Source organism: Nycticebus coucang, chromosome Y (genome assembly GCF_027406575.1).
Source record: "Nycticebus coucang isolate mNycCou1 chromosome Y, mNycCou1.pri, whole genome shotgun sequence".
NCBI classification, from domain to species: Eukaryota; Metazoa; Chordata; class Mammalia; order Primates; family Lorisidae; genus Nycticebus; species Nycticebus coucang.
Window position 1 is genome coordinate 10979445 of NC_069805.1, and position 72089 is coordinate 11051533.

The window sequence follows — 72089 nt, forward strand, 5'->3', positions numbered from 1 at the left end:
AGTAGATAATACTTTGCAAGCATAAAATTCTATGTTTCATAGTATAGACACAGAGTAGTACAGCTATCATCACAATTGAATTATAAAGCATTATCTTCTCCCCCCACACAAATGTCAATACCTGCCAGCAGGCACTTTAATCTCCTCCACCCTCCACACTCCTCCACCTGCCACCTCCTGGTAGCAGACAATTGGCCTTGTCTACAAGTTTTTCTTTTATTTTAATTGATTTTTTTTTATTAAATCATACCTGTGTACAATTAATACAATTAGGAGGTAATGTGCTGGTTTTATAAACCCTTTGAAATATATATCATCTTCTTAGTTATTCTGTTAAGAAATTTATACTATACACTTAGTAGTGGGAAAGGTTGCATCAAACTTCCTGGACTACTTCATGTCTTGATATTTTCTTCTGAGTTTAGTAATACTCTGAATACTCTTTGTTCTTTTATAACTGTTCTTTTTCCCTTATCATAATGATTTTAAGATTCATTTCTATTGGAACATTAATATGCACTTCATTACTTTTGATTGTTGAAAAATATTCCATCATGTAAATTTAAATATATATATATATATATATATATATCATGTTGGATATACATGTATATCCGTTATTTGTAAATTCCTTTAGTACTCCTGAAGATGTTACCTTTCATCTAAGATTTTTTAAATTTTGTATCCCAAAGTTATATTTTCTTTGTCACAATCCTATTATGTGTCTGTAGAAGTGACAGTGTCAATTTTCTTATTAATTCTATTAAAATAGTGTATTCTACTAGTTGATTTTCCCATATTTAGGTAGACTGGCAATCCTGCTAATAAATTCCATTTGAGATACATGAATCAAATATATTGAATGCAACTGGTCTTTTCCTGCACCTATACAGTATATCTCTTATAATTTTCATAGTGTAAGAAAAGAGTGTGTGTTTTTTGCCTTTACACAATATTCCTGCTTCCTACGGTTTGTTTTACCTGTGGCCTAGGAAGTACAACTACCCTTACTTTTCTTTTAAAATCATGGATTTTTAAGCAAATGGAAGTCTGTGTTTTATACATAATGCTGCCCAGAAATATTTTTGACCAATAACCCATGTACAAAGATTTGACAGTGATTTCACAGATCTGACAGGTATGTCACACAATTCTCACTTGAACTTTTCATGAACTTTATTTCTTTCTCTAGAATAGGCATGTGTGAAGTGGTAGGGGTCTCACTGAAGGTCCTCTTTCCTACATTACTTAGGTAATGTGTCCAGCAGTGTATTCCATATCTGCAGTTATTTATTAGGATCATGGGAAATATCACCCTATCTGGAAAGTTCCAACATTCTTGATATCCGTGCCAAGTGTGTCCAAACTTTTGGCTTCTTTAACACATAGGAATTAGAAGAGTTATTTTGGCCAAACATTGAATACACAATCACTAATGAAACATGATTAGCAAAAAGAAGATCAACTGATAATTATGGTGATATCTGCAACCACTGATATACAAAACAGTCCTGAAATAATCCCTATTTGTCACTGGGACCTGAAAATTGGACACTCCTCAAAGACTCTGACAAGGTCATTTCTTAATTGGATTTCAATGACTTTTGCTATGCATGACTACAACATTTGGATGCTCTGGTTGGCCAAGGTGTGCTGACCTCTTGTCTCACATATTGGAGAACAGGCTTAGCAACAGCAATAAATCTTTTGCCCCTATCTCCCACCCTGTTTCTACTGAAATAGAAAATGTAGCCAAGCTTTGTGGCCTTTGTATTTAGTACCCACTACTCCAGAGGATCAGTCAGTAGGATCCCTTCAACACAAAGATTGGATTTTCCTCTGTCCTAGGCTGATTCCATTACACTCTATCCCAGGCAACAGACTTAGGGTCTATCTCGTGAAAAATAATAAAAGATGGAAGTAAAGAAAGAAAATATGCTACGTATTCCTTCCTAGAACAAAGTACGAGGAGAGGTTTCTAGGCAGATGGAATAGTGTACTACACATAAGAGGAGATTTATTGTGGCCCCCTTGGGGGAGAAAAATGAGGCAGAAAAAGTGGGTTTGTGATATTGGCAGTTAATCTCATGTACAGGGGTTGTCCAAAAATGTCTTTTCTCTGGCCTATGACTGATTGGGGCAAGGGAATATTGGCCCAGATTGATGGATCTCAAGAGAAGGGGTGGAGTGTGTACCCTGGATATTTTAGAGTGATAGAAAAGCCTTATTGGAGTCAAGAATTTACTATGCGGGCAGTTTAGAATGACTACAAGAATCTAGGATATCGAGGGACTAAAGCTACATAAAATCCAAAGACTTGACTCCTATGGGCTTCAGGAACACAATTTCCTATGAGAGACTAACTTCCCTAGTTGACACCTAATCTAGGGGTAAAATTTTAAACTCTACATCTGTGGTTAAAAATAAAAATAAGGTGTAAGTTGCCTACCAATGGTTTTCTCCATTTATGTATCAGAACAGAATGTTATTTTGTTGCCCTGGTTAGAGAGCCCTGGGATCACAGTTCACAGCAATCATCAAGTGTTGTCATCAAACGAAATATTCCCTCAGCTTGGAATATATTGACCTGCATAACATGCAGCCATTTTTTATTCTTCAGAAATTGGAAACTCAATAGTTCTCAGGCTGATCTATAAATCAATAATTCACACAATTCAACTTACCGTGGCTTCCAAAATGCCAAGACAACAGGCATGAAGCCCCGCCCCTGACTACAGAATGTAGTTTGAAAAATATCCCAACTTAAAGGTCTGCAGTGGTGACTCACACATGTAATCCTAATGGTCTGGGAGGCCGAAGCAATTGATCCAAAACAAGTGGGAACTGTAGTGGTCTCCTGGACACCTAGATGCTCAGGAGGTTGAGGCAATAACATATGTTGAGCCCACATGTCTGTTGTGTTTAGTTCTGATGGTGTCACACACTCTACCCAGGGGAAAAGAGTTAGACGTTGTCTCAACGAAAAAGAAAATGATATCTTGTGTTGAATGGGTCAAAGTACCTCAATTCATGATAACCTGTGTGTGAGCGTGGAAATAGGTTTGACATACTCTCACTATCTCTCACATACTCTCACTATCTGGGTATAACTTATAATCTGAGCATTTTGAGCACTTGAAATTTTGAAAAACATTCTCAAATAGATACTTTGAAATATGTAGTTCACTCTTTGAAAGTATACAAATCTGTGTTCTTAGTATAGTCACAGATTTGTATAGCTAACATCACAATACAGTTGTAGTACTTTGTGATCTCCCCCACTCAAAGAACAAGAATACTTACTAGCAGTCACTTTCAACTTCCCAACCACCATCCAATACTGGCATCCTACTCCTAGCAGACAATTGGCTTTGTCATGACGTTTTCTTCTGAGATCAATCTTCCTCTATGTGGTCTTTTGTAAGTGACCTTATTCTCATATCGTAATGATTTTAAGGTTCAATCTTATTGCCACATAAATGTACATTTCATTCCTTTTGACACATGAAAAATAGTTCATTGTGTGAATATAGCCCTTTATATGTATCCAATATGTAAATGCTCTCAGTAGTTCTGAAGATGTTCCTTTCTTATGTAAAATTTTTTTATATTTTTTATCAACAAGATATGTTGCCTCTGTCAAAAGCCTCTTGTCTTTCTATTGAAATGACAGTATGTTTTTTTCTTATTGATTCTATTGAGGTAGTTTGTTCTTTTAGTTTATTTTTTTTTCATATTGATCTAAACTAGTAATCCTGGTAATAAATCCCTTTTAGAATACATAAATAAAATACTTTGTATGCTTCATATTTAAAATTTTTCATACTTATGGCCTGCCTTTAACAACTCTTCTGGCTAGAGCAGTAACTCTTTATTGGCTAGTCTACCTTCAGGTAACCATTCTAAGACTTCCCCTAACCAAACTTATATATAGAAGCATGCTCTCTCTCTTTCTCTCTCTCTCAGTCTCTCAGTCTCTCCTCTCTCTCTCCCCCTCTCCCTCTTCTCTTATTTCTCTCTTTTCTCCCCTCCTCTTTCTCTCTCTTCTTTCCTCTACTTCTTAGTGCTGCTCTGCTGCATCCCTCCCTCACCAATAAAAACTTTCTGTACAAGCCTTGGTGGTCTGTGAGATCTTTGCCCGTGGATTGCTACCCTTTCATCTGGTGTCAGATGTGAGATGTAATTAGGGAATGCTTCCACATATTCCATTAGGTTTTATCTTTTGTGGACTCCCTATCCTTTTCTCGCAAACCTGGTACTCAATACCTTATCAGCTTGTGTTCATCTGCCACGGTGCTTCAGCCAGCATTCAACACCAGCCTCATCCAAACTTGGTGAGTATCCCAATGGGAGTGAGTTTTCCCTAATCATCATCTGGATTGCTTACATTCCTGGTGATTTGCCCATTTATCCAGGCTTTAGTAAGTTCCCTATTTCCAATGACCTTGTGTAGTTTAGCCCAGAGCTTCCATGCCTCTCATAAATATTCCTTAAGACAGATCTCAAGCTCTCCTCGGACTCAAGTGTCTGACACTGATCTGAGTATAGTGACAGCTGTCCCATACTGTGTTCTCAACTTCATGGCCAGTAACAAAGCAGCAGAGATGTCTGCCCTTTGTCCTGGTCCTCACGTGATTCTGCTCACGCCTTATTCTGGTGACTAATTGCCATGGGTTCAAGCCATTCTACCCACTTAAGTCCCCCTTTGGGTGCTTATTGCACCACCTGGTAGAATTAGGAAACTCTCTACCCAGGTTTAGCCACTTTATTTAATTTTTCATCAATTTGAGACTTATATAACTATTGTGAACTCCTTGGGAAATGGAGCAAGGTCCACTATGTTCAGAGATTCTCAGATCTTAGAACCAAACCTAATTTATGTTGAAGCAATTCCACAATTCTTGTAGCAAAAGGCTTTTCTACTGTCTTATATCCCCAAACCAAACCTATTTTACCCAGCAGATGAACCTCCGCGGCAAAGACAAGTGGCCACCAGTTCCAAAAACAGAGTAAATCTTGTTCCAGCCCACCATACTCGGCTTCTTTCTTAAGCACACAGTTGCTTTCACCCTCTATCTCTCTTACTTCCATGTCAACTAATCAAAGCTCGTCTCCTAACTCCCTCTCCAACAAGCCCTCAGAGTTCTTCCATGTTGTCTCTCTGTCCACCACTGGATGGTCCAAGAAACACTTCTGGACCTCTATGTCCTATCAGCTAATCTCACATGATTTTTTTAAATATTTTTTTTCCAATACTCTAACCGCTAATAAGTGCAAATGAGTTTGGGAGAGGGTAAAAGAGGCAGGAAATTAATTCCATATGTTAAACAATGAGTATCCTACAGGTGACACATTGACCCCTAACTCCCAGCCAAATTAGAATTATAATAATAATGCTGGAACATAAAGTAGAGACATTTTTATTACCTGAACTGTTTCTGAACTTAGAACTTCTGCCAAAAAAGTCATCAATTATGATAAATTATGAGATGTCATGCAAGATAAGTGTAAAATCCTTCAGCTTTCCTCAAATGCCTTACTGAGGCTTTTGTTAAATATATTAACTTAGATTTTAAAATGATAAATAGAAAAAAGTTATCATAATTTATTTACTTAAATAAAGTTACACCGACATCAATCTTAAGTTAAAGCACTTGGAGCACTGACCCTTAACAAACCCAGCTGTGATCTTACACATACCCTTTAAGATTTACATGGAGAGAGAATATTTTCCAAAGGGAAAATAAAAAATCTCAAACCCAAGATTATCAAATCCTAGCTCACATTATAAACAGTATCACTAAGGCCAAATTCCTAACCTGACTATGTCATTAGGGGCCAAAGGCTGCTTCATGACTCAATCACGTGAACCATGCTACAAATGCAGTGGAGAAAACCAATGGGTTCGATGTTGTCCCAATCTTAACTCCCACCAGGGATGTGCCTTCTCTCTAAAAAGAAAGGATCATTGGAAGGATAACTTTCCCTTGCCCCGGAGAGGATATGGGGCTAGCCAAACTCAGGCACCTACATCAGACTTGTTAGGGCTTTCCTCTTCTGAAGACTGACGGGACCTTGGCTTCTTTCACCCGATGAAATCACCTCCACAGCACCAAGGTGTTGATGTTGGTAGGTAGGACGATCGCCTTTTTCCTACACACAGGAGCAAGCTTCTCAGTTCTTAAAAATTTCATCAGTCCTACCTCCCTGTCGCCCACCTCTATTGTCAGGGTAGAGGGTTTTTCCCATCTTCCACATCAAAGTTCTTTTTACACTGCATGATTGGCAATTTCTCGTTTAAAATTCCTTTTTGGTGTGGACTTCCTGTTCAGCTTCCCTTCTGGGACATAGCACACTTTGCAATTTAGATGTCACCCTCTCTCACCAATAAAATCTTTTTGTACAAGCTTTGGTTGTCTGTGACATCTCTGCCGGTTGAGTGCCACCCTTTCAAAACCTCTGTCGGAGACAAAAATTCCAAATATCTTCTCCCATTCTGAGGGCTGTCTGCTTGCTGTCCTCACTGTGCTTTTTTACTGTGAAGACATTTTTTACATTGATAAGATCCCTGTAATGTATTTGTGGTGTTGCTAGAGGTCCTTCTTAAAAAATATTCGCCCAGACCGATATCTTCAAGATTTTTGTCTGCAATTTCTTCTAGCATTTTTAGACTTTTATGTCTTAAGTTATAGGCTTTAATCCAGGGAGCATTTATCTTATTTAATAATGAAAGTGTGGGTCCATTTTCAGTCTTCTACAGGTACCCAGCAAGTTCACACTGCCCCGTTTTTTAAATAAGTAGTCTTTTTCCCAGTGATTGTTTTTATTTGGCTTATGGAAGATCGAATGATACTAAGTAGCTGGGTTAATCTCTTGGTTTTCTATTCTGTTCCACACATCTATCTCCCTGTTTTTGTGCCAGTACGATGTTGTTTTGATCACTATCATCACTATCAATTTATAGTATGGTGTGTGGTCTAGTAGCATGGTTCCTCCTGATTTGTCTTTTTTTCATAGTTATGTCTTGGCTTTTCTTTTCTTTTCTTTTTTTTTTTTTGTGATTCCATACAAAAACACTTTTTATATTTTGAGGTCTTTAACATATGACTGTGGTGCTATCATAAGGACTGCATTAAAATTGTATATTAATTTAGGTAGTATGAACATTTTTTTTTTATTGTTGGGGATTCATTGAGGGTACAATAAGCCAGTTACACTGATTGCAATTGTTAGGCAAAGTCCCTCCTGCAATTATGTCTTGCCACCATAAAGTGTGACACACATCAAGGCCCCACCCCCCTCCCTCCATCCCTCTTTCTGCTTCCCCCCATAACCTTAATTGTCATGAATTGTCCTCATATCAAAATTGAGTACATAGGATTCATGCTTTTCCATTCTTGTGACACTTTGCTAAGAATAATGTTTTCCACTTCCATCCAGGTTAATACAAAGGATGTAAAGTCTCCATTTTTTTTAATGGCTTGAATAGTATTCCATGGTATACATATACCACAGCTGTAGTATGAACATTTTAAAAATGTTGATTCTTCCCAGGCATGAGCCTAGTATGTTTTTACAATTGTTAACATCTTTAGCTATTTATTCTGTTAGAAAAAAAATTTTGAGTTTCTTTTTTAAAAAGTTTAGAAACTTCTAGAGTTTCATAGTTTTTTTATAGAGATTTTTCACAACCTTTGTTAGGAAAACTCCCAAATATTTCATCTTCTTGGCTCTATTGTAAAAGAAATAGAGACATTGACTGTTTTTTTTTTTTTTTTTAGTTTGACTATTATTGATATATATACATGCTACAGATTTGTGATTATTGATTTTGTAATCTGAGATGCTGCTGTATTTTTTGATTACTTCTAACAGTTTTGTAGTAGAATTCCTGGGGTTTTCCAGAAATACAATCATATCATCTGCAAAGACTGCAAGTTTGGGCTCCTCTGACTCTCTATGGATACCCTTGATCGCCTTTTCTTGCCAGATTGTGAGGGCTAAGACATCCATTACAATGTTAAAAAGCACTGGAGACAATGGGATCCTTGCCTTGTTCATGAACTGAGTGGAAATGATTTCAATTCAACCCCACTAAACACGATATTGACAGTGGTTTTAGTGTAGATGATCTGTATCAGTCTAAGAAATGCTCTTTGTGTAACAATTTTATTTTTATTTTGTTTTTTGTTTTTTGAAGTTTTTTGCCAGAACCAACGTTTGAACCCGCCAACCCTGGTATACATGGCCAGTGCCCCATGCCTTCGAGTCACATGTGCCACCCTGTACATATTATCTTTAGTGTTCTGATCATGAAAGGATGCTGGATATGATTAGAAGATTTTTTTTTTGCATTAATTTATAAAATCACATGGTCTTTGTTTCTTTTTTATTTTTTGTATGTGATTAATTCTATTTGTAGATTTATGTATATTGAAGAAGGCTTGAGAGCTTAGGATATAACCTACTTGATCGTGGTTTATAATTTTTTGATGTGTTGTTGCTTTCTGTTTTCTGGGATCTTCTTGAATATTTTTGTATCAATCTTCATTAGAGATATTGATGTATAATTTTCTTTTCTTATTAGGACTTTTCCTGATTTGGAGATAAAGGTGATGTTTTTTTCTTAGAATGTTTTGGGTACTATTCATTGTTGCTCTATATTTTGGAAAATGTTAAGTAATATAGGTTCTAATTCCTTTTTAAAGATTTGGTAGAATTCTGATGTGAAGCCAACTGCTGCCAGACTTTTTTATTTTTGGGAGACTATCTATAGTACTAGAAAGGTGCTGTGCTTCCGAGTATTGGGTTATTTCCTTCAGAATTCCATATTTGAAAGAATAGAGTTTATTGTAATATTTGTTAAATTTTTTTGAGTTTATGAGGAGTTGTTATTTTGTCTTCATCTTTTCTGATTGATGAAATTAGAGATTTTCATCTTTTTATCCTTGTTATGTTTGGAAAAGTTTTTTTCTCTTTTATTGACCTTTTCTAGAAAGCAACTTTTTAATTTATTAATCTGTTATATAATGCTTTTGTTTTTAATTTCATTTAATTCTGCTCTAATTTTTGTTATTTCTTTTCTTCTGCTGGGTTTGGGATTGGAAGGTTCTTCCTTTTCAAGTTGTTCAAGATGTCCTATCAAGTGTTTAACTTCCACATTTTCTGTTTCCTTTAGGAAGGCTTTCAATGCTATAAATTTCCCTCTTAGAACTGCCTTTGTGCTATCATAGAGGTTCTGGTAATTCATATCTTCATTATTGCTTTGTTGCAAAAATGGGGAAAGATTGTTTGTAGTTGTACCAATTTGGCTGGTCCATATTTTTTTTTTTATTACATGGGTCCATTTTTGAACCCATCATCCTTGTTATATGTGGCTGGCACCTTACTGACTGAATGGTAGGCAACAACCCTTATCTAACTTTGTTTCTGCAGTTTGGACCGGGCTGGTTTTGATCCTGCATCCTCCAGCGCATGGGGCCAGTGCCTCACTCCATTGAGCCACACATGCTCCCCCTCATCTAATATTTTTATAAAATTTAAAGAACAAGATATGCTGCCTCTGTCAAAAACTTTTCTTTGTTTCTTGAGGTGACTGTGTGGTTTTCCTTATTGATGAATTAATGTAATGTGTTCTATTGGTTGATTTTCTTATATTTAACTGGACCAGAATTCCTGGTAATAAATCACACGTGGGATACACGTATGAAATATTTTGTATGCTATCGTATTTTTTTCTGCACCTGTACAGTATCTCTCTTATACATTGGATAATATGTTTCGCTCTTTGCCTCAGAAAAAAACATTGATACCATCATTGCTCGAGGAAATGCAAGTTACTAAGGTCAAGTGAACCTCCTGAGTTTATGCATTTCAGTATCTGAGAGTACAGATCCATGGCACCACTGCTGGGGAAGTTTTGCACTTACTTCACGGACAAGTGGGGTCTTACTATCTTGCACAGTCTTGTCTGAAACCCCTTACCCTCGAGTAATCTTTCTGAGGCAGCCTCTGAATTTCCTGGGATTATAGATGTGAACTGTGGTGATCAGCAATGCTTATGTTTTGGTGAAGAGTTGTCTCTATAATCCTCAAAAATAACAGGCCACAAATAGAAAAATAAAATCTCTATTTCAATATAATTAACAAACTCCAAAATTCACCAAATTCAGGGATACGGTTCAAGACTACAGAATCAGGGATCACTTGTACAGTGTGTTTCTTTTTTACTAGAGAAATTTCCCTTAAGTTGTAGAGGAGAGGGACTGCGAAAAGAAACCAATGAAGGAAAGAAAGGAATGGAGAAAGTAAGAGAATGAGAGAGAGAATATTGGATGAAGAAAAGATAAAGTGAGGGAAGGGCAAATGGAGGGAGGCATGGAGAGAAACAAAGAGAGAAAATTACCAAACTTGGTGGTTTATAATCCCAATTTATAATCCCAACTCTCTGGCAGGCTCAGATGAGTGGAGTTGGTTAATGTGTGGTTTCTGAGAATGGACTGAGCAAGTGTCCAATGATATCTCTTCTAAAAAGTGGAAAATCATCTAGGCTTTGAAAATGGCACTTGTAGTCCTAGCCACATGGGAGTCTCAGCCATGAGGATTGCCTGAATTGTGTAATTTGAGGTTGCTGTGATCTAGGCTGAGGCCACGAAAACTAGCCTGGGTCAAATATTGAAAGCATATCTCACAAATACCTATACACACACTCACAGACAAATCGACAAACAAACAAAAAGGGATTTTCATCATGTAAAAAGACCAGAATTACCTTGATGGTTCAAAAAATGTAAACATGATTAAGACTTGTGAAACTATGCCCAAATTGAGGCTGCAGTCAGGCATAGGCATAGTAAAATTGTAAGTTTCTCTCAAATGGATATTTGTAGGTGGTAGGTGTCAAAAATGTTCTTAAAATATTATACCAGGGGAATTGCCTGAGGTAAAGTAGGTAGGGCGCTGGCCCCATGTGATTTTATTTTCTTCTCTAGAATAGGCTTGTTTTGGACATTAGATTTCCTACACAATGTCCTCTCTTGAAATCAGGTTGGGCAATGTGTTCATTAGTGGTACTCAGTACCTGCACTTATTAATTCTGATACTGGTAAATATCAGCCCCTCTGGAAAGTTCCAATATTCCAGACTTCCAGGCCAGGTATGCCCAAAAATTTGATTCTTGGGCACATAGGAAGTAGAAGGGTTTATTTGGGTCCCAAGTTCAATATAGAATCACTAATAAAACATAAGCAAAAAAGAGATGTGGGCATAACTGTGTTGATACCCGTCACCAAGGAAATGCAAAACAGTCCTGATGTAATCTCTACTTGTCACCAGGGCTTGAGGATTGAACACTCCTCATAGCATCTAAAAGCCCCTTAATTAGAACTCCATGAATTGTGACACACATGACTATAATATTTGCTTACTATGGAAAGCCAAGGTGGGCTGATCTCCTGAAATCAAGGGTTGCACAGAAGGCTGAGCAGAAGCAAGATACCTTCTGCCTGGTTGCACAATGGGTTTGTACTTAAATAGTTTAGGTTGTCACAGGTTGTGGCCCTTGCTTTTACTTCTGGCTACTCCAGACTGTGAGGCAGGATGATTCCTTCATCCCAAGAATTAGTTGTTGCTTTGTGCTAGGCTGATAAAGTGCCAATCTTGCAGGGGAAACATGGTGAGAGGCTGTCTCATGATAAATAATGAAAAAGAGAAAGAAAGAAAGAAAGAAAGAAAGAAAGAAAGAAAGAAAGAAAGAAAGAAAGAAAGAAAGAAAGAAAGAAAGAAAGAAAGAAAGAAAGAGGAGGGGAGGGGAGGGGAGGGGAGGGGAGGGGAGGGGAGGGAAGGGAAGGGAAGGAAAGGAAAGGAAAGGAAAGGAAAGGAAAGGAAAGGAAAGGAAAGGAAAGGAAAGGAAAGGAAAGGAAAGGAAAGGAAAGGAAAGGAAAGGAAAAAAAATAATTTGCTGAACACAGTTTCCAAGAGCCGAGCTTCCAGGCGATGTCAGTATGAAGATGGAATATGAGACAACGTAAAGAAGGAGATTTATTGTGGCCCCTAGTAGGGGTAAAAATAAGTCAGGATAAGCGGGATTTGGATTGGTTCATTAGGGTATTCATAGTTATCTTCTGGGTAGCTGTTCTCCCAAGATATCTGCTCCCGGGCTTCAAACTGATGGGGGATAGGGAATATTTTTTCCATATTGAAGGAGTTTAAGAGAAGAGTGGAAGGTACCTACGGATCTTTTAGTGTGCATAGTAGAAGCCTGATTTCAGTCAAGAATTCATTGTGTGTGCAGTTTCCAGTGATTACAAGAATCTAGAATATGAAAGAGTAAGATTAATGGAGATTGTAAGAAAACAATTTCCCAATAAGAGAATAATTTTTCTAGTTGTCATCTAATCTGCGGAAAATTTTTCAACTCTAGATCCGAGATCAAAATATACAAATCAGAAATAAGTTCACTATGAGTGTTTTCCTCCATTTTTGTACAGAGATACAGTTTCATTTTGTTGCAACTGATAGAGTGCCCTGATATCATATCTCATTAAATTTAATCTATTGTCATCAACCTAATCTTTTCCCATAGCTGGAAACCTCAGCCCCTGCATAATATCTGGCCATTTTTTATTGGTCAGAGATGGGGCTTTCACTAGTGCTTGGGTGGTCTCCAATTCACAAACTCAGACAATTCAACTGACAGGGTCTCTTAAAGTGCCAAGAGGACAGGCATGAAGCAACACCACTGGCCACCAACCTTAGTTTGAAAAATATTACAATATTATTGTGTGTCTGGAATGGTGGCTCACACCTGTAATCTTAACACTCTGGGAGGCAGAAACAGGTGGTCTAAAGTTAATGAGCAATGAGAAGGAGCACCTGGACTCTCAGATGCTCAGGAGGCTGAGTCTATAGGATATGTGGATCCAGAAGTTTGAGATTATAGTTATATATGATGATGTCAAGGGACTCTTTCCAGGAGGAAGTTGTCAGACTCTGTCTCAAGAAAAAATAAAATGACAACTTTGGTAGAATGGAACAATGTGCCTTCTATGTCAATTCATGGTATTCTGTGTGTGAGTTGGGAGATTATGTTGACTGTCTCTCAAGTACTCTCATGACCTGGGTAATTCTTATGCTTTATTTGAGCACCTCAACTTTTGGAAAAGTATTTTCAAGTAGATTTATTGAAATAAGTAGTTCACCCTTTGAAAGTATACAGTTCTGTGTAGTTCTTTGTACTCACACAATTGTACAGCTATCCTAACAATCTAATTTTAGAGCTTTGGCTTCTTCCCACACACAAAAAATGTCAATACCTACTAGCAGTCACTTTCCCATCATCCTCCCCTCCCTGCCCCCTCCACCTAGAGGACAATTGGCCTTGTCTTGATGTTTTCTACTGAGTTCAGTCATGATCTGTGTGGTACTTTGTACCTGGCCTTTTTCCCTCATCATAATGGTTTTAAAGTTCATTCATATTGTAACATATATTTGCACTTAATTTCTTTAGATTTTGTGAATATAGCACGTTATATGTGTCCACCCATCTGTAAATCCAATTTGTAGTCCTAAAAATGTGTCCTTCTCAATTAAGACTTTTTGTTGTTGTTATCTTTCAGTTTGTCTGAGGCCTGGTTTAAACTCACCATTCTCAGGACATGGAGCCATAGGCCTATTCACTGAGAAACAGGCAGCTCCCCTCATCTAATATTTTTAAAATATTTTATCAACAAGATATGGTACCTCTTTCAAACGCCTTTTCTGTGTCAAAAAATTATCCCAAATTCAAAATCTGGATTGATCGATCACACCTCTAATGCTAACTCTCTGGGAGGCAGAAGTAGGTGGTCCAAAGTAACTGTACACAGTGAGGGATCACCTGTAGTGCCAGCTACTTGGGAAGCTGAGGGAAATGAATTGCCAAAACTCAGGAGTAGAAGCTTGCTGTGATCTCTGATGTCACAACACTCTACTGAGGGTGAAAAACTGAAATTTTATCTTTAAAAAAGAAAAAAAAAGAAGAAAATGAATAGCATCCTACTTAAGTGCCTCCATGAATTTATGTCAGCTGTGATGCAGCCTGAATCACAGTATTGTACAAAATCTCACCTGTTGTGTCAACTAGAGCTGAAATCACAACCATTAATAGAAGCAATAAGGCACAAATGGGAGATCACTTCTATGTCTGTGGATAAAGGGCAAACAAGTGTCCTGGTTCAAATCTTTGAGGGTTACCAGGTGAAGTGGCCAGAAAGGGCCACTAAATATCTTTGACCAGAAGACTGTATCCCAGGACATTACATGATGAAGTCACTACATGATCACCTTGGATGACATCAAATGGGTATTGCCTTGGGTTATCATGTTTATCCTTAACCTTATTCCTACTAAGCATGTGGTATCGGTATGTGGGTTTGTCATTGGGTTCAAACTGTTAAAAATGACTGGAGTTCTATTCTCCACACTCAATTTCTGCTTTCAAAACATTGCCTGTATGTCTGGCCAACAGATTCAACAACCCTTTTTGTTTCACGTCATGGATTTGTAAGCAAGTAGAAGAGTGTTGTTTATACCTAATACTTCCATGGGATGTTAGAGAAAAAAGAATCTGAGCCCAATGATCAGACAGTGATTTCAAAGATCTGACAAGTATGTCACACAATTCTCAGTTCTAGAATTCCTGAGATTGTATTTCCTTCTCTAGAATAGTCTTGATTCAGACTATAGGTGTCCTACTGAAGGATCTCTCTTGAAATATAGTTAGGCAATGTGTCCAGAAGTGCACTCCACACCTGAAGTTATTTTTTCTGATCATGGAAAATATTGCTTATCTGGAAATTTTCAATATTCTTGACCTCCCTGCCAGGTGTGTACAAACTTTTTTGGCTTCTTGGCCACATACAATGTAGAAGAGTTTTAGGGGGCCACATGTACAATACACAATCACTAATGAAACCTGATAAGAAAGAGATGTGGTGAAAACAATGGTGATGCCTGCCACCATGGATATGCAAAACAGTCCTGACATAGTCCCCATGTGTCACCTGGGTGTGGTAAGAGTTATGTAAAATGAAAAGGGTTCATTAATAGAGGTTGTAAGAAAACAATTTCCCTATGAGTAAATAATTTCTCTAGTTGACAACTAATCTAAGGGAAAAGTTCAACCCTAGTTCTGATGTCAAAAGGAAAATTGAGCCATAAATTCCCTACCAATGGTTCTCTCCATTTACATATTAAGAAAGTCTCTTTTTTTTGCCATCGGTAGAGTGCCTGGGTATCATATGTCACATTAAACTTCAAGTGTTGTCATGAAGCAAACCTATTCCCTCAGTGGGCTTATCCACCTGCAAAACATCTGGCTGTTTTTTATTATTCAGATATGGAGATCTCACTAGTGCTCAGGCTGGTGTTCAATTCAGAAACTCAGACAATCAAAATATTGGGGCCTCCCAAACTATCAAGGTGATGGTGAAGAAGGAACACCAGTGTCCACTGGCCATGGTTTTTAAAGTGTTCCCACTTCAAGATCTGGAAAGGTGACTCACATTTTATTGTTAATATTCTGGGAGGCAAAAGCACGTGGTCCATAGAAACTGGCCACTGTCGGGGAGCATCTGGACTCCAAGAAGCTCAGTAGGCTGATGCAATAGGATCTGTGGACCAAGGAGATTGAGACTGCAGGTAACTATGATGACTTCAGGACACCTTACCCAGGAAGAAGTTGTTAGAATGTGTCTCAAGAAAAAAGAAAAAGACAACTTGATAGAATGTAACAATGTGCCTTCCATGTAAATTTATGGTAACCTGTGTTTGATCAGAGAGATTGAGAGGGACTGTCTCTAAGTACTCTCTTGGCCTGGGTACTTCTTCTGCTGGAGCCTTTTGAGCACCTCAAGTTTTAGAAAACATCGTCAACTCGCTTTGTTGAAGTAAGTCATGGAAAGTATACAATTCTGTATTTCTTATTTTAGTCACACAATGGTAAAGCTATCATCACAATTTAATTTTAGAAATTTGTCTTCTCCCCCCACACAAAGAATGTCAATACATACTAGCAGTCACTTTCACTTCCCCACCATTCTCCCTGGCCTGCCCCCTACTCCTAGCTGACAATTGGCCTTCTCCTCATGATTTTTTTTTTTTTCTGAGTTCAGTAATCCTAAGTGTGGTCTTTTGTAAGTGGCCTTGTTCCCTCACCATAACAATTTTAAGGTTCATTCCTACTGTAACATAAATGTGCACTTCCTTTCTTCAGATGGTTGAAAAATATTCCATTGTGGGAATATAGAATGTTATATGTTTTCACTCATCTGTAAATTTTATTGAGTCCTGAAGACCTTCCCTGCTAATGTAACATGTTTTATCATTGTTCTCATACTTTGGCAGGGGCAGAATTTGAACCGAGCACCCTAGGTATATAGGGGCATTGCCCTACTCACCCTTATCTAATATTTTTTAATGATTTTCTCTACAAGGTATGTTGCCTCTGTCAAAAGAATTTTCTGTGTCTCTTGAGGCAACCACGTGGTTTTTCTTATTGATTCTATTAATTTAGTGTGTTTCATTAGTTGATTTTCCCATATTGAGCAGGAATGGCAATTCTAGTAATAAATCCAACTTGTGATATGTGTTTTAATTATTTTTTATATTACTGGATGTTTACTCCACCTACAGTACCCCTCATACATTGGATGCTGTGTTTCCCCCTTTATTTCAGAAAACACATTGGTACCATCATAGCTCAAGGAAATGCAAGCTGATTAGCTCAAGACATCCTTGTTACTTTATGCTTCATAGCAGCTGAGAGTACAGGACCATGCCACCACTGCTGGGAAAAGTGTCCACTTATTTCTTGGACAAGTGGGGTCTTACTATGTTGCTCAGTCTGGTTTCAAACCCCATAGCTTACAGTGATCTTTCTGCCTCGGCCTTTGAATTGCTTGGATTATAGGTGTGCGCTATTGTGCTCATTCATGCTTATGTTTTGGTGAAGGTTTTCCTCAATTATGCTCATAGATAACAGCTAACACAAATGGAAGATCACTTCTCTGTGGATGGATGGCGAAGAAGTGTCTTGGTTCAAAACCTTGAGAATTACCAGCTGAAGTGAGCAGAAAAAGCCACTTAGTATCTTTGACAAGAAGCCTGGATCCCAGGAGATTACAGGATGAAGTCACTACATGGTTACTGTGGATTACATCACAACACATGTTGCCCTGGGTTACCATGTTTATCCTTAACCTTATTCTTGCTAAGGATGTATAGTGGCTATCCCAGTTTGTTGTTGGGTACAAACTGTTACAAGAGATTGGGGTTCTGTTCTCCATGTTCAATTTTTGCTTCCAAATGCTTGTTTGTGTACCTAGCCAAAAGATTCAACAAACTTTCCGTTTCTTTTCACATTAATGCTGGTTTCTTTCATTAAAGGTTCTGTTATCCACACAATTACTGCTTGCAACAGTTTGTAAATTTAACAACCTTTCTTTTCCTTTTCATGTCATGGATTTGTAAGTATGTGGAAAGTATGTTTTATACCTAGGGGCACCACACATTCAATGCACAATCACTAATGGAACCTGATAAGCTAAAAAAGAGATGTGGGCATAATTCTGTTTATATCTGCCAGCAGAATATTCAAAACAGTACTGATATAATCCCTGTGTTTCACCTGGGACCTGAGAATTGCACACTCATCAAAGCCCCTCACATCCACTACAGTAGACCTCAATGTCTTTTGACACAAATGACTATAATATTTGGCTTCTCTGGAAGGCCAAATTTGGCTGATCCCCTTGAGTTCATGGGTTGGAAACAAGGCTGAGCAATAGTAATACACCCATGGCCTCATTCATACACCAGTTTATACAAAAATAGAAAATGTGTCAAGGGTTCTGTCCCTTGTCTGTACTTCCAGCTACTCTAGAGGCTGAGGTCTGAGGATCAATTCATCTCAAGTGTTGGTTGGCCACATATGTAACTAGGCCTGAGGATTGGACACTCCTCAAATGCCCTGCAAATTTCATAAATTAAGCACAGATAAATGACTTAGGCCATGGAAGACTGCAATTTGTGGTTTCTCTGGGGGGCCACCAAGGGCTAAACCACTTTGTTCAGGGTTTGGAAACAAAGTTGTGCAACAGCATGATACCCAAACACACCGAATGTGTACTATTACAAAAGAGATTGTCAAGTGTGTTGGGCCTAGACTTTAGTTGCAATTACTCTAGAGGCTGAGGCAAGTAGGATTCCTTCAACCCAAGGATTGGATGTTGCTGTGTGCCGGGCTAATGCCATTACATTCCAGCCTGAGAAATATAGGGAGAGTCTATCTCATTTAAAATAATTAAAGAAAAAAGAAAGGAAATTTGCTTGGCTCTTTTCCAAGATCTGAAGTAGGAGGAGACGTCACTAGGCAGATGAAACCTAAAAGCAGATGTGGAGAGTGTACTCTAGATCTATTAGTATGCATATGAAAAGCCTTATTTGAGTCAAGAATTCACTGCGTGATGTGGCAACCTCTGTGACTCATTTGGTAGGGCACTGTTCCAATATACCAAGGGTAGCAACTTCAAACCTAGCCACAGACAATCCACAGCCTAAGAATTGCCAGGTGATGTGGTTGATGCCTTTAATTTCAGCTCCTTGAGAGGCTGAGGGAAAAGAATCGCCTAAGCCCAGAAGTTGGAGGTTGCTCTCAGTAGTGTGATGCCATTATACTCTACCGAGAACAATAAAGTGATAAAGTGAGAATCTATCTCTACAACAACAACAACAACAAAAAAAAATGAATTCACTGTCTGGGAATTTTCCAATGACTACAGTAATCAAGGATGTCAAAGCATCAAAGTTACACAAAACCCAAATGACTGACTAATAGGAGGTTGTAGGGAAACCATTTCCAAATGTGAGAATAATTTCTCTAGTTGATGTCTAATCTAGAAAAAAAAATCAACACTACATCTGGGGTCAAAAGTTAAAATTAGGGTAAGTTCCAAACCAATGATTATTTCCTTTTATGTATTGCAACAAAGTGTCATTTTCTTGCCCTCACTACAGTACTCTAATATCACAGTTCACAACAAGCTTCAAGTGTTGTCATCATTAAAATGTATTTCCTCACCTGGGACTCTATGCATCTGCATATCACTTGGTAGTTTTTTTATTATTATTCAGAGACAGAGATCTCACTACTTCTCAGGCTGTTATCCAATTCATGAACTCAGACAATCCAACTGACTGGACCTCCCAAAGTTCCAAAATGAAACACAATTGCTGGCCACCAAGTATAGTTTGAAAAATATCCCCAAATTTAAATTTCTGAGTGGTTGCTCACATCTGTAATCCTAACAATGTTGGAGGCAGGCAAAACAAGGTGGTCCAAATAACTGGGAAATATGGTGGAGTCCCTTAACTCCAAGATAGTGAGGAGGCAGAGGCAATAGGAACGGTTGAGCCCAGGAGTTTGAGATTGTGGTTAGGTAGTATGATGTCAAGCCACTCTACTCAGGATGGAACAATGTGCTTTCCATGTCAATTCATGTAGTCTGTGAGTGAGCAGGGATATAGGCTGGACTGTCACTCAAGACTCTCACCTCCTGGGTATTTCTTATTCTATGTGGCTTTTGAGCACCTTAAGTTTTGGAGAACATTGTCAAGTAGTTTCATTGCAATAAGCAGTTCACCCTTTCACAGAGTACACAATTCTGTTTTTGTTGTTGTTGTTTTTGTTTGTTTTTAGTATAGATACACAATTCTACAGCTATCATTACAATTTAAATTTAGAACTTTATTTTCTCCCCCCACACAAAGAACTTCAATACCTACTAGCAGTCAATTTCATTTCTCCAGCACCCTCTTTCACCTGCTCCCTATTCCTAGCAGACAATTGGCCTTCTCTTGATGTTTTCTTCTGAGTTCAGACATACTCTGTGTGGTCTTTTAATTGGCCTTGTTCCTTATCAATATCATTGTAGGGTTTATTTCTATTGTGACATAAATGTGGACATCATTTCTTTTGATGGTTGAAAAGAAAGTGAGGGAAAGAAACAAAGAAAGATACAATGACTAAACTTCATAGCTCACACCTATAATTCTACCCTTTTAGCAGGCTGGGATGAGTGGAATTATTGAATGAGGGGGTGCTGAGAAAAAAAAAGAATAATTTTCAGACCTGACTCTACTAAAAAGTGAAGAATTTCCTTGGCATTGCAATATGTGTCTGCATTCCTAACCACACTGGAATTTCAGGCAGGAGGATTGCAACAATCCTTGAGGTTGATGTTACTATGATCTAGGCTGAGGCCATGAAAGACTATCCTGGGCCACATACGAAAATCATATTTCAAAATACTCATATGCACAGACAAACCAACAAACCAACCAACAAATATTTTCATCATCCATAATGTCAGAATTACCTTGATAGTTCAAACAAAGTAGACATGCTTAAAACCTATGAAGCTATAACCCAGTTATAGCCTAAGAATAGGGGAAGGGGTAAAGGGAGGGGAGGGAGGACAGAGGTGGGCAGAAGGAGGGTGATTGGTGGGATTACACCTGAGGTGCATCTTACAAGGGTATATGTGAAACTTAGAAAATGTACAATTTAAATGTCTTAACACAATAACTAAGAAAATGTCAGGAAGGCTATGTTAACCAGTGTGAAGAAAATGTGTCAAATGGTGTATAAAGCCAGTGTATGGTGCCCCATGATCACATTAATGTACACAATTATGATTTAATAATAAAATAAATTAAAAAAAAACCTGTGAAGCTATGACCAATTGAAGGCTGTAGCCAGGTATATAAATCTGTACAATTCTCTCAAATGAATGTTTTGGGGTAGGTGTTAATGGGTTCTTGAAATAGCATCCATGGTCTTTCCCCATGGGATGGGTAGGAGACTGGCCCCATATTACGAGGCTTTTGAGTTTGAACACAGACCCAGCCAAACTACAAGAATAAATATCTGGTTGTTGTAGAGGACTCCTGTAGTAATAGCTACTTGAGAGCCTTAGGGAAAAGAATTGCCTTAGCTCAGGAGTAGGAGCTTGCAGTGAACTGTAATGTAACAGAACTATAGTAAATTGGACAAAGTGAAACTGTGTATATTTTTTGACATCCATAAAGTATGACATTAATGCTATAATAGGGATTATATTATAATTTTATGGTGCTTTGGGTAGTATGGACATGTTAACAATGTTGATTCTTCCCAGACATGAGCATGGTATGCTTTTCTATTTCTTAATGTCTTCAGCTATTTCTTTTCTTAGAGTTTCATAGTTCTCTGTATAGAGATCTTTCAAGTCCTTTGTTAGCTAAAATCAAAAACATTTCATCTTCTTTGGCACTACTCTGAGAAGAAGAGTCCTTGACTTTTCTTCAGCTTGACTATTGTTCTTGTTCTTAAAGGCTACAGATTTGTAAGCATTGATTTTATAACCTGAGAACCTGCTGTATTCCTTGATCCCTTCTAAGAGATTTGAAGTTGAATCTCTGGGTTGTTCCGGATATAAATCAAATCATCTGTGAAGAGTGCAAGTTTGATCTCCTCTGACCCTACATGTGTACATTTGATCACTTTTTCTTACCTGATTGCGATGCCTAAGACTTCAATGACAATGTTAAAAAGCAGTGGAGACAATCGGCAACCTTGCCTTCTTCATTATATGAGTGGAACTGATTTCAATTTAACTCCATTCTTTTTGATATTTGCAGTGGGTATGCTGTAGTTGGCCTCAGTGAGAAAGTCTCATTTTCTGACCCTTTGTAGGATGCCATGGCATCACACAGTCTGTAACAACTTCCAACATCCAAGCATATGTAATTATTTTGCCTCAGACTCCCAAGTATCTGGGACTACAAATGCTTGTCACAATGCCTGGCTATTTTTGTTGTTGTTACAATCTGGCCGGGGACATGCCTGAGAAAGCCTTTCTTGGTATATGAGACCAGCACCACAACCACTGAGCAACAGGATCCACCATTTGATAACTTTCTTATTTGGAGGATCTATACAACATTACCAAAGGGGTGTTAAAAGCTCCAACTATTATGGTGCTTGAGGAAATCAAGTGGTTCATGTCTGGTAGTGTTTCTCTTGTAAATTGAGATGCATTCTGGTTGATAGAATAAATGTTAATAATTTAAGTCTCACCATGATGAGTGTTACTCATTACAAATGTGAAGTGTCCTTATATTTTTTATTTTGTTGGCTTAAAGTCTATTTTATCTGCAAATAAAATTGCAATACCTGCTCTTTGTCCTGATTGCCATTTGCCTGAATTATAGATTACCATCTATGACAACACTGCTTTGGAAATTTTTCACTGATTTGGGGGAGAAGTTGGGTCTCACAATGTTAGTTAGTCTAGTCTGAAATCCCTTTGTTTCCAGTGATCTTTCTACCTTGGGTTCTGAAATTTCTGGGATTGTAGGTGTAAACTATGGAGCTCATTAATACTTATTTTCAGGTGAATTTTTTTTCTTTATTTTCCTCATAGATAATAGCCCATAGTTTAAAAAATAACCATTCTATTCATATATAATTCACAGTGCACATTCACTCATTTCAAATATAGAGTTCAAGACTACATATTCAGGAATCACTTGTATGTTTCTTTGTTTATTAATACCAAAGTTTACCTTAAGTTGTAGAATAAAATGATAGAGGAAAGAAAGTGATAAAGAAAGGAAAAGAATAGAGAGAGCAAGCAAATGAAAGGGAGAAAATTGGAAGAAGGAAAAATAAGGTGAGGGAGGAGTGAAGGCTGGGAATTTGGTAAAGAAAGGAAGAGAAAATGACCAAACTTAGCGGTTCACACCTATAATCCTAGCCCTCTGAAGGTTGGGATGTGTGGAGTTCTTGAATGTAGGGGTCCTTAAAATGAACTAATCAAGGCTCAGAATCTCTGTCTAATACAAAGTGAAAAATTATCTAGACATTGTGACAGGCATCTATATTCTTGCATCCTGTGAGTCTCAGATAGGAGAATTGCCTAAATTCTGGAGTTTGAGATTCTTATGATCTAGGCTGAAGCCACAATAGAGTAGCCTGAGCCACATACAGAAATAGTATCTCAAAAGTATCTATACACACACCCATGAACAACTAAACAACAAACCAACAAAAAAATATTTTATCTAAAAATACCAGAATTTACTTGATGATTCAAGCAAATTAGATATGTTTAAGACCTGTGAAACTAGGAACAAATTGAAGATGTAGCCAGACTTAAGAAATTTGCAAGATTCTCTCAAATGGATGTTATGTGGCAGGTGTGAATGCAGGTCTTTGAAATAGCAGCGCAGGGGAGGTGACTGTGGTTCCATGGATAGGTCATGGGCCCCATAGAATGAGGTGTTTGGTTCAAACAAAGACCAGGCAAAACTTCAAAAAAAAAAAAAGGGGGGGTATTCTTTGGGATACCAATAGTCTCAGCTACTTGTGAGATGGATGGAGGAAAATCGCTTAAGACCAGGATTTGAATGTTGCTGTGAGCTGTTATGTCATGGCATTCTACACAGGTCACAGGTAACAGCTTGACACTGTGCCTCAAAACAAAATAAAAATAAATATGGTCCTACTGAAGTGGCTTCTTGCAGTTTTTTTTTTTAGCCGTGATACAGCTTGTCTCCCTATGCTGTCCAAGTTCTCAAATGTAACATGTTGTCTAAGCCTAGTCAGTGCTGGGAAAATCAATTTTCAATAGATTCACTAAAGCACAAATGTGAGATCACTTTTATGTCTGTGCATGGAGGACTAAGAAGTTTCATAGTTCAAACACTTGAGGAACACCAGCAGAAGTGAACGGAAAAGGCCACTTTTTATGTTTGACCATTAGCCTGGATCCCTGCACTTTAAAAAGTGAAGTCACTTCATGGTACCCATGGATGACATCATAATGGGTATTGCCATGGGTCACCATTTTCAAACTTAACCTTACTCCTACTAAGTATGTATGGTGGCTCTCTGGGTATGTTGTTGGTTCCAAACCTTCATAAGTTTTGGTGTTCTTATCTCTGCACTCAATTCCTGCTTTCTAAATTTTCTTTGTGTCTGTATCCAAGACATTCAAAAACTCATTCTTTCCATTTTAATTCGTGTATTTTTCAGCAAAGGAAAGTGTGTGGTTTATAACTAGTGCAGCCCTAGGATGACATAGAGCATCAAGTTAAGCCCAAAGGTCAGAGAGTGATTTCCCAGGCATGATAGGTATGTCACACATTTCTCTGTTTTTATTTTCATGAGATTTTAATTCTTTCTCTAGAATAGGCTTGTTTCAGACTGCAGGTGTTACAGTCAGCCTCCTGTATCAAAATCTAATTATACAATGTGACCAGCAGTATACTCCATAGTTGTAGTCATTTATGATGATCCAGGTAGATACCAACCTGTATGGAAAGTTCCAACATTCCTGACCTCTGTGCCAGATGTGTCCAAACTTTTGGTTTCTTGGTCACATAGGAAGTAGAAGAGTTATATTAAGATACACTTTCAATATAAAAATCACTAATGCAAACTGTTAAGCAAAAAAGAGATGTGTGCATAATTGTCATGATATCAGCCACCACAGATAGGCAAAACATTGCTGACATATTCCTCATGTGTCTTTGGGGACTGAGGATTGGACACTCCTCAACTGCCCTGTTAAGGTCATATCTTAAGCACAGCTAAATGAATTTAGTGATGCAAAAGTAGAATATTGGGTTGTTCTGGGAGGCAAAGGTGTGCTTATATTTTGTGCTCAGGGTTTGGAGACAAAGCTGAGAATCAGCAAGGTAACCTCAGCCCTGATCCCACCTGGTTTGTACTAAAATATAAAAGGTTGTGAAGGGTTGTTGACATTAACATTAGGTCCAGCTAATCCAGAGGCAAGGCAGGAGGATTCTTTTATCCCAAGGGTTGGATGTTGTTGTGTGCTAGGCTGATACCTTGACAATCTACCCTGGGCTACATAGTGAGAGTGTGTGTCAAGAACAATAATGAAAGAAAGAAAGAAAGAAAGAAAGAAAGAAAGAAAGAAAGAAAGAAAGAAAGAAAGAAAGAAAGAAAGAAAGAAAGAAAGAAAGAAAGAAAGAAAGAAAGAAAGAAAGAAAGAAAGAAAGAAAGAAAGAAAGAAAGAAAGAAAGAAAGAAAGAAAGAAAGAAAGAAAGAAAGAAAGAAAGAAAGAAAGAAAGAAAGAAAGAAAGAAAGAAAGAAAGAAAGAAAGAAAGAAAGAAAGAAAGAAGGAAAGGAAGGAAGGAAGGTGGGAGGGGAAGGAGAGAGAAGGAAAGGGAAAGGGAAAAAGTGAGGAGAAGGGAGAGGAGAGGAGAGGAGAGGAGAGAAGAGGAGAGGAGAGGAGAGGAGAGAAGAGGAGATGAAGAGGAGAGGAGAGAAGAGGAGAGGAGAGGAGAGGAGAACAGAGGAGAGGAGATAAGAGAAGAGAAAAAAAAAGAAAAGAAAAGAAAATTTGCTAGGCACAGTTTTGAAGAGCTAAAGTCGAAGGATATGTCAGTATACAGATGAAATAATGGACTACCTAAAGGAGGACATTTATTGTGGTCTGGGGGTCGGGGTGGAATAGTTAGGACAAGCAGGTTTAGAATAGGTTCATTAGGATATTTTCAGTTGATCTGATGGGTAGGTGTTCTCCAGAGATATCTGGTCCCGTGGCCCAGAATGATTGAGGGTAGAGAATTTTGGCTCCAGTTGAAGGAGCCCTACAGAAGAGGTGGAAGATATACTCTACATTTTATAGTGTGCATATAAAAAGTCTTATTTGAGTCAATAATTCACTGTGATGTAACAACACTGTGGCTTAGTAGTAGGGAAAGTGCCCCATATACCAAGGATAGTACAATAATCTAGGATATCAAAGGGTCAGAGTTATGTAAAATCCAAATGTTTGATTAATAGAGGTTGTAGGATAACCATTTCCCAATGGGAGAATCATTTATCTAGTTGACATCTAATCTAGAAGAAAAATTTCAACTCTATATTCGGCTCAGAAGTAAAAATGAGGGGTAACTTCCCTACCAATGCTTTCCTACATTTACATATTATAACAGAGTCTTATGTTTTTGCCCTTGCTAGATTTCCCTGGTATCATAACTCAGAGCAAACTTCAAGTGTTGTCATGAAGTGAATCCATTCCCTCATCTAGTACTCCAGGCATCTGTATAACATCCACCCTTTTTTAGTCTTATGAGATGTGGATCTCACTAGTGTTCAGGCTGGTCTCCAATTCAGAAATTCAGACAATCCAATTGATGGGTCCTTCTAATGCCAAGATGACAGGAATTAAACACCAAAGCTGACCAAAAAATATAGTTTGAAAAATATTTCACCTTCAACGTTTGAGTTCTTGCTCACATCAGCAATCCTAACACTCCGGGTGTCAGAGGTGGTATTCAAAATAACTGGGCACTGTGGGGGAATCCCTGGACACCCAGATTCTGAAGAGTTATATCAGAACTTTGGAGGCCAGAAGTATAAAATTGTAGTTAGCAAGGAGGACATCGAGGCACTCTACTCAGGGGAAAGGAATCAGACTCTGTCTCAAGGAAAAAGAAAATGTCAACTTGAGTAGGATGAAATAGTGTGCTTTCCATGTCAATTCATGGTAATCTGTGTATGACCAGGGAGATAGTACTTCTTATGCTTTGCACCTTTTGAGCATCTCAAGTTTTGGGGAATGTCATAAAGTAATTTCATTGAAATAAGGAAGTCAACCTTTCATAGAGAACAATTCTGTTTTTGTTAGTATAGACACTCAATTGTACAGCTATCATCACAATCTAATTTTAGAACTTTGTCTTCTCACACACAATAACATCTGTACATTTTTGCAGTCACTTTCATCTTCCACATCAACCTTCTCCACTTGCCCCCTACTCCTAAGAGACAATTAGTTTTCACTTTATGTTTTCTTCTGAGTTCAATATTACTCTATGTGGTCTTTTGTAAGTGGGCCGAATATGATATTATTTATCATAATAATTTTAAGGCTCATTTTTATTGTAACATAAATGTGCACTTTATTCCTTTTGATTGTTGAAAAATAATGCCTCATGTGAATATATCGCGTTACATGTATCCACTCATCTGTAAATCACATTAGTTGTCCAGAAGGTGTTCCCTTTGAATCTGTGATAATTTTTGATGTTGCAGTTTGTCTGTGGTTGGGTTTGAACCCACAAATCTTGGTATATTTGGCAGGTGCCTTACTCAGTGAGAAACATGCGCCTCCCCTCATCTAATATTTTTAAAAGGATTTATTAATAATATATGTTACCTCTTTCAAAAGCCTTTTCTGTGTCTTTTGAGGAGACTGAGTAGTTTCTCCTATTGGTTCTATGAATGTAATTAGTTCTATAGCTTGATTATCCAACATATAGCTATACTGGCAATCCTGGTAGTAAATCCCATTTGGGATACCTGTATAAAATATTTTGCACTGAAATTTTACTTCACCTATACAGTATGTATCAATTAGATTGGATACTTTGTTGCTACCTTTGCCCCAGAAAAATACATTGGTAAAATCATAGCTCAAAGAAATGCAGGTGTTTGAGAATGCAGTAGGCTATGATGACTTCAGGACACTTTACCCAGGTGGAAGTTATCAGACTCTCTCTCAAGAAAAAGAAAATGGTAACTTGCAGGAAGGTTCAATGTGACTTCCATGTAAATTCATGATAAACCGAGGATGACATCACAATGGGTGTTGCCTTTGGTTAGTATAGTTAACCTTAATTCTGCTAAGCATGTGTAGTAGATCTCTGCATTTGTCGTTCAGTTCAAAGTGTTACAAAAGAGTGGGGTTCTGTTCTCTACGCTCAATTCCTGCTTCCAAAACATTGTTTGTATATATGGCCAAGGGATTCAACAACCCTTTCTTTTCTTTTCAAGTGGCGGATTTTTAAGCAATTGGAAGAATATGGTTTATACTTAGTGCTTCTCTGGGCTGTTACAAACCAATAACCCAAGCCCAAAGATCATACAGTGATTTCATAGACCTGACAAATATGTAACATAATTCTCAGTTTTACTTTTCCAGAGTTTATATTTCTTTCGCTAGAAGAGGCTGTTTTCAGATGGTAGATGTTTTAATGATGGTACTCTCTCAAAATCTGTTTAGGCAATGTGTACATGTACTGTGTACCTGCAGTTGCTTCTTTTAACCCTATGAAATATGGGCCCATCTGGTAAGTTGCAACATTTCTGAGCACTGGTCCAGGTGTTTCCAAACATTTGGCTTCTTGAAAGTAGAAGACATTTTGGGACACATGTTCAAAACACAATAACTAATGAACCCTTAAAAGCAAAAATAAATGTAGGCATAATTGTGGTGATATCTTCCACCATGAATCTGCAAAACATTCCTATGTGTCCTAATTTCTATGTGTCACCTGGGCCTGAAGATTGATCAATACTCAAAGCCCCTGATAAAGTGGGGTTTCTTTTTTATTTTTTTCAAAGAAAAAATGAAAGAAAAAAATTGCTAGGCAGAGTCTCCAAGATCTGAGGTATGAGGAGAAGTTAGTAGGTAGAAGGAATATAGAACTACATAAAGGAGTTTTTTTGTGGTCCCCAGGTGGGGACATTGATTCTTGAAAAAATGGTTTTTAATTGGCTCTTGAAGATATTGGTGGTAAATATGGTGGGTTGGTGTTCTCCAGAGATGTCTTGTTCCTGAGCCTGGAATGATTGGTGCAAGGGCGTGTTGGCCCAGATTGAAGAAGTTCAACAGAAGCGACAGAGGGTGTCCTCTGGATCTTCAAGCGCATTAATGCCCTTCTCCTTGTATGTAATGGTTTTCTTACTTCTTACAGCTTTCAGAATTTTCTTCTTTATATTAACGTCAGTGAAATTAATTATAATATATCTATGAAAAATTGTCTTCGGGTTTAGTCATGGTAGTATTCTGAAACTGTCTGGTATCTGAGTGTCTGAATCTTTGGGCATGTATGGAAAATTATTTTTAAGTATTTCATGAAGCAAAGCATCTGTATTCTTTGCAGTAAGCTCATCACTTTCAGTTATTCCTAGAAGGCAAATATTGGACCTCTTCAAATTGTCCTAGAGCTCTCTGAGAGAATGTCCATTTTTGTTCTTCATTTTTTTTTCTCTTTGAGTGTTTGGGAGTGTTCAAAAGCTTTGTCTTCAATATCAGATATTTTTTCTGCCTGTTCCATACTGTTACTGATGGATTCTACTGTATTTTTCAGATCATTAAGGGCTGCAAGTTCTTGCTTTAATGTGTTAAAATCTTTGGTCATTTGAAGTTTCTCTGAAGAAGACAGGTACATAGCCTACAGACACATTAAAAAATGCTCATCATCATTAATCATCATAGAAATGCAAACCAAAACTACGTTGAGGTAACATCTCACTCCAGTAAGAGTAGCCCACATCAGACAATCCCCAAACAATAAATGTTGGTGTAAATGTGGAGAAAAGGAAACACTTCTACACTGCTGGTGGGAATGCAAGCTAGTATGTTCCTTCTGGAAGGAAGTTTGTAGAATACTCAGGGATCTAAATGTAGAACTGCCATTTGATCCTGCAATTGCTCTACTAGGTGTATACCCAAAATACCAAAAATTACTTGGCAATAAAGATATTTGCACAAGCTTGTTCATTGCAGCTCAATTCATAATTGCCAAGTCGTAGAAGAAGCCCAAGTGCCCATCAACCCATGAATGGAATAATAAAGTGTGGTATATGTATACCCTGGAATATTATGCAGCAGTAAAAAAATGGAGACTTTACCTCCTTTATGTTTACATGGATGGAGCTGGAAATTTTTCTTCTTAGAAAAGTTTCTCAGGGGGCAGCACCTGTAGCTCAAAGAAGTAAGGTGCCAGCCCCATATGCTGGAGGTGGTGGGTTCAAACCCAGCCCCAGCCACAACTCCAAAAAAAAAATATTAATAATAAAGTATCTCAGGAATGGGAAAAAAATATCCAATATACTCAGCACTACTGTGAAACCAATTTATAATAACTCACACTTGCATATGAAAAATGAAACACAACTTTAGGTTATGATGAAAAAAGGGAGGGGAGGGCAAGAAATAGGGAGGGATGAATGGGTAATAGGGGATTATAGGGGAAACACGAATATTAAGCACATTGCAAGTACAAGTTGGTTCTATCATGTGTAGAACACAATTTTCCTAATGGTATAAATGAGTAAATGAGATGAAAGCTATGCTGATTTATATGAATTACGCACTCCAATCTGTACAAATCAACACACTGAAATGGGCATAAATGTATTTATGATCTATGTACAAAAGACTTATTTAAAAAACCAAAATTAAAATAAAAAAATTCATTGTGTGTATAGTTTGCAGAGATTGCAAGAATCTAGGATACCAAATGGTCAGAGTTGCGTTAAATCCAAAGGTTTGATTAATAGAGGTTGTAGCAAAACAATCTCCCTAAGAGAGAATAATTTCTGTACTTGACATCTAATCTAGGGGAAAAATTTCAACTCTAGATCTGTGGTCAAAAGTATAAGTGAGGTTTAAGTTTCCTATCCAAGAGTTTCTCCATGTATGTATTGAAACAGAGCCTCAATTTGTTGCCCTTGGTAGAGTGGCCTGGTATCATATCTCACAGCAAAATTCAATTTTTTTTTTATCAAGTGAACAGTTGCAGCTATTCTCTTAGCTGCAATTCTGGGCCCCTTCATAATATCCGGCCGTTTTTCATTCTTCAGAGATGGGGTTCTCACTAGTGCTCAAGGTGATCTCCAATTCAGGAACTCAGGCAATACAACTGATGGGGCCTGCCAAATGCAGAGAGGAAAGGCACCACCTCTGGCCACCAACAATAGTTAGAAAAATATCCCAAATTCAAGGTGTGGTCGCTCACACCTGTAATGTGAATACTCTTGGAGGCAGAAGGAGTTTGCCTAAGGTAATTGGTCACTGTTCAGGAACAACTGGACTCCAAGATGCTCAGTAGGCTGAGGCAATAGGATCTGTGGATCCAGGAGTTTGAGATTGCAGATAGCTATGATAACTTCAGGACACTCTATACAGAAGGAAGTTATCAGACTGTCTCACGGAAAAATAAAATGATTTTAGAAGGAGGAAACAATGTGCCTTCCATGTCAATTCATGGTATTCTTTGTGTGAACAGGAATATAGCGATGACTGTCTATCAAGTACTGTCACGACCTGGGTATATCTTATGCTGTGAACTTTTTGATCACTTCAAGTTTTGGAAAATATCTTCAAGTAGCTCCATTAAAATAAGTAGTTCACACTTTGAAAAAATAACATTCTGTGTTTCTTTGTATAGTCACACAATTGTACAGCTATCTTTACAATATACTTGTAGAATTTTTTCTTCTTCCCCCCTATAAAGAATGTCAATACTTACTAGCAGTCACTTTCACTTCCCATGATCCTCTCGCTTGCCCCCTACTCATAGCAGGCAGTTAGAATTCTTCTGATGTTTTGCTTTGAGTTCATTTATGCTCCCTGTGTTGTTTGATAAGTAGTCTTGTTCTCTTATCATCATGATTTTAAGGTTCATTCTTATTGTAACATAAATGTGCACTTAATTACTTTTGATTGTTGAAAAACATTGCATTATGTGAATATAGTATATTATATGTATCCAATCATCTGTAAATCCTATTAGTAGTACTAAGGATGTCGTTTCTGATTTTTGTTCTAGTGTTTGCAGTTTTTCTGAGGCTGAGTTTGAACCTGCCACCCAAGGTATATGGGGCTGGCACACATTCTAAAATAAACAGCACTTTTCCTCATTTAAAATTTTTGAAAGTTTTATCAAAAATTTATGTTGCCTCTGTCAAAACACTTGTCTGTGTCTCTTTAGGTGTTTTTTTTTTTAATTAATTCCATTAAAATAGTGTATTCTATTAGTTGTTTTTCCCATATTGAAATGGAATGGCAATCCTTGCAATAATTCCCATTTTGGATAAGTGCATACAATGTTTTTTATGCTAGCAGACTTTTCCTGTAGTTGTGCAGTATTGCTCTTTTTTTTTATTATTAAGTCTTTTGTACATAGATCATGAATACATTTATGTCATTAGGGGATTACTGAAGAAGTTCCCTGCTAGATGTAGTTTCTTAAATAATTTGCATCTTCTGAATGTATTGCATATCTCACACGCCTTTTATGTGTCTCTTGACATGATCATGTGGTTTTTCTTCTTTGTTATGATAATTTAGTGTATTCAATTAGTTCATTTTCCTTTATTGACTAGACTCGATTCACTGGGATGAAATTAAATTTGGTGTACATATTCTAGCTGTCGGCATGACAACTGTGTTCCCTTTCAGGTGCGCCAGAAGTATCACCGAGACTGAGAGGTTAACATCAACTTCCAGCTCAACCTGCAGCTCTGTGCCCCTTATGTCAACCTGTCCATGTCTTACCAATATAACTGTGATGATGTAGCTTTGAAGAATTTTCCCAAGTACTTTTTTTTTTATTGTTGGGGATTCATTGAGGGTACAATAAGCCAGGTTACAGTGATTGCATTTGTTACCTGAAATCCCTTTTGCAATCATGTCTTGCCACGAGAGGGTGTGACACACATCAAGGTCCTACCCCTCTCTCTCCTTCTCTCTCTTGGCTTTTGCTTTCTACTCCCTGACCTTAATTTGACCTTATCAAACTTGAATAGATAGGATTCATGCTTCTGCATTCTTGTGATGCTTTACTAAGAATAATGTCTTCCACTTCCATCAAGGTTAATATGAAGGATGTAAAGTCTCCACTTTTTTTTAATAGCTTAATAGTATTAAATGGTATACATATACCAAGAGCTTGTTAATCCAGTCCTGGGTCGGTGGGCATTTAGGCTGTTTCCATATCTTGGTGATTGTAAATTGAGCTACAATAAACAGTCTACTACAAGTGTCCTTATGATAAAAGGATTCTTTTCTCCTTCTAAGTAAATGCCCAGTAATGGGATTGCAGGATCAAATGGAAGGTCTAGCTTGAGTGCTTTGAGGTTTCTCCACACTTCCTTCCAGAAAGGTTGTACTAGTTTGCACTCCCACCAGCAGTGTAAAAGTGTTCCCTTCTCTCCAAATCCACGGCAGCATCTGCAGTTTTGAGATTTTGTGATGTGGGCCATTCTCACTGGGGTTAGATGTTATCTCAGGGTGGTTTTGATTTACATTTCTCTAATATATAGGGATGATGAATATTTTTTTCATATGTTTGTTAGCCATTCGTCTGTCTTCTTTAGAGAAGGTTCTATTCATGACTCTTGCTCATTGATATATGGGATTTTTGGCTATTTTCATGTGGATTAATTTAGTTCTCTATAGATCCTAGTTATCAAGCTTTTGTACAATTCAAAATGTTCAAATATCTTTTCCCATTGTGTAGGTTGTCTATTTGCTTTGGTTGTTTTTGAAAGCTTTTCAGTTTAACAAAGTCCCATTTCTTGTTGTTGTAATTGTCATGGCAGTCTACTTCATGAAGTCTTTCCCTAAGCCAATATTTCCCAGTGTTTTTCTTATGCTTTCTTTGAGGATTTTTATTGTTTCATGCCTTAAATTTAAGTCCTTTATCCATCTTGAATCAATTTTTCTGAGAGGGGGAAGATGTGGGTCCAGTTTCAGTCATTTACATGTGGATATCCAGTTCTCCCAACACCATTTATTGAATAGGGAGTCTTTCCCCCGAGGTATGTTCTTGTTTGGTTTATCAGAATATTAGGTGGTTGTAAGATGTTAGTTTCATTTCTTGGTTTTCAATTCGATTCCAAGTGTCTATGTCTCTATTTTTGTGCTAGTACCATGCTGTCTTGACCACTATGGCTTTGTAGTACAGACAAAAATCTGGTATTCTGATGTCCCCAGCTTTACTTTTATTACTAAGAACTGCCTCAGCTATATGGGTTTTTTTCTCGTTCCATACAAAATGCAGAATCCTTTTTTCCAAATCTTGAAAGTACCATGTTGGTATTTTGACAGGAGTGGCATTGAATAGGTAGATTGCTTTGGGAAGTATAGACATTTTAACAGTGTTGATTCTGCCCATCCATGAGCATGGTGTGTTCCTCCATTTGTTAAAATACTCAGCTATTTCCTTTCTGAGGATTTCATAATTTTTTTTTACAGAGGTCCTTCACCTCCTTCGTTAGGTATATTCCTAGGTATTTTATTTTTAAAAAAAACTATGGTGAAGGAAGTTTTGTCTTTAATTAGCTTATCATCTTGACTGTTATTGGCTAATACAAAGGCTACTGACTTGTGGACATTGGTTTTATTTCCTGTAAAATTACTGTATTTTTGATGTCTTCTAAAAGTCTTGTGGTTGAGTCTTTGGGATTCTTTTAATGTAAGATCAAGTCATCAGCAAAGAGGGAGAGTTTGTCCTCCTATGCTCCCATTTGAATTACCTTTATTTCTTTGTCTTACCTAATTTTGCATTGACTAGAACATCCAGCACTATGTTGAATAGTAAAGGTGACAGAGGACAACCTTGTTGGGTTCCCATTTTAAGCAGAAAAGCTTTCAGTTTTACTCCATTCAGCAAAATATTGGCTGTGGGTTTGTCATAGATAGCTTCAATCAGTTTTAAAAATGTGCCACCTATGCCTATACTCTTCAGTGTTCAAATTAGAAAAAGATGCTGGATTTTATCAAATATTTCTTTCTGCATCTACTGAGAAGATCATATGATCTTTATTTTTGCCTATATTAATATGGGTAATGTGTTATGGACTTGTGTATGTTAAACCAGCCTTGCATCATAGGGATGAAACCTACTCAATCATGATGTATGACTTTTTGATGATAACCTGTAATCTATTGGCTAGGATTTTGTTGAGAATTTTTGCATCTATATTAATGAGTGAGATTGGTCTGAAATTCTACTTTTTGTTTGCGTCTTTTCCTGGTTTTGGTATCAGAGTGATGTTTGCTTCATAGAATGTGTTGGGGAAGATTCCTTCTTCCTCAATTTTCTGGAAAAACTCTGCAGTACAGGAATAAACTCTTCCTTGATGGTTTAATAGAATTCAGGTGTGAAGCCATCTGGATGAGGGCATTTTATTGTTGAAAACATTTTTATTGTTTCTTTAATCTCAGTGCTTGAAATTGGTCTGTTCAGGAGCTCTATTTCTTCCTGGCTGAGTCTAGGGAGAGGGTGTGATTCCAAATATTGATCCATTTCCTTCACATTGTCAAATTTCTGGGCATAGAGTTTCTGGTAGTATTCAGAGATGATCTCCTGTATTTTTGTGGGATCAGTTGTTCTTTCCCATTTATCGTTTCTGATTGAGTTTACTAGAGATTTCACTTTTCTATTTCTCCTTAGTTTGGCCAATGGTTTATCTATTTTATTAATTTCTTCAAAAAACCAACTCCTTGTTTCATTAATTTTCTGAATGATTCTTTTGTTTTCAATTTCATTGATCTCTGATTTGATTTTGGAGATTTCTTTTTTCTACTGACATTAGGCTTAGAATGTTCTTTTTTTTATTTTTTTCCAGCTCCATAAGATGGCTTATGAGTTTGTTGATGTACTCTCTTTCTGTTTTTTGAATGTAGGCATCAAAAGTGATAAATTTAACTCTCAAAACTGCTTTTGCAGTATCTCACAGGTTTTGGTAGCTTGTGTCTTCATTGTTGTTATGCTCAAGGAAGCTAATAATTTCCTGTTTTATTTCTTCCTGCACCAATCTGTTATCAGTGGAAGATTGTTTAATTTCCATGCCTTTGTGTGGGTCGAACATTTTTGCTAGAGTTGAGTTCCACCCTTAGTGTCTTATGGTCTAATAAGATACAAGGTAAAATTTCAATTCTTTTGACTCTGTTTATATTTGTTTTGTGTCCCAGGATATGATCAATTTTGTAGAATATTGCATGATGTGATGAGAAGAACGTGTATTCTTATTTTGGGGATGGAGTGTTCTATATGCGTCTATCAAGCACAGTTGTTCTAAGGTCTCATTTTAATCTCTTCTATCTTTGTTTAATTTCTGTTTAGAGGATCTGTCCAGCTCTGTAAGAGGAGTGTTACAGTCCCCTGTTATTATGGTATTATCAGATATCATATTGCTCAGACTGAGTAAGGTCTGTTTCAGGAATCTGCGAGCATTTATATTGAGTGCTTAAATATTTAGAATTGAAATATAGTCTTGTCGGGGCGGCGCCTGTGGCTCAATGAGTAGGGCGCTGGCCCCTTATGCCGAGGGTGGTGGGTTCAAGCCCAGCCCCGGCCAAACTGCAACCAAAAAATAGCCGGGCGTTGTGGCGGGCGCCTGTAGTCCCAGCTGCTCGGGAGGCTGAGGCAGGAAAATCGCGTAAGCCCAAGAGCTGGAGGTTGCTGTGAGCTGTGTGACGTCACGGCACTCTACCGAGGGTGGTACAGTGAGACTCTGTCTCTACAAAAAAAAAAAAAAAAAAAAAGAAATATAGTCTTGTTGTATTTTTCCCTTGACCAATATAAAGTGACCATCTTTGTCTTTTTTTAACTTTAGTTGCTTTGCATCCACATGTATCTAAAAATAAGATCATAACTCCTCTTTTCTTCTGAATTCTATTTGCCTGAAAAATTGTCTTCCTACCCTTGACTTGGAGCTTTAATTTGTCTTTGAAGCTAGGTGTTTCCTGCAGACAGCAAAAGGATGTCTTGTGTTTTTTAATTCAGTCAGCCAATCTTTGTCTCTTCAGTGGGGAATTCAAGCCATTAACATTTATTGAAATAATTGATAAGTGTCGTAGTGTTTTATTCATCTTATTTTTGTGAGAATCCTTTGTGTAGTTTTATCTTTTGCATCAGTGTGGAGGTTAGGTTTAACATTTATTGAGATAATTGGTAAGTGTGGTAGTGTTCTATTCATCTTATTTTTGTGAGAGTCCATTGCTTAGTTTTATATTTTGCATCAGTGTGGAGGTTAGGTTATGTTCTTTAATTTCAGAGTTTTTAATTTGCTGCTGATCCATTGTGATGGTCAATGTGTAAAACAGGTTTAAGTATTTCCAGTAGAGCTGGTTTTCTTGTGGTGAATTTCCTCAATGTTTGTTTATCCGCAAAAAATTTAATTTCTTCATCAATTTTAAAGTTTACCTTACCAGGGTAGAAAATTGTGGGGTGGAAATTGTTCTGTTTAAGTAGATTAAACATAGATGACTATTGTTTTCTTGCTTGGAAAGTTTCATTAGAGAAGTCTGTGGTCACTCTGATGGATTTACCCCAGTAGGTCAGCTGGTGCTTACTCCTGGCAGCTTGCAGAATCTTTTCTTTAGTCTTGACTTTGGATAGGTTCCTCACAATGTGTCTTGGAGAAGCTCAGTTAGAGTTGAGGCGACCTGGGGTCTGATAGCCCTCTGAAAGCAGTGTGTCAGAATCTTTGGTGATATTTGGGAAATTTTCTTTTATAATATTCTCTAGTATGGCTTCCATTCCTCTGGGGCATTCTTCTTCCCCTTCTGGAATTCCTATAACTCGTATGTTGGAACGCTTGATAAGGTCCCATAATTTCGACAGTGAAAGTTTGCTTTCTCTCTCTTCTTTTCTGCCTCTTTTACTATCTCAGTTATCTCAAGAACTTTGTCTTCTAACTCTAAAATTTTTTCTTCTGAATGGTCTAACCTTTTCCTGATACCTTCCATTGCATCTTTAAGTTCTGTATTTGACTGCTTCAATTCCCTCAGCTCTGCTATATCCTTTTTATATCCTTCATATCATTCATCTCTTATTTGATTCTGTTTTGTATTTCTTTTTGGTTAATTTCCACTTTATTAGCAGTTTTCTTCATTGTTTCCATCATTTCCTTCGTTGTTTTCATCATGTGTATTCTTAATTCCCTTTTTTCATTCCTAACATTTCTGTATTGGTGGAATCCGCTGCAGTAGCTACCTCATGGTCCCTTGGCAGGGGTGTTCTTGACTTGTTCTTCATGTTGCCTGGAGTTTTATGCTGATTCTTCCTCATGAGTGATTTCTTTTATCTGTTTCCTTGCCCTAAGTTTTTTTCACTGCCTCTTGTTCTTTAAGTTCTCGTGCCTGTGGACTAAGGTTTTAATGAGTACTGTTGGCATAGGACCAGAAGGATGAGAAGGATGAAAAGCAAGAATGGATTAAAGAAAGAAGGAAAGAGGAAAAATAAAATAGAGAAAGGAGAGGGGAATAGGTAAAATGAATACTGACAAAAAGAAGAGAGGCACAAAAAGAGGGAGACATAGCAACATGGGTGTACAGTAAGGTATTTTGACACAACCTTAAAAAACCCCAACCTCTGGAGTGCCCAGAAGTGGTGGTTCCCTTGAGTTCAGCAACTCTTTGCTAACCAGATCAGACACCATACCCCATCTCCACCAAGTAGAGAGGAAAGACAAAAATGCTATAAATCAAACAAAAACAAGTAGACAGAAAACTTTAAGGGATAAAATTGGGTGAAAAACCAAATAACAGGGGTAGAAACACTAGCAAAAATTAAGTTCTAGTTATTAAAAAATGCAGCAATGTGAAATTGTATTTATACTAGAAAATGTAGAAAGAAAAGAAAAAATCTGTACAGAAAAGGTTGAAATTTAAAAAAAGACAACATCAAAATAAATTAAAAAACAAACAAAAAAGAAAGAAACCAAAAACAAAGTAGTATATATATCTCGTTGAATATTGTCTGGGAAACAGGTGGTCTTCTGGGGTATAAGATGTTAATTACAATGCTGATACAATTAGAGGACTCCACTGATTTCTCAAACCCGACAGGGTAGACACCCTAAGTCTCTCTTCAGTCCTCTTAAAAGGCACTTTAAGTTCTAAGCTTGCTAAGCAGAAGCTTTCCCAGTAAAGTTCTTGTCGCTGGAATCACTGGTGAAGTGGCTATCCACTTACCCAGTGTGCCAAAACCAGTCTCACTCTGCCCCTGAGGGTTAGCCCTGTAAGGTGGCTCAGACTTCGCCTTTAGGCTTCTCAGTAACTAGGTTACTAGGTCCCACCTGATCCTTGCTCTGCAATCCCTAGAGTGGACCTTGTTGGGCTAGTTCTCTCACTATGGCTCCCTGTGGCCCCAGCCAAACACTATTCACTTTGTCCATTTGGCTCAGTGCCTCAGTCTGTGTTCCCAGACAATTCTCAAAGTTCTCCGCACTCCTGCTCAAGCTCTCCCCATGGCAGTTCATTTGAATGCCAAGTCCAAAAACACCAAAACAGTTAACAGGTAAGAACTTTCTGATTTGCAGTCTCGCTGCTACTGCACTTACAGTTGTTGGGGGGATTAGACCAATCAAACACCTGCAATTACTTGCCAGTTATCCACTGTTTCTGTCCTCCTTTTGGGGTCCAGAAGTCTCTCGCTGACTCCCTGTATCGTCAAAGGGATGATTATAGGCAGATCCCACCAGCCAGAGATGTCTGGAGTCTTATCTCCCTAGACTCATGATGCCCAGAAGCAAGGAAGCTGTTACTTGGCCGCCATCTTACTTTCCACCCACATTTCCTCACGAGGAGAAGGAACATGTTGAGGAACTGAGAAACCTTGCAACCAGACTGTGATGACTGGGACAGTGGGCTGAATGTAATGGAGTGTAAATTACTCTAGGGAAAATGTGTAAATCAGTCACTACTAGAACTGCACAAATTGGCCACTAACTAAATGACCTCCACTTTGTAACTTCATTGAGACATATTACCTGAAATCCATTAAAGAACTGAATGACCACATAACCAAGCTGTGTAGGGCAGAGGATCCGATCTTGGATGGCAGAGTATCTCTTTGACAAGCACATCCTGGCAGACAGTGACGATGAAAGCTAAGCCTTAGACAAACGTTCTCATTGTCCTGAGGTTAGTTCCGTGGTCACCAAAGCAGTGCATTATTGTTGGGTTTTCCTTTACTTTTTAAATTAGTTGTACCAAAATATCCTCTAAAATTCTTGCGTTTGGACCATTCTTTCAAATAAAGAAATTTGGTACTTTCACAGCAAAAGAATGACACTACAGATTATCCAGATAAGCAACAGGGTAGATTTTGACATGGAAAGACTGATAGAATGATAAGCAAAAGGGGGAACAGAACCTCCAGCAGCAGAGTGGGAGAAGCCAAGTGAAAAGCACCCCCAAGTCTCAATCTAGGGTTTTAAATCCTATTCTTCAGGCAGATGGATTTTGGAAATTTTGCAAATTAACCAAAGGTCTTCCAGGAGAATATAATCCAAAATTAACACAAGATTGCAGGTTCTGAAGTTTTTCTCTCACGCAAGTACTTAGCGTGTGTGGTCCCTATTTCTTTTTTTTTTTTTATTAAATCATAACTGTATACAATGATATGATTATGGGGCATCATACACTCACTTCATAAACCATTTGACACATTTTTATCACAGTGGTTAACATAGCCTTTCCGAGAAACCCCCCAGAAAGAGTGGCCTGCTTGTTCTTAGAAATGAGGGTTAGTGATGATACTCATTTCTGATCTCACCCAGACATAAAAAACATGGAGTGGCTCTGTCCTGAACTCAAGCAAACCACCCATCACAGAGCCCTTAAGGTAGAATGTCTAGGACCAGGTGAGGTGGTTTATGTCTGTAATCCTAGCCCTCTTGGAGGCCACAGTGAGTGGATTGCCTGAGCTCACAGGTTTGAGGCCAGTCTGATCCAGATGCAGACCTCATCTCTGAAAAATAGCTGGGCCTTGTGCAGAGCTGGTAGTCCCAGCTACTTGGGAGGCTGAAGCAAGTATATCACTCAAGCCCAAAAATTTGAATTTGCTGTAAGCTATGATGCAAGGCCACTCTACCAAGCATGGCAAAGTGAAACTCTGTCTCAAAAATAAAAAGAGAGAGCATGTATTGTTATTCAACTGCATTTAATGGCTCATATAAGATGAAGACACAACTGTGCTCTCTGCTGCCCGACTGGGAAATAGCTCAGCACCTCTGCCAATCAGCCAGGCCCCAGCCTCCTGGTCCACTTAGCTAGAGTAAAATAACCAAAGGCATTTCTCTGTTCCTAGGGACTCCCTTTCAAGGCAGTGAATCACGTCTTAGTTTCAAAGAGATAGAAAACATTCCCACTATTTTTTAGGGCATTTCCTCTCTTACAAATCCTCCACTCTCAATTTTACACTTCCATATCTATAGGGGGGAGGCGTGGCTACTATATTTCAATATTAGTGTTTGAGAGCCTTTTGTAGTGTAATAACAGGTAATATGAGTAGAAAGGTTAGTGACCTAGGCTCTTGGATCCCATCCCCTAATGTTTCCCTGAAACGTTACTGACATGAGACTGCACGTGGTGTCTCACATCAGTAATCCTAGCACTCTGGAAGGCTGAGGGCTGTGGATATTTTGAGCTCAGAATTTTGGCTCAACCTGAGCAATAGTTGAGAGCCTGGATCTACTTAAAATTGAAAAAATTAGCTGTGTGTCCTCTTGTTCTTTTGTCTTTGGTACAAGTTCTAAAGTCAGCACCTTGTTTTGTCTTATACAGAAACTATCCACTTATACATAAGTGGTTTAAGTGGTTTGTAGAAAATCCTAGGGATCCTCAATGTAAGTACTTCTGATGAAATGGATGTCAATTAGAGTAAGAGTGTTGGGGGTCAGGGACTCTAGATAACTGAACCCTGTTGCTCTGGTTCCATTACTGGGCTGAGCTCTAGTAGAGTTTAATTGGGGCACAGTGGTAACCGAGAGCAAAAGTGAATGTAAAGTGAGAATAAACCAGGAGCACCTCAGTCAGTTTGGATAGAAAGTAAAGGTAGCTTACACAAGATTCAGGGTAACAAAGGAAGATTTTCTTTCAGAAGAACAAAGACAAAGTTTAGGGCACTTTCAAAGAGACTTGGAAGCAAGTCCTTCTCATGCAGGAGAAAAGGCAAGGGAGACAGGGATGCAAAGGTGAACAGGGATATATATGCCCTCTCCATTTGAAATTTTTTGCAAGTCTTTCATTGGCTTGTCTGGGCCTCCTGGCAGTATTGTTCTTTCCTATTGTTCATTGATGGTCTCTTTCTATTGGTCATTGGTTACCTAGTTGAGTTCATATCCACATTCTTAATGGGCCATCCAGAGTTCTTGGTTCAACAGGCCTGGATTTATTTTCACTCTGCTTAAATCCCCCTTCTTAGTGTCCCCTCTCAAGAAGAAAATCATGTACACTTTTTTAAAGGAATTTTAAAATAATTTTAAATGTTGAAAAATACACAGAATTTATTTTTGAGGAGGATTTTCTCTCTGTTTCTTTGGCAAGCATGCTGTGGTGTCATCATAGTTCACTGCAACATTAAACTCCTGAGAGGCAGCTATCCTCTTTCCTCAACCTCAAGGTATGCTTTTCAAGTTAAATATTTTATTCTATTTTTTCTGGTATGGCTATGGGCAAAAAACTGTCTGGGCCAACCCTTCCAATGATAGTTAAAGGTTGTACATATGATTGGCAAATAAAGAGAAATGGAAAAAAAATAATGGCTCTAAATGACTGTACAGGGACAATAAGTGATAAAACTTAGGCCTATAAACTAAAGATGACCGCTTCTCCATGTAAATAAACTTTGTTGAATACCTCACTCAGAGAAACTAGTTATAAACCTCTTTATCAGATGTAGACTGTTAGGGTGGGAAAGCTCAGGTTTTTTATGCCAGATGACAAAATAATTTCTCTAGGCCAAGATTAAGATACAAAAGTATATTTTATAATTTAGAAGGGTGGACAGGAAAGGGAGAGAGAAGATACAAGAGAGCAGGGAAATGGAATGGTATACCAAAGGGAAATAAAAAGGAAAAATGCCTGCTCTAAGGTCCTAAGGTACCTGAATTTAAGGGAAACAAAGAAGGTAACTGCAGCTAAATTGACGGGATATTGTGAACATAAATGCAGTGTTTTTTTGTTTTTTTTTTTTCCTAAGAAGAGTGAAGACATATATTTTTCCAGGTGTTTTCAATCCCAACCCTGATATTTTACATTCCATTGTTCTTAGGAGTCATTGGGGAATCGTCTGAGGCTATGGAAATAAATTATAAAAGGGCAAAGATCTGGGGAAATGTAAAGAGCAATAATGTACATATCACATGAATCTGCTAGGGTCCTCAATGTGTTTTAAAAACAAAAATTTATATCACATTATAACAAAGTTATTTGTACCAGAATGTTTATTGCAGCCCAATTTATAATTACTAAGTCATGGAAAAAGCCCAAGTGCCCATCTATCCACAAATGGATTAATAAATTGTGATATATGTACAGCATGGAATTTTATGCAGCCTTAAATAAAGATAGAAACTTTACCTCTTTTATGTTTACAGGGATGGAGCTGGAACATATTCTTCTTAGTAAACTATCTCAAGAATGAAAGAAAAATTATCCAATGTACTCAGCCATACTATGAAACTAATTCATGTCTGTCATATGAAAGCTATAACCCAGTTTAACCTAAGAATATGGGAAAGGGGGAGAGGTAGTGAATGGAGTGTGGAGGATGGGCGGAGGAAGGGTGATTGGTGGGATTATACCTACATTGCATATTACAAAGATATATGTGAAACTCACTAAATGTAGAATGTAAATGTTAAAAACACAATAACTAAGAAAATGCAAAAAAGGGTATGTTAACAAGTGTGATAAAAATATGTCAAATGGTATATACCAGTTTAGGTGCTCCATGATTGCATTATTTTACACAGCTTTTACTTAATAAAAAAAAAAAAATTCTTTCTGGGAGGTGCTGCTATCAAGAGAGAGAAAACAGGAAAAGATCTTAATGTCTATTGAAAAATAATGACTTAGCCTGGGCACATTTACTGAGGTTTGTAATCGTAGCACTCTGAGAAGTGGAGAAGTGTGGATTAATTGAGCGCAGGAGTTCGAGACCAGCCTCAACAAGAGTGAGACCTTGTCTGTACGAAAAATATAAAAATTAGCTGGGGCTGTTGCTGGTGTATATATTCCCAGCAAATTGGCAGGCTGAGGAAAAGTTTTGCTTGAGCCCTGAGGTTTGAGGTTAGTGGAAACTGAGGTCACTGAGGTCACTGTAATCTAACCTGGGCAACACAGTGAGACTCTATTTAAAAAAAAAAAAGGAAAAGAAAAAAGAAAAGGAAAAATACAGAAGAATAACTATGAGCTAATAATGTTTCTTTCCTTTTTTTTTTTTTTTTAACAGAGGCACACTCTGTGGATGTGGGGATAGTGCCATGGCATCACAACTCACAGCAACCTCAAACCTTTGTGCTCAAGCAGTCCTCTTGCCTCAGAATTCCAAGTGACTGGGACCACAGGTCACCACCATAACACCTGGTTAGTTTTTCTATTTTTAGTACAGATGGGGTCCTACTCTTGCTCAGACTTGTCTGCAACTCCTGATCTCAAGTGTTCTACCTGACTTGGGCTCCCACAGTTCTATGATAATAGGCAGAAGCCACCTAAACGGGTGTAATTTTTTTTTTTTTGAGATAGATTCTCACTATGTGACTTTTGTAGTGTCATTGCATCACAAGTAACAACAATCTAAAACTCTTGGAGTTAAGTGATTCTCTTGCCTCAGCCTCCTGAATAGCTGGGACTATGGTTGCCTGCTACAATACCTGCTTATTTTCCAGTTGTTCACGTCATTGTTATTTAGCTGGTCTGGGTTGGGCTGAAAACCACCAGGCTCAGTGCATGTGGCTGGCACTGCAACCAGTGTGTAACAGGAATTGAGCCAATTATTATTATTTTTTTGGGACACAGAGACTCACTTTGTTGCCCCTGGTAGAGTGCCCTGGCATCTTAGCACAGCAATCTCAAAATCTTGGGCTCAAGTGATTCTTTTGCCTTAGCCTCCCAAGCAGCTGGGACTACAGACACCAACCACAACAACCAGCTATAATTTTTTTATTATTTCACTATAAATACCAGCCATCTTTACTAAAACAAAGATGGGGAGAAATAAATCACTGTACCAGATGTTGAGAAACCTAACTTCTCTCCCTACTCGACTGCACATTTACCTTACATATGCACAGTGACACTAAAAACCAGTCAGAACCACAAGTGCGTAAGTGCTACTTGAAGAAGTTAAAGATACTTTACCCTCAAATATGACTATTTGGCATAAAGAATATTTTGGCTTAAAGACCACTGGATGTTCATTGCCTGTAATTTGGTGGTTAGGGCACTGGCCACATTCTCTGGGGCTGGTGGATTGAAAATCAGCCAGGACCTGCTAAACAATGGTGATAAAAGTAACAAGAACAACAACAAAAACAACAACAACAACAACAACAGCTTGGTGTTTTGGTAAGTGCCTGGAATTCCATTTCCTGGAAGGCTGAAGCTTGAGAATTGCATAAGCCCAAGGGGTTAGGTTACTGTGAGCTTTGACCCATGGCACTCCACCAAGGGCCACATGGTTAGGCTCTGTCTCAAGAAAATAAAATAAAAATAATGATTATTATGAAATGAAAAAGCATTAGAATGGCCTTTCCCTCTATCTAATTAAATCCTAAATGGCTAGATCAAAATATCTATGGTGGGCCACTGAATTCCTTTCCTCCACATGAATGCTACCAGACCTAACACTAATCGTTTATTTTTTTTCTTTTTTTTTGTATTCAAATTAATATGAGGGTACAATCATTAGGTTTAATTGTTCTCCCTTCCAGTGTTAAGTTGCATTTGTAGAAGAGCCCATCGTGTAGGGGGTGTGTTATACACCCTGACATTCTGCACATTAAGTGAAATCCCATCTGATGCCCTCCCTCCTTCTGCCATATTTCCTCCCACATCCCTGCTCCTGCAACCCTCTATCCCCGTTCTGGATTATATTAGTGTTTTATTGTTCCTATGAACATAAAATTGTTTATATATTGATTTCATATTAGTATGGAGTATATTGGATATTTATTTTTCCATACTAGTGATACTTTACTAAGAAGAATGTATTTCAACTTCATCCAGGGAAATGTAAAACATGTAAAGTCTCCATTTTTTAATGGCTGAATTATATTCAGTGGTGTGAATTTACCTCAGTTGATGTGCACTAAGTTTGCTACTATGACTTGGCAAATATGAATTGATCAACAATACATTCTACTAACAATTGAAAATTTAGCCAGGCGTTTCATTAGATGCCTGGAGTGCCAGCTACTAATTAGGCTGAGGTAAGAGAATCACTTGAGCCCAAGTTTTTGAGGTTGTTGTGAGCTATGACACCTAACCACAGTACCCCAGGGTGACTGACTGACTCTGTCAAAAAAAAAAGAATACAAAAAAAAATTCTTCATCCACTTGAAATATGTTAAATAAAAAAAAAAAGCAAGAGAGAAAGAAGACTGAAGTCCTGAGTTTTTCACTTACAAACATGTTGATTTTTCCCAGCCATGAGCATTTTTCCATTTGTTAACATTTTCAGCTATTTCTTTTCTTAGAGTTTCATAGTTCTCTTTATAGACATCTTTCACATCCTTTGTTAGATAAACTCCCAAATATTTTATCTTCTTTGGCACTACTGTGAATGGGATAGAGTCCTTAACTGTTTTTTCACCTTGACTATTGGTATATATAAAGGCTACTGTTTTATGAATGTTGATTTTGTAACCTGAGACACTGCTGTATTCCTTGATCACTTTTAAGAGTTTTGTAGTAGAATCACTGGTGTTTTCCAGATGTATAGTTATATCATTTGCGAAGAGCGAAAGTTTGATTCTTCTGACCCTATATGGCCTTTTCTTCCATAATTGCAGTGGCTAAAACTTCCATTACAATGCAAAAGAGCAAGGAGACAATGGGAAGTCTAGTCTGGTTTCTGATCTGAGTGGAAATGATTTCAATTTAATTCCATTCAATATAGTATTGGCTGTGGGTTGCTGTATATGGCCTCTATCAGTTTAAGAAATGTCCTTTCTATACCAATTTTCTTAACTATTCATGAAGGGAGGCTGCATATTATTAAAAGCATTTTATGTATCAATTGAGAGAATCGTACGGTCTTTGTTTTTAAATTTGTTTATGTGCTGAATTATACTTATAGATTTACAGATATTGAACCAGCCTTGAGACTGTGGGACAAAAATCACTTGGTCATGATGTATAATTTGTTTGATGTGTTGCTGGATTCTGTTTGTTAGATCTTGTTGAATATTTTTGCATCTATGTTCATTAGTGATATTAGTTTATATATTTTTTTCTTGTTGTTTTTTTTTTTTTTTTTTTTTCTGTTGGGTAGCATTCCTTCTTTTTCTATATTTTGGAACAGGTTGAGTAATATAGGTACTGGTTCCTCCTTAAACGTATGGTAGAATTCTGACCTGAAGCCATCTAGCCTTGGGCTTTTCTTTTTACGGAGATTTTGTATGATTGATGCTATTTTGGAACTTGAGATTGGCTTTTTCAACATTTCCACCTGATTCTGGCTATGTCTTGGAAGGCGATGTATTTCTAAGTATTGGTTAAATTTCTTCTGATTTTCATATTTCTGAGAATAAAATTTCTTGTAATATTCATTAAGGATTTTTTGAATTTCTGAGATGTCTGTTATTTCTTCTTTGTCATTTCTAATTGATGAAATTATAGATTTTATTCATTTATTTTTTCCTGGTTAAGTTAGCCAAAACTTTATCTACTTTATTGACATTTTCAAAAAACCAACATTATTTTTTAATTAAATCATAGCTGTGTACATTAATGTGATCATGGGGCACCATACACTAGTTTCATTAACCCTTTGACACATTTTCATCACACTGGTTAACATAGCCTTCCTGGCATTTTCTTAGTTATTGTGCTAAGACATTTACATTCCACATTTACTAAGTTTCACATATACCCTCATAAGATGCACCGCAGGTGTAATCCCACCAATCCCCTTACCTCTGCCTCCCTCTCCACTCCCGTCCCTCCCTTTTCCACTTCTCTCTATTCTTACATTGTAACTGGGTTATAGCTTTCATGCAAAAGCCATAAATTAGTTTCAAATTAGAGCTGAGTACATTGGATACTTTTTCTTCCATTCTTGAGATACACTACTGAGAAGAATATGTTCAGCTCATCCATATAAACATGAAAGAGGTACAATCTCCATCTTTTTTAAGGCTGCATAATATTCCATGGTGTACATATACAATAATTTATTAATCCATTCGTGGATCAATGGGCACTTGGGCTTTTTCCATGACATAGCGATTATGAATAGGGCTGCAATAAAAATTCTGGTACAAATATCTTTTTTGTGATGTGATTTTTGGTCTTTCGGGTATATGCTTAGTAGAGGAATTATAGGATTGAATGGCAGATTTATTTTTAGATCTCTAAGTGTTCTCCATATATCTTTCCAAAAGAAATGTATTAATTTGTATTACAATTAGCAGTGTAAAAGTGTGCCCTTTTCTCCACATGCATGCCAACATCTCTGGTCTTGGGATTTCGTGATATAGGCTAGTCTTACTGCAATTAGATGATATCTCAAAGTAGTTTTGATTTGCATTTCTCTGATGATTAAAGATGATGAGCATTTTTTCATATGTCTGTAGGCCACGTGCCTGTCTTCTTCAAAGAAGTTTCTCTTCACATCCTTTGCCCAGCCTGCGATTTGATCACTTGTTCTTTTCTTGCTTATGTGTTTGAATTCTCTGTGGATTCTGGTTATTAAAGCTTTGTTGGACACATAACCTTCAAATAACTTCTCCCATTCTGAGGGCTTTTTGCTTGCTTTGTTAACTGTGTTCTTGGCTGTACAGAGCTTTTTAGTTTGATCATGTCCCAGTAGTATATTTTTGAAGCTGCTTCAATTGCCCGGGAGGTTCCTCCTCATAAAATGCACACCCAGTCCGATTTCTTCAAAGGTTTTCCCCGCACTCTTTTCTAGTATTTTTATAGTTTCATGTCTTAGGTTTAAATCTTTAATCCAGTGAGTTAGTTAATGGTGAAAGGTGTGGATCCAGTTTCAGTCTTCTGCAGATTGCCAGCCAGTTCACCTAGCACCATTTGTTACATAGGGAATCTTTTCCCCACTGAATTTTTTTTTTTTTTTTTTGTAGAGACAGAGTCTCACTTTATGGCCCTCGGTAGAGTGCCGTGGCCTCACCCAGCTCACAGCAACCTCCAACTCCTGGGCTTAAGCAATTCTCTTGCCTCAGCCTCCCGAGTAGCTGGGACCACAGTCGCCTGCCACAACGCCCGGCTATTTTTTGGTTGCAGTTTGGCCGGGACCGGGTTTGAACCTGCCACCCTCGGTATATGGGGCCGGCACCTTACCGACTGAGCCACAGGTGCCGCCCTCTACTGAATGTTTTTAATTGGCTTGTCAAAGATTAAATAATTTAAAGTAGCTGGATTTATCTCTTGGTTCTCTATTCTGTTCCAGAAATTACCTTTTCTGTGTTTGTGTAAGAACCACGCAGTTTTGATCACTATTGATTTGTAGTATAGTCCGAGGTCTGGTAGCGTTTTTATTTCTGAGTTATGTCTTGACTATTCGAGGTTTTTTTCTGATTCTATACAAACGAAGTATCATTTTTTCAAGATCTTTAAAGTATAACACTGGAGCTGTAATAGGGATTATGTTGAAATTATATATTGCTTTCGGTAGTATAGACATTTTAACGATGTTGATTTTTCCCAACCATGAGCATGGTATTTTTTTCCATTTGTTAACACTTTCAGCTTTTTCTTTTCTTAGAGTTTCATAGTTCTCTTTATAGAGATTTTAACGTCCTTTGTTAAATAAACTCCCAAATATTTCATCTTCTTTGGCACTTCTGTAAATGGGATAGAGTCCTTAACTTTTTTTTCAACTTCACTATTGTTGGTGTATACAAAGGCTACCGATGTATGACTGCCTTTGTTGTATCCCAGGTTGATTTTGTAAGCTGAGACACTGCTGTATTCCTTGATTACTTCTCAGAGTTTTGTAGTAGAATCACTGGTGTTTTCCAGGTTTACAATCATATCATCTGCGAAGAGCGAAAGTTTGATTTCTTCTGACCCGATATGGATACCCTTGATTGCCTTTTCTTTCATAATTGTGGTGGCTAAATCTTCCATTACAATTTCAAAGAGCAATGGAGACAATGGGCAGTCTAGTGTGGTTTCTCATCTGAGTGGAAACAATTTCAATTTAACTCCTTTCAATATGATATTGTCTGTGGGTTTGCTGTAGATGTCCTCTATCAGTTTACAAAATGTCCCTTCTATACCAATTTTCATAAGTGTTCTGATCATGAAGCGATGCTACATATTATCAAAAGTGTTTTCTGCATCGATTGAGAGAATCATATGGTCTTTGTTTTTTAATTTGTTTATGTGCTGAAATATACTTATAGATTTACAGATATTGAACCAGCCTTGAGTCTGTGGGATAAAACCAACTTGGTCATGATGTATAATTTGTTTAATGTGTTGCTGGATTGTGTTTGTTGGGATCTTATTGAATATATTTGCATCTATATTCATTAGTGATATTGGTCTATAATTTTCTTTTCTTGTTGGATCTTTTCCTGGTTTTGGGATCAGGGCGATGTTTGCTTCATAGACGGTGTTGGGTAGTATTCCTTCTTTTTCTACATTTTGGAACAGGTTGATTAATATAGGTGCTAATACCTCTTTAAAGGTTTGGTAGAATTCTGATATGAATCCATCTGGTCCCGAGCTTTTCTTGTTAGGGAGGTTATGTATGGTTGATGCCATTTCAGAACTAGATATGTTCCTTTTAAACATTCCACTTGATTCTGGTTAAGTCTTGGAATGTGACGTGTTTCCATGTATTGGTCAATATATTTCAGATTTTCATATTTCTGAAAATAATGTTTCCTGTAATGTTCATTAAGGATTTTATGAATTTCTGAGGAGTCTGTTATATTGTCTTTGTTGTTTCTGATTGATGAGATTAGAGATTTTACTCTTTTTTTTTCCTGATTAGGATTGCCAAAGGTTTATCTATATTTTTTTAATTTATTTTTATTTTTATTTTTAATTTCAGTGTGCTTGTTCATGTTTGTTTGAAGTACTCCTTTTTTGTTGATTTTCTTCTTTCTCCTGTGGTGCTGGCTGTTTTTTTTTTTTTTTTTGATGTTGTTGGTAGAGACGGGGTCTTACTCTGGCTGACTGCTGCTCATATGGGTTTTGAACCAAAGGTTTATCTATTTTATTGACATTTTCAAAAACCAACTTTTTGATTTATTGATCTGTTGTATAATTCTTTTGTTTTCAATTTCATTTAATTCTGCTCTAATTTTGATTATGTCTTTTCCTCTACTTGGTTTTGGGTTAGAATTTTCCTCCTTTTCCAATTGCTTGAGATGTCCTATTAAGTTGTTAACTTCCTCTATTTCCATTATCTAGATGAAGGCTTGCAGTGCTATACATTGGCCTCTTAGGACTGCCTTTGTGGTATCCCAGATTTTCCGATACTTCATGTCTTCATTGTCATTTTGTTCCCAAAATTTGGCAATTTCCTTCTTAATCTCATCTCTGACCCAGCTATCATTCAGCATAATGTTATTTATTTATTTATTTATTTATTTTTGTAGATTTATTTTTTTTTATTTTTTTTTATTTTTTTATTAAATCATAACTGTATACAATGATATGATTATGGGGCATCATACACTCACTTCATAAACCATTTGACACATTTTTATCACAGTGGTTAACATAGCCTTTCCGGCGTTATCTCAGTTACTGTGCCAAAACATTTACATTCTACATTTACCAAGTTTCGCAAATACCCCTGTAATATGCACCACAGCATAATGTTATTTAAATTCCATGTTTTTGTATGAGTATGCAGATTCCTGTTGTTACTGAGCTCAATATTTAGTCCATGGTTGTCCGAGAGGATGCAAGGAATAATTTCTATTTCTTTAAAATTATTGAGTTTACATTTGTGACCTAAAATGTGACCAATATTGGAGTAAGTTTTGTGGGCTAATGAGAAGTATGTGTATTCAGTTTTCTTGGGCTGAAATGTTCTGTAGATATCTGCTAAATCCAAATGTTGGATATTAGGTTTAAATCTAAGATTTCTTTCTCAGCTTCTTCTTGGAGGATTGATTCAACACAGCCAAAGGAGCCTTGAAATCTACAACTATTATAGAGCTGGAGGAAATCAAGCTGCTCATGTCTGTTAGAGTTTCTCTTATAAATTGAGGTGCATACTAGTTGGGGGAATAGATATTAATAATTGAAATCTCATCATATTGACTATTACTCTTACCAAATATGAAGTGACCATTCTTATTCTTCCTTATTTTTTGGTTTAAGCCTATTGCATCTGGAAATAAAAATTCAACATCTGATTTTTTCTGATTACTATTTGCCTAAAATATGGCTGACTCTCCTTTCACCCTGTGTCTATATTTGTCTTTTAAGGTAAGATGTGACTCTAGTGTGCACAAAACATTTGGCCTGAGTTTCTCTATACAGTCAGCTAACCTGTGCCTGCCTCTTTGGAGGACAGTTTAAGCCGTTCACATTAATGGAGAATATTTATAAGTCTTTTAAAATTTTGGGTATCAAAATGAATCACTGTACATTTTTAATCCTTTTGCCACTGTGGAAGTTGGAGTTTGCTCAAAAGTTTCTGAGTGAGTTTACTTTTGTTTTAGAGGATTGGGTTGGTCATTATTGAGGACTGGTCTGAGAATATCCTGAAGAGCCGCTTTGGTTATGGCAAATTTCTTCAACTTATGAATGTCATTAAATTATTTAATTTTCACATCATAAATGAAACTCAGTTTATCTGGATACAGGATCCAGAATTGAAAGTTATTTTGCTTTAGGAGGTTAAAAGTCGATGAGCACCCTCTTCTGTCTTGAAAGTTTTAGTAGAGAAATCTGCAGTCATCCAAATATTCTTCCCTTTTTACGTGATGGCTTTCTTACTTCTGATTGCTTTGAGAATTTTCTCCTTCATTTTAACTTTAGTGAAGTTAATTATGATATGCCTGGGGTTGTCTTACTGGGGTTGAGTCATGCTGGGGTTCTGAAGCTGTCTGCTGTCTGAATTTCAGAATCTGTAGGCATGTCTGGAAAATTCTCCTTTATAATTTCATGAAGAATGGCTTCTGTGCCTTGCGAGGCCACTTCATCAGTTTCAAGGATTCCAATGAGGCGGATATCAGCCTGATTTGAATTATCCCAGAGCTCTCTGAGAGAATGATCCTTTTTTGCTCTCCATTTCTCTTCCTCTTTGAGAGTTTGGGAGCGTGCGTAGGCTTTGTATTCAATGTCAGAAATCCTTTCTTCTGCTTGCTCCACTCTATTACTTAAAGATTCTACTGTATTTCTTCAGATATTTGAGGGCTGAAAATTCTTGCTTCAGTGTGTCCATGTCTGTTGATTTTGTCTTTAAATCTGTTAAATTATTTATACAACTTTTGAATTTCTCCTCGAATTCCAAATTCTGACTTTCGAATTTCTGCTCGAAGTTCTAATTCCAAATTTTCCTCCACTTTATTAATCATGTTTTCCATCCAAATTCTGAATTCTATTTCTAACATCTCAGCCAGTTTTTATGAATGGAATTTTCAATTACATTTGCCATATCTTTTTTGGGGGGTTGGTTGATCTATTCTGGTTATTCATTTTACCAGAGTTTTCTTACTGATTCCACCCCATGATTATTTTACTCCCTTTGATTTTTCCCCCTAGAGCATTGTCCAGGACCCGTACAGTGATGTGCCTGAGAAAGTGGGGCCCTGTTTAGTGTGGTGGTGCTAAGTGGTTCTGTTTTCAGCTGGTTTCTGTCAACCATAGTGAAACTGTTACTCTGGGTTGAAGTCTCCGCTGTGGAGAAATACCATCCATTATGTCACCCTACCTACCACAGGCAACAATTTCAAAAGGAAAATCAAACCTTCCTACAACCACACACCCAGGGCACAACCTGAATAGTTCTCAGGCGATTTTCTCAGTTCAAAAGTTCCAAATTAATCATCTCAGTCAGCACCTGTCTCAGGTGGGAGAGTTTAAGACGTCTCTGGGAACTGGACCACAGGGGTCTTGTTATTACTCAGATATGGCTTGCTCCAGTGCTGTGTGGAGTCAGTAGGAGCCAACCAGCAAATAGATCAGTCTGGGAAAGGTGATGCCTCCTTCCCCACCTTACACCTCTGTCACACCCAGTTAGCTGATAGCCCTGAAGTTGGCTGACCCACTTCCCTGTATTGAACAGATACTCCAGGGGTTTACACCTGCCTAAATCCCAAGGAAATCTGCCAGACCTCTGCACTCTAACTCTATCTATCAGGAGGAAGTGAGGCCTTACAGCCTCTGGTGCTTGATGAAGTTTGGGGGGTGTTCACTCAGGTCTAGCCTCTCCCCTGGTTGACGTTACTGATAGAACAGAACAGAACAACTTTGTGGGATTTCTTCTGTTCCTTCTAAATTCCCCTGCAGAAGAGAAGCTGTTTTGAGTTCCAAAGCCCTGTCTTCACTCCTGCATATTTGTATTCAGTTAACTGTCAATTTTATATTGCTGTCTTCCTTTGTCTATAGGCTGATGATCCCCTGAGGGTCAGTTTTGTCTTAGGCTCAGTAAAGTGGTCCTCTGGATCAGTCCTGCCCTGAGAACTTCCCGGGTCTGTGAGTTGGTACAACCTCAGGCAAATCCTTTACTCACGGGTGGTTGTCAGCCTTATCTGATTGCCCAGGGAGACAGGGGTTGTGGCTTCAGAATATCTGGGAGTGAACCATATTGCTGCTAAAAGACGGCTGATTCTCTGAGCCTCAGGGAACTGCTGCTCTGGTGTCGTTCCTTTCAGCCAACCATCCTCTCGTGGCTCCCGCACCCCAGAGTTAGCCCTGACCAGCTGCAGTTTAGGTAATGTCCACACTCCTCGAGAAATCACCCAAGAATCTGGACTCCTGGGGGACAGGCTTCCAGACATCAGAGTGAAAGTGGAAGGGAATGCTGAGAGATCAGAGTTGCAGGTAGAGAATATACACTGTTTTACACAGTTTTATGCCTGGCCGTATTGCTGCTAAAAGATAGCTGATGCTCCAGGTTTCAGGAAAATGCTGCTTTGGTGTACTTTTCTCTCAGCCACCCATCCTCTCCTCACTCCCATGTGCCAGAGTCAGCACTGACCACCTGCAGTTTAGGCACTGTCCACACCCCTTCAGGAATCACCCAAGAATCTGAATTCCTGGGCACAGGCCTCTAGACCTCAGACTGAGAGTAGAGACTAGTTCTGGGAGCTCAGAGTTGCAGGTAGAAAATATATACCGTTTTATGCCTGGCCGCATTGTTGCTAAAATACGGCTGCTGCTATGTGCCTCAGGGAATTGCTGCTCTGGAGTGGTTCCCTCTCAGCCGACTATCCTCTCCTTACTCCCATGCCCCAGAGTCAGCACCAACCAGCTGTAATTTAGGCACTGTTCACACCCTTGAGGAATCACCCAAGAATTTGAACTCCTGACGACAGTCCTCTAGACCTTAGAGAGAGAATAGAGGCTAGTACTGGGACCTCAGAGTTACAGGTAGAGAATATATGCAGTTTTATACAGTTTTATGCCTGGCCACCTTGTTACTAAAAGACGGCTCCTGCTCTGTGCCTCAGGAAACAGCTGCTCTGGTGTGGTTCCCTCTCAGCTGACCATCCACTCCTCGCTGCCATGCCCCTGAGTCAGTACTAACCAGCTGCAATTTAGGCACTGTCCACACTCCTCAAGAAATCACCCAAGGATCTGGACTCATGGGGGATAGGACTCCAGAACTCAGAGTGAGAGTGGAGGGAAGTTCAGAGAGTGCAGAGTTGCAGGTAGATAATATATAGTTTTATGTCTGTAGGGAGTAGGCCATGGCACCCTAGTAGGGGAGGTAGGTTCAGTTTTTAGATGGTCTCTCCCATGGAGTGTAGTAGGGGGATCTTTGAACTATGTCCATTTGCTTGTGGGGTACTCTGAACAATTCTCATGGGTGAGAGATCTCTTGTTGGCTTGGTGATGGATTTTGTACCTTTTATTTGTATCCTTGTATTCGCAGCTCACCTCAGTGGGGTTATTGTGCTTTCTTCAACCTTCTCTCTTGGTGCAGCTCAAATCCACCAGATCACTTGTTAAAGTTTTGTCCTTTAACTCTCCTTCTGGATGGGAGTCTCTGTTTAAAGCTGAGTTCAGTCAACCATCTTTTCTCCACCCCCTAACTTTTTGACTTATTGATCTGTTGTATAATTCTTTTCTTTTCACTTTTATTTAATTCTGCTGTAATTTTGGTTATTTCCTTTCTTCTACTTGGTTCGGGGTGGGAATGTTCTTCCTTTTCCAGTTGCTTGAGATGTCCTAGTAAGTGGTTAACTTTTCTCTTTTCATTGTCTTGAGAAAGTGTAGCAAGGCTATAAATTTCCCTCTTAGGACTGCCTTTGCGGTATCAAAGGGGTTCTGATGATTTGTGTCCTCATTGCCATTTTGTTTCAAAAATTTGGCAATTTTCTTCTTAATCCCATCTATGACCCAGCTATCATTCAGCATATGGTTATTTATTGTCCATGTTTTGATATGATTATGCAGATTCCTATTGTTACAGAGTTCAATTTTTATTTCATTGTTGTCTGAGAAGATGCAAGGAATAACTTTTCTTCCTTTAAATTTATTGAGGTTAGACTTGCGACCTAAGATGTGATCAATTTTGGAGTATGTTCTGTGGGCTGAAGAGAAATATGTGTATTTATTTAGATGTGTGTTGATCTAAAGTTTGGATGGTTAGGTGTAAACCTAAAATTTCTTTGCTCAGCTTCTTATTGGAGGATCTATCCAACACTGTAAAGGAGTGTTAAAATTTCTGACTATTATGAGCTGGAGGAAATCAAATTGCTCATGTCTGTTAGTTTTTCTTTTAAGTTGAAGCACATTCTGATTGGGTGCATAAATATTAATAATTGAAATCTCAAAAAACAATAATTGAAATCTCATCATATTGAATATTATCCTTTACAAATATGAAGTGACCATTCTTATCCTTCCTTACTTCTGTTGGTTTTAAGCCTATTGTATCTGCAAATAGAATTGTAACACATGCTTTTTTTCTGATTATCATTTGCCTGAAATATGGATGACCAACCTTTCACACTGTGTTTATTTTTGTCTATTAAGGTATGATGTGACTCTTGTATGCAGAAAGTATCTGGCCTGAGTTTTTGTATCCATTCAGCTAACCTGTGCCTCTTTAGAGGACAGTTTAAGCCATTCAGATTAATGGAGAATATTGATAAGTCTGGTAAAATTTGGGGTATCGAGTTTTTCAAAAGTCCAGTGGACACTTTTAAACCTTTCACCACGGTGGAAGTTGGAGTTTGATCAAAAGTTTCTGAGTGAGTTTATTTTTGTGTTATAGGATTGGGTTGGTCATTATGGAGGATAGGTCTGAGAATATCCTGAAGAGCTGGTTTGGTTATGACAAATTTCTTCAACATATGAATGTCGTTAAAGTATTTAATGTCTCCATCATAAATGAAACTCAGTTTAGCTGGATATAGAATTTTGGGTTGAAAGTCGTTTTGCTTTAGGAGATTAAAAGTTGATGACCACCCTCTTCTGGCTTGAAATGTTCAGCAGAGACATCTAAAGTCTATCTAATATTCTTCCCTTTGTATGTAATGGCTTTCTTCCATCTGGCTGCTTTGAGAATTTTCGCCTTCATATTAACTTTAGCGAAGTTAATTCTGATACGCCTGGGGGATGTCTTATTGGGGTTGATTAATGCTGGGGTTCTGAAGCTGTCTGCTATCTGAATTTCAGAATCTCTAGGCATGTCTGAAAAATTTATTTTTCATAATTTCATGGAGAAGGGCCTCTGTGCCTAGTGAGGCCACTTCATCAAATTCAGGGATTCCAATTAGGCAGATATTATCTTTCTTTGAATTATCCCAGAGCTGTCTGAGAGAATGATCCGTTTTTGCTCTCCATTTCTCTTCCTCTTTGAGAGTTTGGGATCATTCGAAGACTTTGACTTCAATGTCAGAAATCCTTTCTTCTATTTGTTCCACTCTGTTACTGAGGGATTCTACTGTATTTTTGAGATCTTCAAGGGCTGCAAATTTTGCTTTAGTGTGTCTAAATTGGTGGTTTTGTCTTTAAATTTGTTAAATACTTGAGACAACTTTTGAGTTCCTCCTCGAATTCTTATTCCAACTTTTGAATTGCTGCTCAGATTTATAATTCCAAATTTTCCTCCATGTTATTAATCTTCTTTGCAATCCAAATCCTGAGTTTGATTTCTGACATCTCAGTCAGTTGTTTATGAATGGGATGTTCAGTTACATCTGCCATGTTTTTCATTGGGGGGTGGTTGATCTATTCTGATTATTCATGTTACCAGTGTTTTCCCACTGATTACATCCCATATATGTTTTACACCATTTGATTTTTTTTTCCTGGATCTTTTTTGAGGACGCACACAGTGCTATGGCTGAGAAACTATGGCCCTGTTTTGTGTGGTGGGGATCAATGGTTCTGTCTTATTCTCAGCTGATTTCTGTTCGAACCTATTGAAACATTTACTCTGAGTTAAAGTCTCAGCTGTGGAGAAATACCAGCAATTAAGTCACCTCACCCACCGCAGGCAAGAATTTGAAAAAAAAAAAAAATCAAACCTTCCTACAACCACACACCCAGGGCACCACCTGAATAGTCCCCAGGTGATTGGCTCAGTTCAAAATGTCCAAATAAATCATCTCAGTCAGCACCTGTCTCGGGTGGGAGAGATTAAGAGTTCTCTGGGAACTGGATTACAGGGGTCTGGTGACTACTATGATATGGCTTGCTCCAGTGCTGCATGGAGTCAAGAGGAGCCACCCAGCAAATAGATCAGTCTGGGAAGGTTGATGCCTTCTTCCTCACCTTGCACATCTGTCACACCCAGTCACTGATTGCCCTGCATTTGGCTGAATCTGTTGCTTGTAGTGAACAGATACTCCAGGAGTTGGCACTTGCCTGCATCACAAGGAAATCAATTTGTCCTCACTCAGGACACTGTGCTCTGCCTTTATTTAGCAGGAGGAGGTGAGGCCTGACAGCCTTGGGTGCTTGATGACGGTTGGGGGTGTTCACTCAGTTCCAGCCCCTCCCCTGATTGATGTTACTGACAGAACAGAACAGAACAAATTTGAATTTTTTTTCTTTTCCTGCTAAATTCCCCTACAGAAGAGAATCTGTTTTGAGTTTCCAGAACCTGTACCTCAGGTCCTGTCTTTGCTCATTCACATTGGTATTCAGTTACCTGTCAGTTCTATCCTGCTGACTTCCTTTGTCTATAGGCTGATGATCCCCTGAAGCCCAGGTACATCTTAGGCTCAGCAAAGAGGTATTCTGGGTCATCCCCATTCTTGGAACTTCCAGGTTCTGCAAGTTTGTTTCTAGTCCCTGCACTCCACCAATGTCATTACCACCTCAGGCTAATCTTTCTCTCATGGGGCCTGCATTTCCATCCCAGATCTGTTCGTGGTGTTTGTCAGCATTATCTGGTTGCCCAGGGAGACAGGGATTGTGGCTTCAGAATATCCAGGAGTGAGCGACATTGCTGCTAAAAGATGGCTGATTCTTCAAGCCTCAGGGAACTGCTGCTGTGGTGTGGTTCCTTTCAGCCAATCATCCTCTCATGGCTCCTGCGCCCCAGAGTTAACATTGACCAGCTGCAGTTTAGGCATTGTCCACACTCCTCGAGAAATCACCAAAGAACCTGGACTCCTGGGGGACAGACTTCCAGACCTCACCGTGAGAGTGGAGGGGCATTCTGGGAGCTCAGATTTGAATGTAGAGGATATATACAGTTTTATACACTTTTATGTCTGGCAGGAGTGGGCTGTGGTACCATAGCAGGGGAATTAGGTCCAGTTTTTAGAGGTTCTCTTCCATGGAGTGTAGTGGGAGGACCTTTGAACTCTGCTCGTTCATTTGTGGGGCACTCTGAACCGTTCTCATGGGGGAGAGGATTGCCGTATTCTTGGTGATGGATTTTGTACCTTTTCTTTGTATCCTTGTAGTCGCAGCTTTCTTCAGTGGGGTTAATGTGCGTTCTTCAACCTTCTCTCTTGTTGCAGCTCAAATCCACCAGGTTACTTGCTAAATTTTGAACTTTAACTCTCCTTCTGGATGAGAGCCTCTGTGGAAAGCTGGCTTCAGTCAGCCATCTTGTCCTATGGACCCGGCAAAATTATTTAAAGCCAGATCATCACAGTCAAAATACTGACGTGGACAGGTAGAAATAAGAGGTGTAGAGCTCCAGGTTGAGCTGGCAATTGATGGCATCCTCTGAGTGCTGGTGGTAGTTCTGGTGCACCTGCAGGGTGCACACAGTTGTCATGTCAGTAGCTGAGATGAATTTCTTTCTATACCCTTTCTCAAGAGAAGAAATTTTGACAACACCAATACATTCTACATCTTACTAGGGTACTCTTGCTAGTGGTACTGCACTCCCATAAATTTCCAACTCAACCTGGAGCACTACACCTCTTATCTTTCTCTGTCCATTTGTTACTACTTTAACTGTGATGATTTGGCTTTGAAGAATTTTGCCAATGAGGGATTATTCTCCAATCTCATTAGTCCATGGATGGGTGGAAGACACTTTATGTAAGCAGATGAAGAGAGACCAGCTGCCTGTCATTGTCAGCCAATATGTAGAGACACAGATAGGTTTAATAAGCTTTATCATCAGAACAGAAGGAACTCTGGAGAACAGAGAGAGTAGGTGTCTAAGTCTATTCTGTTCTTCAATTTGTAAAACCACAGTTTTATACATAAAGTTTAAAGTAAGACCCCTGCTCATATTTATCTTCAAAAACAGTAAATATCATTCAGCTTCAACAACATCTATTGCCATAATCCATGACCCACAATAAATAATAATTGACATAATCCATGGCTGACTTACATAATATTTCAATTAAAAATTTCATCTCCTAAATCAATAGCTCTACACTACTCTTGTCGCATAGGACCTAAAACAACCAGATCAGCTATGTCATGTCAGGCCTGGGCTGACTCACTCCATCTCATTCTTACTATGTGAGTTCTCACTAAACTTGTTTGCCACAAACTAAATTATTTTGTATATTCATGGTAACTATGATATTTAAAATTATTATCCCTCTACTGGATTTTGTTCATATTTCCCTGGGGGACAAAATTCTACCCAGAAACTTCCAAAATACAGTGCACACAAACTTCTTTAAAAAACAAACTCCCAGAATCCATAACTGACTCCCTTTTTATGCACACTATGTAAATTGCAATTCCCTCATTAAGAAAAAACAGGACCAAAACTTACCTCAGACCCTCACAAAAATTAAGGAGCACAACATCAACTCTGAAAGGCAAACAAAGTACTCTCATGTCGTTAGCCAGGATTGTTGTGGGCAATTACATAGTCCTTGATTGCCTCTTAACTTGCCAAGGGGTAATTTATGCTGCAGCAAACACTTCTCACATCACTTACAAACTATAAAACAGATAAACTCAGATGAAGTTAAGAAAATACAAAAAGTGTGTTATACAGATTTAAATCCCTGCCTTCTCTATTGATAAGAGTCTCCAGTAATTTAGAACTATTTTCTCATCTTGACGCAGAGCAGACAAACCCTTAACAAATGGAGACTTCTTTCACAGATGTAAATATTTTCAGAGTTTCTTTTGGGCCCACTTTTATTCAAAATAATTAGCTCAAAATAATCTTTATGCCAAACACAGGCATAGTTTTGGGTGGCATAATCTACCCTCTTACTGTCATATTTTTGGTTGGAAAGTTCTGGACCCCATTTGTCTTTAATTCCTTTCTACAATCATTGTCAAATGAGAGGATTTCAATAATTACCACTGTAGCAAATGGAGCAAGAGAAATTAATGAAACTCCAAATGTAGAATATATTTTCTTCAAGTAGTTCCTATAGTAAAATTTTGGCTATGGTGAAAACCTGGATATTAAGGTTGAATATTCTTCAGGCTGATTTCATCTGGCCTTGGCCAGAAGAAGAGCTTGGAAGAGGAGATTCAGGTATTCCCTGCCAGCCAGATCGTGGAGTTGTGAGGAGCTGGCCTGGTACTCAGAGGTGGGTCATGGTAATTTGCTGCTGGACATAAACAACCTCACAGAACAACAATACCAGACAAATATTTGTCTGATGAGCACAGACAAAAAAAAAAAAAAAACACCATAGTCCTACATTAATGGCAGACAAAGAAGGTCCATTTGCCTGTCACTGTCACCCATGTACAGAGACAGGGATTAGGTCCAAAGAGCTTTACTATGAGAAAGCCAGAAATTCTGGAGAAGAGTGAAAGTAGCCTCTTCAAGACTGTTCTGGCCTTCCATTTCTAAAACTACAGTTTTCTACATAAAAATTCAAAGCAAAAACTATGTTAACTCTTATTTTAAACAGTAAGTATCACTTATTTTATTTTATATTATTTTATTTTAGTATTTATTTATTTATTTATTTATATTGGGACAGAGTCTCATTTTGTCACCCTGGGTAGAGTGCCATGGTCTCATAGCTCACAGAATCATCAAACTCTTGAGCTCAAAAGATTCTCTTGCCTCGGCCTTCCAAGTAGCTGGGACTATAGGCACTCACCACAACATCTGGATATTTGTTGTTGTTGTTGTTTGTCCAGCAGGGCCTGGTTTTAACCCACCAGCCCCAGAGCATGTGGATGGCACCATAACAACTTAGCTATGGAAGCCCATAGTTAGTACTTTATTTTAAACAAAGATAATCATGACTCACAATATACAATAACTTACATAACCTATGACCCAAAACAACATTTATAATTCAAAAATTAATCTCCTAAATCAAAAGTCCCAAACTACTTAACGTATACTTTTAGCTTAAACCTGAATTTACAAAAAAAACAAGGATGAAAAAGAAGATGGTAAGGTCATGTAGAAACAAAACTGATGAGGCCAGCTGTGTCATGTTGGCCCTAGCCTGACTGACTCCATTTTATTCTCCTACATGTGCTCTCTTTAACATAGACTAAACACAAACTTTGTGTATGGTACAGACATGAAAAACATTCCCCTATCTTAACTAATGTGAATGAGTACTGCCTTTTGATTTTTTAACCAGTTACAGTTCTAGCCACACTCTGAATTTTTGCCTCCTCCTAGATAGACTTCTTAAGATTCCCAGTCCTAAAATTACCCTCAATCTCTCACAGCATCTACTTCAATGCAAAATACTAATTACTCATATCTTCTCTAAAACAATTTAATACAAACCCCAAACATAAAATAAATCTTTTCTGCTTTTACTTTTTACTTTTATTCTATTTACTTCTTCACTTGGGAGGCCATAGTGGGTAGACAGCCTGAGCTCATGGGTTCAAGACCAGCCTGAGCCAGAGTAACACCTCATTTCTAAAAATATCCAGGTTTTGTGGTGCATGCCTGTAGTCCCAGCTACTCAGGAAACACAGGCCAGAGAATCACTTGAGCCCACGAGTTTGAGGTTTCCGTGAGCTATGACACAATGACACTCTATTGAGGACAACAAAGTGAGATTCTGTCACACACACATGCAAAAATTATTTATTATTATTGTTTCAGAAGCAAGGTCTTCTCCATCATCCAGCCTGGAGTTCAGTGGCACAATCAAACCTCATTGCATCCTGAAACACCTGGGCTCAAAAGATCCTCTTCCCTCAACTTCCCAAGTCTCTAAAACTACACATGCATCTCACCACATCTAGCTAATATTTTATTTATTTATTTGTTTGTTCGTTTATTTTTGTAGAGACAGTGTCTTGGTATAGTTCTGTCCAAGTTAGCCTCTAACTTGGGAGTTCAAATCAACCTTTCTGCCTCAGCTTTCCAAAGTGATATTACTACAGGTGTGAGCCACCACACTTGGCCATAATAAGACTTTTCTAGCACACTTTTGTGTAGGTACTACATGGTTTCTTCAAAGAGAAGTAATTCCCAATTGTTTCATAATAGGGATGTGTTGTGTTGTTTGACTATTTCCCAATATTTTTCATGAAGAACAATGAGACAATGAACTCAAATTTTCACCATTACAGGTGCAGAACTGCTATCCTCTTCTCTACATTTCTTTTAGTCCATTCCCTCATCTCTCATCTTCTCAAAAGAGGAAAGTAATTTGGAAATACACACACTTCACAGTTGGTAAGAGTTCGGTGCACTTAGCAATAAATTCATTATTTTAAAGGCCTAATGGTGAATAATTTTTCTAAATGAAATTTAGATTGGTTCTTTGTGTTCAAAATGACCCATGTTCAGGAAACTTGCTGAAGATTCCTAGTGACTAACTCTAAAAAACATTTTTGGACAAAAGTGAAATCTCTGTATTTGGCCTGTATTTCCATCAAAAGTTTCAGATTTTCTTTCCTGGTTAAAATGGCTTTCCTAAGCAGAGTTCTTAAGTGTGGGAAGAGGTGGTAACAAGAACAGACATACCACTATGCAAGCAATGCAGACGATCACAATTATATTTGCTAACATCATTATCAAGAATAAAGATAATTTGTGAAAATTCATACCTGAAACTGGTGTAGTCCTTCTACTTCGGTGCTTGACTCTTATAAACACTCAGGGGTTTTCTGAGACAGCTTCATGTTACACTCATGTTGAAGATGTCCTGCCATCCAGTGGTCAAATTGTACATTGTTTCTAGCTTATTTAAAATTGAGTTCAGGTTTGGCGCCCATTGGTCAGTGAGTAGGGTGCCAGCCAAATAACAGAAGGTGGTGGGTTGGAGCCTGGCTCAGGCCTGATGAACAACAATGACACTGCAAACAAGAAATATCTGGACATTGTGGCATGCATCTGTATTTTCAGCTACTCAGGAGACTGAGGCAAGAGAATTGCTTAAGCCCAAGAGTTTAAGGTTGCTGTGAGCTGTGATGCCTGACACTCTACCAAGGATGATATAGTCAGACTCTGCCTCAAAAAATAATAACAATAATAAATAAAAAATTGAGTTCAATGTTTAGAGAGCCCCAGCACACCATTTTGGACTGGATGAAATACCCACAATGCCCCATCTATTTCAAGATGCCAGCAATGGTTTAAATTTTGGGGAAATACTCTGACTTTGATGGAAAAACAAATTTTTCATCTCAAAAGGATTTTATTTGATCTTTAAGTGGAGGCCCCTTTGCCCTGACCTTATATGACAGTGTTTGTGGATATTTGTCTTGAAACCATGATGGGATACATGTTGGTATCAGTGTCTGGGAGCACTAAAGGTGAGCAGGTATATTTCAAGAAGTCTTTGAAATCCTGGGTGTGCCCTACAGTCTGAAATTTGTGTCCCATTGGGCTAAAGATAAGTGGGAAGTTTCAGGGGATGCAGAACTCTGAGAAGTGATCTTTATAAACTGTGTCTTGAGTTTGATAAATCCAAATTTATATGCAGATTATAAACTGGGACTATGGGAGCAACTAATGCTCAGGACCCTGAATTAGGCCAGAACTGAAGAGCACATGAGCAATTTTCATATATATATACTCGCAAAAAAGAGAAATGTTATTTAAGAGCAAAGAGAAAGCTTAGAGTATTTCCAAAGAAGCTTGGAAGAGTGTCTCTGCTATAAATGAGAAGAGGTGAGAGAGACAAATCAGAAAGGCAATGCAGAGGTACAAATAAGCCATTCATTTTGTTCCATTTGAAATTGATTGCAGCTTATTCATTGGTCTCTCTGCACCTTCAGGCATTATTGTCCTTTTCTATTGGTCATTTATTATTGCAGGAGCAAATGATAACTGAAGTGAAGATAATCTGGGTTTCTAGTTGAGAAAAGAATTGGCATCTAATGAACATGCCTTTAGTGTTTTTGAAACTAGACAGGAGCAGAGAAGAGGAGTTGGACCTGAAGCTGGGAGAAGGTTTTTAGAAGCTTTGAGTATAGATAGTTCCAAAGTAGATATCAACCGAAACATCTGTTAAGATGATTTGAGGAGGTTTATTTGGATATTAATATGTGTGACTGCAGCCAAGGAAACGTGGTCTTAAGAGGTCTTGAGAAAATATGTCCCAAGTGCTCAGGTTATAAGTCTGGATATTTTACTTTTAGTTTGTTTTGTTATTGTTCTTATTGTTTGTTTTTTGAGCCAGAGAAAAACTTGTCTCCTGGGCTAAAGTTTAGTGGTGTGGTCATAGCTCACTTTGGTCTGTAACTCCTGGGCTTTACTGATCAACCTGTCTCAGCTTCTCTAGCAGCTAAGACTACAGGTGTCCCTAACCACACCCCTCTAATTTTTAAATATTTTGTGAAGACACTGTCTAACTATGTTGGTCAGGCTAGTCTTGAACTCCTAGGCTCAAGAAACCTTCTGCATTTGCCTCCTAAAATCCTGGAATTACAGGTCAGAGCCACCACAGCTAGCCCACAGTTTGGTTTTATGCATCCATGAAGACAGGAATTATATGTGAAACTGAAAGCACATTAAGTGACAATACGGTGGAGTCTGTCAGGCTAGGGTGGACATGAAACAGATGATCTGGTCTGGAACAGGTGAGCTTAGACAATCCACCCTCCTCTGCCTCCCAAAGTGCTATGATTCCAGTGAGCCACCATGCACAGCTTAGGAAATGGATTTTTCATGCCTGTAAGCCCAATATTCTGGAGGCCAATACCAGAAGATTTCTTGAGCTCAGGAGTTCGAGAACAGCCTAAGCAAGAGCAAGACCCAATCTCTAAAAATAGCCAGGTGTTGTGGCAGGGACCTGTAGTATGAAATACCTGTGAGACTTAAACAAATCTTCAAGGTTTCTAAGCCAGGCATGGTGGCTCATGCCTTTAATCCCAGCACTCAGGGAGGATGAGGAGGGAGAATAGTTTGAGTTCAGGAGTTTAAGACCAGCATGAGCAAGAGTGAGACCCAATCTCTATAAAGAAAAATACCCAGAAATTGGGGAGGGTACTATACTCCCAACTATTAGGATGTCTGAGGGAAGAGGATCACTTGTGCTGAAGAGTTTGAAGTTCCTATGACCTATGATGGCAGAGCACTCTACTGAGGGAGACTAAGTGAGACTCTGTCTCAAAAACAAAAAAGGTAATAAGTAGATAACTTTTGAAAATAAAAATTAAAACATAAATTACTGTTTAAAAAATAACAAAACTGACTTTCCAATTGAAAGTGTTGTAATAGATTTTCACTGAGTTGCGTTGGATATTATTTAAAATAGAAGTCAATGTGGTCTTTGCTTTGAATCATTTTGGATAAAAATGTGATTTTGAAGATAAAAAAGCAACAGTCTTGGAGAGGCTACTCTCACTATTGTCCACAATTTCTAGCCTTCTGACAAGTAAAGTTTAGTGGATCTATCCCTGTCTCTGCATATTGGCTGAAAATGATAGGTGACCAGAGCCTCTTTACTCAGTAACAAACCCATGAATCAAAACATGGAAATAATACCCTGTATTAGCTCCAAAGGGCAGGGCATCTTGAATCTGGGGCTTACAAGTCATAAGTGGTCTTTAGGGGTTCTTTAATTGGCAATTGGTTGAGAGTGGTAAGCTTTGTCTAAAGACATGTAATCAGAAGAAAGGAATTTGTCAAGCGAACTACACTAGATTCAAGATGGAAAATAAGCCACATTATGTTGGGTTAATACAAACACATTCAATGAGATGTTATCATTTAAAGTTTACACTCACCAGTCCTCTTATAAAGGAATTTGAAAAAGTAGGAAAATAGGTCAGAGTTCAGTCTTTATGTAATTTGTTCCAAGTACAATAGTTTGTCCACTCCAAAACTCATTGAAATTTAATGGCTACTGTGTCTATATAAAGAGGGAGTCACTGAAGAGTTGATTATGTTCTGCCCTCATGAATGGGCTAAAGCCTTAATTATGGAAGTGTATTAGTTTTCAAGGGAATGGGCTCCTGATAACAGCAAAAGTTTGGTTCCAATTTTGTTTCTGTCTCACATGCTGGTTTTGCCTTTCACTATTCTGCCAGGAGAACAAACAGCAAGAAAACCCATTCCTCATGAAGCTGAATGTTCTTGGACTGCCCAGCCTCCAGAACCATAAGCCAAATAAAATCTCTGTGTTCAAAGACTACCTAGTGTGAACTAAAATAAAATCTTAGGGATCCTCCTCTAGCAGCTCACTGACTAGACCCTGTTTCTCTTGGCCAAGGGGATCCCCTAAAATTGAGTTGCTAGCCATGAGAAAAGAGATCAGACATCCTTCATCATGTCCCCCTGCCTTCTTAGAGATGACTTTCTGACTCATTAATAGGCCAAAGTCTATTAAAGACTTACCTGCGAGATCTTCCATGTATGAAACTAACCACCTAAATCTGGGCATATGTTCTGCAACTTGTCCCTGATTAATAGACTCTTAAATCAATTCAAGCATTTCTTTTCCCTGACTCCTGATGAAAGCACATGTAATAAGGACAAGGTAGAGTCATTCCATCTATGGCCGAGAGCACACAGATGGTCTGGTCAGTTTAGGTCCTATGTGATCTTCACCTCATGCCTCCTGTTCTTGCTGTTTTACAAATTCAGCTTTAACATAAAAATATATATTTTGAGTGTCTAAGGACAATTGATTTAGGAGACTAACCTTTGAATTGGAATGTTGTTTTGGAACAAGGGTATTCCTAACTATTGTTTATTACATGGGTCATGGTTGGTGCTGATTATTATTAGTTCAGATAAAGATTAACAGGGGGTGGAGCATGATGGTGGATGGGAAAGATGTTTAGCTGAGCTCTTCTGAAACTACAGGTGAGAGCAAGTGAGCTAGATCATACCTGGCTTGGTATATTGCCATGGAGTGATACTTTGGGGTATGCATTGAAGTGGCTATATTTCTGGACTTGTAGTTAAAAATGGAGATTTGGTGACTGGTAGGCAAGTTTCTGCAAGCTTGCCCTGGCCATGGCAGAGGCCACAGACAGTACACACACACAGAGGCACCAGAAGAAGCCTGTTGCAGATTTTCATGCTTGGGAGAAGGTAGGCTTTGAGTGGAAAGATTGGTGAAGTGTGCACTCCCCAGCAGAATTTAGTGGCTAGAGTTGGGTGCTGTCTGAAGGCTGTGCCACAGTTTGTCAGCAGATATCTATATGGAAAAAGATATCTATATGAAAAGATATCTATATGGAAAAAGTTCCCAGACAGGAGGCCACTGTTGTCATAAAATTTGCCAGACAGTTGTGTAGGCAGTTCTGTTTCTGCAGACCTAAGGCACTGAGGTCTGAGCTCCACCTGCAGGGAACCATCCAAAGACACAGGCCAGGATACACGAAACTCCATGTGAACCATTGTAGGTGGAATCTGTGAGACCTGCCTCTTAAGATTTTTTGAGAATTGTAGAATCATACATGGGCAAGGATGAGTGCCAAGCAGCTGATCACCAAGATCAATTTAGGTGGGAAATAGGCATAAGCCTAGGAACCAGAGAGAGGTTAATAGCTGCGCTGTTCATCACCCAAATTCACAAGGTCACTGGTGTCAAAAACATATATATTGCAACATAAATGTATTACTACTGAATCAGGATTCCTCCATCGTATATATGCGTATTTACATGTACATAATATATAAATATAAAAAAATTAACTATGTCTCCTACAAAAAAGAGGAAAGATAAAAAAGTCAAATAAAAGAAAACAAAAAAATAATGCATATAAATATATATGTATAAGAGAAAAAAAGCAAGAAAAAAGAAACAAGCAACCAATTTTTATGTATATAAACATTATTAAATCATAGCTGTGTAAAATAATGCAATCATGAGGTAAAATGTGCAGGTTTTATATACATTTTGAAATTTTTTTTTGAATTTTTTAACATTGCCTTCATGGCATTTTCTTAGTTATTGTGTTCAGATTTTTAAATTCTACATTTAGTATATTTCACCTGTACCCTTTTAAGATGCACGGTAGGTGTGAAGCCACTAATTACCTTCCCTCCACCCATCCTCCCCTTTTCCCCATATTCTTGTGTTAAGATTGGGTTATAAATTAGTTTCATATTAGGGCTGAGTACATTGGGTACTTTTTCTTTCATTATTGAGATACCTTGCTAAGAAAATTTTCCAGCTCCATCCATGTAAACATAGAAGAGATATAGTCTCCATATTTCTTTAAGGCTGCATAATATTCCATGTTGTACATATACCACAATTTATTAATCCATTTGTGAGTTGATGGCCACTTGGACTTTTTCCATGACTTAGTAATTATGAATTGGGCTGCAATAAACATTCTGATACAAATATCTTTGTTATAATATGATTTTTGGTCTTCTGGATATAAACCTACAAGAGGAATTATAGGATCAAAAATGGCAGGTATATTTTTAGATCTCTAAGAATTCTCCAAACACCATTCCAAAAGTAATATATCAATTTGCATTTTCACCAGCAATGTACAAGTGTTCGCTTTTCTCCACATCTACGCCAACATCTCTGGTTTGGGGATTTTGTTATGTGGGCCAATCTTACTGAAGTTAGATGATATCTCAAAGTGGCTTTGATTTGCATTTCTCTGATGATTAAGGATGGTGAACATTTTTCATGTATCTGTAGGCCATGCACCTGTCCTCTTCAGAGAAGTTTATCTTCTCCCTTGCACACCATCATTTGTTCTTTTCTTGCTTATACATTTGAGTTCTTTGTGGATTCTGTTTATTAAACCTTTGTTGGAGACATATCCTTCAAATTTCTTCTCCCATTCTGAGGGCTGTCTGCTTGCTTTACTTACTGTGTTATTGGCTGTGCAGAAGCTTTTTAGTTTTTTCAGGCCCCAATAGTGTATTTTTGAAGCTGCTTCAATTGCTGGAGGGTTCTCCTCATAAAGTATTTGCCAAGGTCGCTTTCTTCAAGAGTTGTCACTGCACTTTCTCCTACTATTTTTATAGTTTAATGTCTTAAGTTAAAATCTTTAATCCAGTGAGTCTATCTTAGTTAATAGTGGAAGGTGTGGGTTCAGTTTTAGGTTTCTACAGGTCGCCAGCCAGTTCACCCAGCACCATTTCTTAAATAGGGAATCTTTTCCCCATTGAGTGTTTATAATTGGCTTGTCAAAGATCAAATAATGGTAAGTAGCTGGGTTCATTTCTTGGTTCTCTATTCTGTTCCATACATCTACCTCTTTGTTTTTGTGCCAGTGCCATGCTGTTTTGATCACTATTGATTTATAGTACATTCTGAGATCTGGTAGCATAATTCCTCCTGCTTTCTTTTTATTTATGAGTAGTGTCTTAGATATTTGAGAATTTTTCTGACTCCATATTAAATGATGTATTATTTTTTCGAGATCTTTGAAGTATAACAATGGAGCTTTAATAAGGATTGCATTAAAATTTTATATTGCTTTGGGTAATATAGACATTTTGAAAATGTTGATTTTTCCCCATGAGCAGGGCATGTTTTTTAAATTGTTAACATCTTCAGCTAGTTCCTTTCTTAAAGTTTCATACTATTCTCTCAATTGATGCAGAAAAAGCTTTTGATAATATTCAGCATCACTTTATGATCCAAACACTTACAAAAATGGGTATAGAAGGGACATTTCTTAAACTGTTAGAGACCATCTATAACAAACCTACAGCCAATATCATATTGAATGGAGTTAAATTGAAACTATTTCCACTCAGATCAGAAACCAGGCAACGTTGCCCATTGTCTCTGCTGCTCTTTAACATTGTCATGGAAGTTTTAGCCATTTCAATTCAGGAAGAAAAGGTGATCAAGGGTATCCATATAGGGACAGAAGAGATCAAACTTTCACTCTTCACAGATGATATGATTGTATATGTGGAAAATACCAATGATTCTACTACAAAACTCTTACATGTGATCAAGGAAATACAGTAATGTCTCAGGGTACAAAGTCAACACTCATGAATTTGTAGCCTTTATATATACCAACAATAGGCAAGCTGAAAAACAATCAAGAACACTATTCCATTTACAGTAGTGCCAAAGACCATGAAATGTTTGGAGTTTTTTATTGCTTTTTTCTCTATATGTTCATATACATAAAGAAATTTTTTGTTGCTTTCTCTCTCTTTTTTATTTTTTTATTTTATTTTATTTTATTTTTTCTTGTAGGAGTCACGTTTAACTTGTATTCTCTCTCCTTTCATTCACCTTTTGGTTTCTGAGATTGCTTACATCAGGCTATTTCAGCTTTTTAAAAAAATCTTATTCGATATGTTCTATTTTTTACTAAGTTGTTTGGTTGTCT